We start from the raw sequence: 72089 nt of genomic DNA, 5'->3' as shown, positions 1-72089 counted from the left end.
TATGTAGATAGTAAAGAATACCAAGAGTCAGTCTCAGATAAGCCAAATTGCAAAGAAGATTCTCAGGTACGTCCAGACACCTAGAAGAAGCAGAGATCCTCCAAACTGCCTGGAGGAAACTAAACCAGCTGAGCTGCCTGGAGGAGCACAGACGAGCTGAGCAGACTGAAAAGGATGTTCTCTAACCTGCAGGCTGTGGAGTGTACTCCATGTTCACATTTGTGAGCTGCCACCAATGCTGAGGTGGACTTTGGTGATGTAGCTGTGCTTGAGTAATTTCTGCTTTTGGAAGTCATCTCTCACCCAAATTCCTTTAAGTAATCCCCATAAAACTCATTTGTTCACCAAGTTGGACTTTGGTGGCAACTTTACTCCCTATCTGTGGGAAAAAGGTGTGTGTGTGTGTGTGGTGTGTGTGTGTGTGTGTGTGTGTTGCATTTCCCCAGGGAATGTTTGTCATACAATACAAACCCATCTCTTAAGTCTTGGTCAGCAGGCAAGCAGGCATATTTTAAGCACCGTTAGTGTTGTTAAAATGTGAAAATGACTGTCAGTGTTATAATAAGTTCTGAAAGTTTATATTATAAACAACTTTGAAGCTCATTTTCATGTAAATAAGCAGAGCTGTTGGGTTTAGGGTATTTTAAATAAGTCTAATTAGCACTTTTTATACCTTCTCTTGCTGCTCAAAATGAGCTGTAGCATTAACAGTTTCACAATAATGAGACTATCATTCTGACAAAACCAGCCACCCTGAGGACTAATTACGCCCTGAAACAACTAACAGAAACATTGGCTTGATTGACCTCGCTCCTAAAGGTACAGCCTTTAAATTGTTTGTGTGAGGCCTTTTTTAATCACAAACATTGATGAACTATTTCTACCTACACAAGACAAGCTCTTCTCTGACGGAAGAACTACTTCGACTGGTGACAACTCAGAAGCTGTTCCAAAGTTCAAGACTTAATGACTGTGAGTGGTACAAAAATATTTGGACAAGCAAGGAGCTGTGAAGGCCCAAATACTCTTAAAGTAGACTGCTCAGCTATGTCAATGAGATGACTTGGAGACACACTTCTGGGCTACTTTCCCTGGTATATTGAAACATTTAGTGTCCTGGTATATTATTTGTATTTTGATATATAAATCTTGCCTGAAGACTAAAAACAATGCTAAAACCACTAAAAGTCAGGTAATGGTGACACATATCTTTACTCCCAGGATTTAGGAGACAGAGGCAGATGGATCTCTGCGAGTTCAAGACCACCGTGGGCTACACAAGATCAAAGTAGAAACAAATCCAGGTGGTGGTGACAACTTTAATTTCAGTGTCTTACACCATTAATCCCAACACTGGTACTGGGTTTTGATCCAACTGCACATACTGGCTTTGTGGGAGCCTATGCAGTTTGGATGCTCACCTTACTAGACCTGGATGGAGGTGGGTGGTCGTTGGACTTCCCACAGGGCAGGGAACCCTGATTGCTCTTCCGGCTGACGAAGGAGGGAGACTTGATTGGGAGAGGGGGAGGGAAATGGAAGGCAGTGGTGGGGAGGAGGAAGAAATCTTTAATAAATAAATAAATAAATTTAAAAAAAAATGAGAGGAGAGAGAAGCTTAGTTTGCAGTCACCCAGCCTTGGTAGAGGTTAGACTTCTCTAGTGCCTTGGCCGTTTTACTTTTCTGGTTTTTGGGTTGAACCCCAATTTATATCTCTGGGTTTTTATTATTGGTGAGACACTGTAGTCTAATAGAGACATCTCTGGAGTGATTTTTCCTTACCTGAATTTAATAGTGTTTTCTGAGCTGGAAACAGGAAGCAGAGATAGCAGAGATTGGAGGCTTCACAGTTTATCAAATTGCCTGCCTCAGGCAGCAGCTCCACCCTCAACAGATGCTTGATCTAGTAGGAAGTAGGATAGTTGCTCAGAGGTTTGAAAAGACCCTAGGTCTTATGAGGATCTGATCTCCAGATTGTCACGAACATTACCTGACAGCTTTACACAGAAGATCCACAAGCTCCAAGTAAAGCTTTTGGGCAGCCTTTAAATTACACAACCTTCTGAACCCCAACACTGGGTAGTGTCCCTGGTCTTGGGCTTTATGAGTTTTCCGTCTAAAATATGAAGAAGTCTTGTGACCTTGGAAATCTTCTGAGAGAACTTGACAATAGGCTTCTAAACATCTCTCCTTGTTACCCCGGAACTCCAACTTTTAGGCCTCTACTTTCTTTTATTAAATTTTATTTTTAAAATAATCTTATTTTAGATATCAATCTCAGTTCCTTCTCTCTCCCATTCTCCCACTTCTCCCATCTTCTTCCCACCCTACTTCCCATTCACTCCTCAGAGAGGGTGAGGCCTCCCAAGGGCCTCAAAGTCTGTCACCTCACTTGAGGAAGAGTCAAGGCCCTGCCTCCTGTATGTAGGCTGAGCAAGGTGTCCCTCCACAAGGAATGGGCTCAAAAGAGCAAGTTCATGCATTGGGGATAAATACTGGTTCCACTGATAGTGGCCCCACAAATTGCCCAAGTCACACAGTTGTCTCCCACATTCAGAGGTCCTAGTTTGGTCTTATGCAAGGTTCCCCAGCTGTCAGTCTGGAATCAGTGAGCTCCAACTAGCTCTGGTCAGTTGGTTCTGTGGATTTCCCCTTGCTCATATTATCACTCCTCCCTTTTCATGACTGGACTCTAGGAGTTCAGCCCAGTTCTTAGGTGTGGTCTCTGTATCTGCTTCCATCAGTTACTGGATGAAGGTTCTATGATGACAATAATAGTAGTCATCAACATGATTATAGGAGAAGGGTATTTTAGGTACCCTCTCCACTATTGCTTAGATTCTTAAATGGTAGGCCCCCACTTTCTAGTGCAAACAGCTGGCATGCTGCTTGATGGTTGAAAAACAATTATTATGGAGGTGTCTAATCTGTTGATTAGCAAGCATCTGGTTTGCCTCATGCTAGCCACATTGTGATGATTCTACCATATAATACTTCAGATCCCACCTGAATTAGTTAGGATTTTATATTGCTGTAAAGAGTTGCCATGTTCACAACAACTCTGATGAATTAAGTGGGGCTGGCTAGCAGTTCAGAGGTATAATCCATTATTAGCATCGTGGGAAGCATGGTGGCACACAGGTAGACATTATGTAGGAGAGGAGCTAAGAGTTCTATACCTGGATCTGCAGGCAGCAGAAATGAGAATGAACCATTCTCTGGGCCTGTCTTGAGCTTCTGAAATCTCAAAGCCCATCCCTAGTGACATGCTACCTCCAATAAGGCCACACCTACCCCAACAAGTCTACATGTCCTAATTCTTTGAAACGGTACCACTCACTGTGTGCCTGTGGAGGTCATCCAAACTACTACATTGTACCCCTTCTCTCCCATATCATATTTTATAGCCATATCATAATTTTAAAATGCATTTTCAAACTTCAAAAGTCTGCTTAATCTATCACAGTATAATCCCTGTTTAAATGTCCAAGGTTCAAAGTTTCTCCTAAGGCTCATGTAATCTCCTAACTGTAATACCTTGTCAAATAAAAATTAAAAGAATAGATCACATATTTCGAAGATACAATAACACAGGATATATATTACCATTCCGAAAGGGAGGGAAGGGATCATAGTGAGTATACGCTGGAGCAAAGCAAGTCCAAGCCACAACTGGGCATTTCCATGCCTGATGTCAAAGCACTCTTCAGATCTCCAAATCCACTCATTCATTTTTGTTGACTGCAACATACTACTTTCTCTTGAGCTCCTTCCACACATAGTTTGTCGTTTTCCTCAGTAAGTATCCCACAACTCTGGCATCTCCAATATCTTGTGGTCTCCAACCCAATCTAGGCTTCGCCTTCTCAGTTTCATGCAATGGCCTCTCTGGACCTCTATGCAGGAGTACATTTGCCTCATTCCTGGAATCACATGACTTTCCTTAATTGTCAGGGGGGTGGTTTCTTTCCCTCAGAATATAGTTTTTCCTATATTAATCTCTAAGTTTGTGGAATGATTTCCCACTAGGAATGTATGTTATTTTTAAAACATAATCATTGTTATTCACTTTTATTCCAGTTAACTCAAGGGCCTTAGGGCTCCGAATTGCCCAGGAAGAAGTCTTAACTTGCAACTCAATGGGATTTTTGTTTTACCTTTTTGGTAGAAGCATTTTTTTTTCCTCTGGTATGAGAACTTCTAGGCCCGAAGAGCACACAGGGTTTTGGGAAATGCAAAGATTTTATTCTTAGTGAGTTACTTGGGATGATGTGCCATTTCATTTTCACCCTTTAGTTCCTGGACTGGAGAATCTTGGCTATAGAAGAAACAGTACCATATATTGGATGCTGATTCAAAGCATATATAGCCTTCTTGAGAACCCTGCCCCGGCCAATAAGGTGCTTTAGCAGTTTCTTTAAAATGTCATTCCATCATTCTAGCAAGCAAACTGTTTTAGTATACTGAGAGACATACTCATAAGCATGAGCTACTCTTGCTTTTCCTTAACTGCCTTTCCTGATTAGAATCAATGCTGTGTCAAATACCACAATAGTGGATAAGATACTCTGTAATGATAAACTTTGCATAAAAATTATTTAGCAGAATGTCAATAACATAACCAAAATAAGTATATATTCCAGTGAAAACAAAGTGATGTCCCCTCTACAATACAAGTGGTTCAATGTAACCAACCATGGCTCATCACCAAAAGGAAGTCTACCATATCGAGGCTCAGCGTCAGTTACTGCTTCTGAGAGATTTGGTACTTAGACACAGCCGTATATAAATTAGCTTTAGACAAATGAGCGCATAACCCCCATTTCTATGTGGCATTCTAGCTGGAGATAGAGGACGACTGTTCATAAATTGGGTCATCCTATATACTTCATTATCAAATTCTTCTTCTTCTGAAATTAACTGATGAGAATTTATATGAAATAAAAGTTTCTTCTGTTCATTCAGAGAGATCTAGATACATACTTCTTATCCAGATGTTTTTCTCACCAATTTTCTAATCATACTACTTCAGTGTCCCTGATCAGCCATCTAAACTCCTGTCTACAGCCTATGAGCCAGTAAACAATAGTACATGTGGCCACTTTTCCTTCCAACCAAAACTTAAGGCTATGAGTTCTTCATAAAATCCACACCTATTGCAAGGAAGGATCCTCAGTGTCCTTAGTAGTTGTGCCAGAAGGGAGCTCAAAGGCTGCAGCTGTCCACTTATCTGTGTTGTCTGCATAGTATAAAGAACCAGCTGTAAGCCAGGCATTTGCCTTCTCTTACACAGACTTTTATAGTGCACATCCCATAATGCAATAGATGTGACTGCTTGGGAACAGAAGACATTTTAATAGGAGTAAGAATGATAGGAATTTGGAATGCTTCTTAGTGTAACTCACTTGGGCACTCATGACATGCTCTGGCCAATTGTACACATATCACTTTCATTTGATAATAGATTGCTGCTGTGTGCATCCAATTTTCTGGCTGGGTGGGTCAGTTAATGAATACTGAGATCATATGGAGTAACTCTGTTCAAATGGTATATTGGTAGTCCATTGTCAAATGTTCAGTTTACACTAAGGCTCAATAAGTGGCCAAGTTCTATCTTCAAAAGGAGAATAGTTGCCTCTCAAAATAATTAACTCTCAAAAGGAGATAGTAAGACCCTGCCGCTGAATACTAAAGCTTTCCACTGTAATTCATCTATAGGGGTGTGGGAAAGGCAATAAACAGCATAATTCTTTATCAGTAACTCCTGAAGTACCATAGGGTCTACTGGATTGTAAAGTCCAGGTGGTAGAGCAACCTGAACAGCAGCATGGACCTGCTCAAGAGTCCTTTCTGGTTCAAGAATCCATTCAAAACAAAGAGTTTTCTGAATCGCTTGGTATATGGGCCTAGGCAACATACCTAAGTCAGCAATTTGATGCCTTCAAAACCTAAATAGGCTCAATAAGCATTGTGCCTCTTGCTTGTAGGGGATCTGTGTACATTTTTGAATATCCTATATTTCTGGATTCAGAAATTTCCCTGAGCAAGAAGACCCTTGAGTTTTGGTTGGATTTGTTTCCCATCCTCTAGTGAGCATATGCTTTATCAACAAGTCAAAACTGGTTGCTATCTCTTGCTCAACTGGCCAGTCAACATAATGTTATTGATATGGTGGAACAGTGTAATCCCTAGTGGAAAGGAAAGTAATAAGATCCCTTTGATATAAATTATGAAGCAGGCAGGCCTGTATAATAATATTACATTGAGGTAAAACTGCAAAGGTATTCTTCTAGGATTGTGAACTAAAGAAAGAAATGCTTCTTGTGGTCCTTACGGACAAGTAAGGAGAAAGGGGATTAGCTTAATAGCTGTTTACCATCCATTTACCAGGAAATGTGTTTGTGTTTCAATTTTTAAAATGTTCTTCATATTGGGTTCAGCAATTATACTCAATTAATTTCACAACCTTTGCATCAATGTAAAATAATGATCACAGATATGTTAATATATGGATTTAATTCTAACATCACTTTATAAAACCAGAAACCTACTAGGAAGGGCTATTGTGATGCAAAGGTCAAAATGTCAGTAGAGCAAAAGAAAAAAAAAACACAAAAAACAAAAAAGGAAGCCAGAGGTGGGAAGGGAGGCAATGTTGCTAAGAGCAGTTTCTTCAAACATATTCTATATTCATATTTTTATACACAGTGATTTAATTTTATATGACTATTAATGAATAGTCATTTTTAGAAAAAATTTGTATTTTAAATTGCCTTAAAAGAAATATAATTATCTCTAAATAGCATTTATTTAAAACCTATATTAAGTGCCATTTTGAGGAAATGGAAAGAGATATAATTTGTTCACTAACATATCTACTAGGCACAAAGAAATACAAAGTATGTGACCTCCTGCCAATAAGTAAATCTCTCAAAGTACACACAGAACTGGAGATACTATTAGATAGAAACTGAGTAACTGTTTTTGAGGGGCACAGAAAGAATGGAAGATATCTTTATGGCAGTGATAGCCAGCTCCAGGGGAAAAAGGAAGCTGAAGGGCTTTCTAACTTTAGAGTTAGTTCGCAGAAAAGCTCTGGGGCACAATGGAGAGCTGGTTTTTTTTTTTTAAAGATTAGAGGCCTTAGCATACAACAAAAGTATATGTTCTACGATGTTCATAGCAGCATTGTTTGTGATAGCCAGAACCTGGAAACAACCTAGATGCCCTTCAATGGAAGAATGGATGAAGAAAGTATGGAATATATACATAGTAGAGTACTACTCAGCAATAAAAAACAAGGACTTCTTGAATTTTGCATGCAAATGGATGGAAATAGAAAACACTATCCTGAGTGAGGTAAGCCAGACCCAAAAAGAGGAACATGGAATGTACTCACTCATATTTGGTTTCTAGCCATAAACCAAGAACATTGAGCCTATAATTAGTGATCTTAGAGAAGCTAAATAAGGAGAACCCAAAGAAAAACATATAGGCATCCTCCAGAATATTAACCTTCAGCAAGCGATGAAAGGAGACAGAGACAGAGACCCACATTGGAGCACAGGACTGAAATCTCAAGGTCCAAATCAGGAACAGAAGGAAAGAGAGCACGAGCAAGGAACTCAGGACCGGGAGGGGTGCACCCACACACTGAGACAATGGGGATGTTCTACTGGGAATTCACCAAGACCAGCTGGCCTGGGTCTGGAAAAGCCTGGGATAAAACCGGACTAGCTGAACATAGCGGACAATGAGGACTACTGAGAATTCAAGAACAATGGCAATGGGTTTCTGATCCTACTGCACGCACTGGCTTTGTGGGAGCCTAGGCAGTTTGGATGCTCAACTTACTAGACCTGGATGGAGGTGGGGGTTCCTTGGACTTCCCACAGGACAGGGAACCCTGATTGCTTTTTGGGCTGAGGGGGGGGCATAATTGGGGAAGGAGGAGGGAAATGGGAGGCGGTAGCGGGGAAGAGACAGAAATCTTTAATAAATAAATAAATTAAAAAAAAACTTTATTTATTCGGTATAGTATTATGCCTGCCTGCATGCCTGCAAGCCACAAGAGAGCACCAGATCTCATTACAGATGGTTATAAACCAATTGAAGTTCAACCTTTAGAAAAGCAGGCAGTGCTCTTAACCACTGAGCCATCTCTCCAGCCTTGGAGAGCTGCTTTTTAAATCAGTGGAATGTGTTCAACTGACTGAATTTCTCAGATGCTTGAATATTTTGGATTTTTGTTTCTGCTTTTAGACCTGTGTTTACTAAATGCTTATGATAGGATCCTGTCAGAATAAAAGGTAATGGGCCTCAATATTGTATTCTCATTCATATCTGTCATTATATTTTGTTCTTATTTATCCAACTGCCAGACTGTACTCTTCCATGTTTCCTAGCTCCCTCTGGCTGCTAGTCCCTCCTTGTGTATTTATGGAATATATATATATATATATTATATATATATACACACACACACACATATATATATAATTCTAGCTTTTATTCCTGTCTTAAGATTTGCTGTTCACCTCCCAAGATACCATTTCGAGTTTTATGACCTGCACACACTCACACACCATACACATACGGGGAATCAAAACAGCTCAAGAGAGGACAAATCAGCTTCTGCCAGGCAATGCAAGGTGGTCATCCCGGAAACCATATGCACAACTAACAAACATGGACTCAACAGATTGCATATTTGTAAGAAGTGGAAGGAAGGGTAGTAATGTAATCCTAATTTAATTTTAAATATTTTTTTTAAAGAAGTGCTTCAGGGGCTAGGGATACAACTCACTGACTGAGAGAGTATATATATTTTCCAATTCAACATGTAATTCAATTACCTTTAAAGGATTTCTCTGGCTAGAAACTCTTTATAGAGATTCTTTGGAGGGCTGGCATCCCTAAAATTCTGACATCTAGTGACTATGCTGAAGAAAGCAGATAAAATGATTTTTTCAAAAAGGGAGTAGGGAGGTGTTCCAGACTTTCGTCAACTGCAATGTTATACAGTCAAATAATTTTTTAGACTTATTATTTTTAAAATGTTTATAGTTAATTAAGTAGAGCTAGATTTTGAAGTAATTAAAAAAATTGATACATCTAGTAAGCCTGTATAAATCTCCTACTCATACATAGTAATATGCAGAAGGAGGCCTTTTCTGTCAAAGGGAGCATAAGCCTCAGGACTGCCTGTTTGAGTCCTAGGTGTGACATTTAACAGCTGTGTGACCATCGGTGAATGACTTTTTCTTGTAAGGTGAAGAAAATAGCAACTATTTTGCATGATTTGTAAGACAGAACAAGATACAGCTCGAAAACTAATATAGAAGCCTGCACATAAAAACTGATGTCAAATACCAGCTCGCTCTTCATATTGCAGACTTATGTGATAAGCTTTAGATTAGAAAATAAATGACTTTTCTGAGAAACAAACTCCTACCGCTATCAAATGCAAAACTGTGTTCCTTACGACAGGAAGTTTGAGCCAAGTCCCCGGTTTCCAAGTCGGAAATTCCATCCCTTAGTGTACCAGTGATTCGAATTCAATGTCCCAGACAGAGTTGCTCATTTCTCAACTAGATGTAATAATGGAAAATGTCTACCTTCCCAAAGGTGACTTTAGCCCAGCTGAAAAAAGAATCTATTTAAAGCCTAGGAAATGAAAGCCCTGCTGTTATTGACTATGCGATGAGTAGCTGGTAAATCACGTTCTGTGAGATTGTGGGAGTCAGTGGGTGAGGAGCCCAAAGACTCTCGAGAGAGATTTGGCCAGAGAACCTCTATAAAGGCAATTGGATTACTTCTTAAATTGGAAAAAAGATGCATCATTGAGAGAAGTCAGCATCCTTATGGGAAAAGAGGACTCTATGATACCTCAGCAGGCTGTCTATAACAAGAAAAGTTTAATATGTTCTCAAAATTAAATATTAGACAAGTGCTTTGTTGCAATATACTCAAGACATATAGAACAACATGGCCAAGCTGAAGAAGGCTGAAACTAGCATTTGAAATCAGGATCTTTATTTGCATTTAGGAATTAATCTTGGGATACACTTGGAGTGATTGCCTAGCATGTATGAAGCATTTAGATTCAATCCCTAGAGCACACACACGTCAGAACTCACACACACACACACAGAGAGTGAGATAGATAGATAGATAGATAGATAGATAGATAGATAGATAGATAGATAGATAGAAATGCACACACAAAACCACGCACAATGAGTGCATAAATTTATCACATGGATATTTTCTTGGTGCTGGCTTAAGTGACTAGTAAGTTTTGAAAACTATGCAAATATCACTTGACTATTGAATAAACTCTATCTAAGGATTATAATATTTTCTTTGCAAATTTACAAATTTAAGTCTGGAAAACCTAAACCTGTTGTCTAAGAAAAAATTGATTAGAAATTCAAGTGTTTAATCTGTGTACCATGATGTAGGTAAGATAGGCAATCCTTTACATTTTTAACTGGAAACAAGGACTTAGAATCAAAGATGTGAGCCATTCTGTCTAATTTCTTCCAGCTGATTTTTTGACCATGCATGATATAAGTTAATTTGTGTATGTAGCATAGTTTGCTAGATATGATTTTCCTCTTGACAGAGACTCGTCTCCTTCTCTTGGGAAAAAATAAAATAATAAGTCAAGTGATATAATTAATGTCTGTGTTTGAAAGAATTCCAAGGCTTTGAAGTACAGGCACAAAATTGAGCACTCAGCTGTCATTTAGAAGAAACACAGGGCAGTGAATACATCATTGAAGGAGGTGATATTTGAAGCGCAATCTGATGCTCAGGTGGATGGTATGATGGAGAGGAGCTGGATAAGGTCTAGAAGCCAAGGAAATCACAATGTGCAAAATAATGGATAATGTCCCTCTAGTTTCTGGACAATTGTATATAAAGGGGACATGATGTAATTAAAGTAAAACTTTTATACAAATTAAAAATGAAGTTTAAAGTTTGCATTGGGATTCAGAAGGAGGCAAACATGTTTTAAATTAGGCAGATATAGATGATGACAGAGGGAGAGAGGACAATTCACAGGTCTGTGCACTCTACTTACCATGAAACATTTTGAAGTTTGAAGGTATAAATCCTGATATTTAATGCTGACCAATACTCAAGGCTAAACATCTGACTGTTTTATTTATTTTAATTTTGAGATTGTGCCTCATTAACTCTACTGACCTGGAAGTCATGCAGTTCCGCTTGACTCTAACACTGGAGTTCTGGAGTTGATGATGTGCACTGCCAAGTCCAGCCCATCTCTTCAGCTCCAAAATATTTATTTTCAGAAAACCATTTTTAGCACAGCACTAAGAAACTTTTAATATTAGAATAGAAACAACTAAAAAATGTACTTCTTAGCATGTAAACCATGCTTCCTGAATTTAGAATGACTCCAGATTTGAGGTGAAAAGGAGACACATGAGATGTGGATACATTTTAATGAGTTGCAACATTTACTTAGCAATAAGATATTCCCAGGTAGTAAATAGAATGGCTTAAATACGTTCTGCTCACCTTGCTCAGCAACTGTCAAGTAGGCATTTGCTTTTATCTGGCTCTCCAAATGCATGTTTGATTTTCATCAAAGAGATTTAAGGTATGCGGATCATGCATACAGGATATACAGGATATGCAGTACAGGATATGCATTTCAGCAATCCTATTACAGCATAAGTCCAGAGGGAACCAATCTCATTGCCAACTTAAAACTTTCCTGACTCAGTACTGATTACGTATGTTAGAAACACCGCTTCTCATCTTATTTAGCTTTTTTTTTTCCCAGGGGAAGGGTATTTTTGGTAACTGGTCATTTGTCTAATAAGCCTTCATCAGATAAAGTTAATCTCAAATTATTTCTTGTAATTTCACCCCTGTAATCTAAGGCAAATATTTTCAAAAATATTCAACAATTTTCCCAGAGATACATATCTAATATTTTTATACACAGGGAAAAAGAACACTTTTGTAACAATGCAGATGTGTACTATTTGGTGGGACGTAGGCAGCATGTTCCTCAAACATGTTAATTTTATATAACCTAATTTATAAGACTCTTCATGTTTTCTTATCAGTAGCACATTTTTCCCACTAGAAATTGTTACTTCTAGCTTTTAAAATTTACAGAACTATTTCTATGTGTTTTATTTTTATAAGCATACTCAATGTGTATGAAGTTAATATCAAACCAGTTTTCAAAAGTATCTTTTTGTCTTGAGGACCATCACTATTAGCTTATACTTATTACAACATCTTTTAGAAGAGGAGATATTAATGGGATGCTTGCAACATGAACCACTTGTTGGTTATGCAGGGAGTAGTGGATAATATATTAAGGTAGATTTTTGTGCAATAAATACTGAGTTTTATTATAATAAAGTTTCCCTATTTTTCTTAACAAAGTAATCCTTAGCCATATGCCATACATTTTCAATGACAGGAATAGTCACTAAATGACCAGGAAACTGGTGATTCTTGCTGGACTTTAAGGATAATTATAGCATAGCTATGGAAGAGTTGGTTTTAATTGACATTGGCTTGCATTCATTAGTGAAAACACAAAGCGTTTACATTGGCGCAGGGCACAATGTTGCTATTTTATTGCTCAGTAGCTATTGACGGCATCACAAGCCATGGTTGCTCTTTTTAAATCACTGCTTAGGTGTCACAGGGAATGATGTTAATAGCCACATGGCTCAGGAGTCAGTTATGCTAAAATCACCTTGGAGGTTCTAGATATTTTAATGGGTATTATTTATGGCTTGTGTTCATAAACTTCTGAAGCATGTTCCTTGAAACACACCAATAAACCTTTATAGAAAATGACGTAAATGGCAGAAACTGAATTCTTGAAGATGTAAAATAGTCAGTTTCTCAGTCAGTTTTGGATGTTCTGAGCATTCTCAGTCGGCTGAAGCAGTCAGTGGTATTTTGCAATGTTAGATTCATCAGAGGTTTCAGAGGACATGGTCTTATTGAACTTTGGACTCTCTCATGGACCAAACAGGATTACAAACGGAAAGAACTGGTGAAAAGGAACACAACTGCTTCTGAGACATCTTTAATCAAACATATTTCTATCACCTTACTGAAAGATGGTGCTGTCTAACACTTCCTACAGAAAAAGAGCAGATATAGAAGCTCCAATGTAGCATATCCATTTAAAACCTGCCATAGGGAAGATGCCCCTATCATTCAGCTACAAGTCATTAAAGATAGGGCCTTAGATTCCTTGTTTCATATTCGTTCTCCTTATCCATTTAATAAAACACTAGAAGACCACTGTCTTCCCTTCTTACCATGTTGCTATTTGGAGCTTGATTTGTACCTGGATTTCTTTAATCCCTTTATCTCTAAGTGCAGCCTATTGCTGTTGTTGATCTTCTCCTCACGTCATACACCACCATCTGCCTACCACAAAAAGCTCCCTTTTCAGCAACCCTAGGATATTAGGATATTCATTCAACAAGTCACATGACTGTGGCAGGACTTATTTTGGAAAAAAATGGAAAATGACCTAGCTTTCAACTTGTGCTCACTGGTTTCTTCAACCTATATACTGAATACATTTAGAATACTGAATCAGCACTTTGTTTGTTTGTTTGTAGTCCCCTGAAATATCTTGGTTGTAAACAAATTCAGGTTGGAGAAAAAGAAGAGTATCTTATCGGATACATAATGGGCCACAGTCACCAGAGATGAAGTTAATTGTTCTCTTCCCAACAGGTGACAATGAGCCAGTAAATCTTTTGAGAAAATCCAGGAAATTTCTTTTCTATCTAGCTCTTGCCTCAATATTCCCCTGGAAGGAGTTTACCTATTTCCTTATTTTAAAAGATATTTTTAGTTGCTGTCTTCAGATCTAATTCAAATTCTGCATTTTGTCAATTTTCTAGGAGCTTCATCCGTATACATAGTCATTCGGGCGTCCGTTTCCCATCAGAATCTTCCCCCAACACTCTTCCAGTCTATTTCCTGTAACACAGGGATTTGGCTTCAGGGTCTGAAAGACAAGTGTACTTTGCAAACCTTTATCTTGCATCACTGCTTTGATTAAGAGTGTGATCACACTAGCAATCAAATTCAGATAGGCCTAGACATAAAATACTTAAACCTCCAGAGTTTTGGTATCTACAAGCAACCCTGGTGAATAATGCCTGTTATAAAACAATTACATCTGCACTGAACTTGCACAGGCATTTTGTCAACATCACCTAAAAATATAGCATATCAGCTATGTACATATAATTCAGTATTATTTAAGTAATTAATCCATTGGTACTTAAAGGTTTATAAGATGAGGTGCCCATCATATACAAATACTATACCATCTTGATATGGGATTTGGGCATCTGTGGATTTGGGCATCTCTCTGTGTTTGTGTGTTAGTGGATTATGTTTTCCGAGGATGAAAGGAAAAAAATAAGACAATTGATGTGGCAGACAGAGCATGTTCATTTTACTGTCATCTCGGCTCAGCAGGTACATTTCCAAGGGTACAACTGTATGTAAAAGAGGAGGATTCTTTCAGCATCCACACCTGCTTGATTGATTATTCATGGTTGCCACAGATAAGAGAACAGATGTGTAGGTTGCCTGAACATTAAGGGCCTATAGCCTCTGCTTCCAATAAACACTTAATGTCATAAGTAATTTGTACAAGCATTACCTCTAGCACAAATCACAGTTTGTCATGTGATGTCAGATGCTCTGCTCCATAAAACAAACAAGGAGGGAATATATTCCTTATTTCTATTAGATTCTGTTTTCTAGAAAAAATTCATATGAGAATCTAAGGACTTTTGGAAGAAGTTCTGATTTGTAAGATTGATGATAGCCCTTCTCTCAGAAAAGTTCTATATTTTATAGAACTTTATATATATATATATCATTATGGCTTACATATGATGATATATTTCACAGGCTTATATACTTAGGACTTGATTAGCAGTCGATAAGGTTTGTGGAAAATATTTCTGAGCTAAATGCATTTCATATAGTAATTGTGTAGCAAATCACAAGGGGAAGAATACTAGTGAGCATATTCTACCTTTGCAGATTTGTGACCTGGATGGTAAAAGTCTCAAGCCTCAGTCAGGTCCCCTCACAAAGCTGAAGCTGGATTTTCTGTGAAGATAATGAAGCTTCAAGTCATTGCACTGTTCAGTTCTTGTTCCTTTAGAATTTTTATAATCTTCAAACATGAGTACTGTATTTGCTTTATTTATATGTTTACTCTCTCTCCTGTCCAACACATTCTGTTACCTCCCACTCCTTTTCAAATTCTCTCTCTTTTAAATTACTGGAACATACACAAACAAATATAACCTGATAAGTCAATTTAATGTTGTTCATATGATTTATGTTTAGGGCTGACTACTTGGAATTAGCTAACATATCAGTGGATATATCTACTGGGCAAATTAATATTTCCTCTCTCAGAAGTCATTAACAGTCTGAGCTCCACAACCTATATCATAAAGGTATCTTATTGTGACAGAGCAAAAGTTCCTCCTTCCTGTCTCAGCCGGAGCCATCTTTGGTTGAACTTGTATCTGACCTCTCTTTTTTTTATCCCCTTTATAAAATGTCCCTCGGGAAAGTACTCAGCCCTATTCTAGAAACTTGGGGTCAAAATGCCCTCAGCTAACTGTATATTTTTGGCTTCTCTTAAACTACTTGCTTGCTTTACCTCCTGCCAAGCAGGATCTAGTTTTTCCATGTTACTTGACTTTACAAGCTCCCTGTAAAATACATTCCAAGCTACTCTGGAAGAAGGGTTTCTTTCCAGGAAGTCACTGGCAAGCTTAATACAGATTCTCACTGCAGACGTGGGTCCTGATGAATTGTCTTGCATCTCTACCCTGCAATGTTATGAAAGTTCCCCATCGAAGTTGACATGTCAATTGGTATTGTCATTGTTCTGGTGCCATTTAGGCAGCCATATTGGCTCTTAATATTACATCTTGAGCTTTGGATGTCAGCTTCCTAGTAATGCTGTAGCTCTGCAGTTTGAATGTTGAGGCAAACCTAAGTGTGACAGCTTCAAGATCAGCAAAACGCACCATGGGTAGTAGTAAGCTCTCTTCTGAGCACTTTAGAACCCACACACTACTAAGACTTTAAGAGCTTTTCCACAGAGACCTTTGTGGCTGTTCTCTGAAGTCCTTCTACAGCATGGGCCTGGAGTTCACCCTCAGCCTCAGATCTCTGCATCCCTCCACTGTTTTGAAGTCTTGGCTCTTTTCAGTTCTTTGCTTCCTGTGTCCTCAGCTCTCCACCACCCCTTGTCTTATGACTACGTCTGCAGCTATTCTCGGCTCAGTTCTCTTTCGTCTTTCTTCCTGGCTTCTCTTTGTATCTCTTGAGTTGCTTTCTAACTGCGGTTGCTGTGCATGCCTGGTTCTGACAATTCGAAGAGTGTATATTATGACTTAATCTGTCTCATCTAGTTAGTGATAAAGAGCATAGCAGGTAAGGGAAAACTGGGATGATGCTTTACTGGAGCCTCAGCTGATGTGAGAGTGTCATATATCAATCTGTAGATTTCATTGGTTAAGCAATAAAGAAACTGCTTGGCCCTGATAGGTTAAAACATAGGTGGGTGGAGTAAACAGAACAGAATACTGGGAGGAAGAAGAAGTGAGCTCAGAGACGCCATGCTTCCCACTACGTAGGCTAGAATCTTCCCAATAAGCGCACCTCGGTGCTACACATTATTAGAAATGGGCTAGTCCAGGTGCGAGAGTTAGCCGAGAAGAGGCTAGATATAATGGGCCAAGCAGTGTTTAAAAGAATACAGTGTCCGTGTAATTATTTCAGGCATAAGCTAGCAGGCAGCCGGGTGCTGGGGACGCAGCCTCTCCGCTCCTATTACTATGCTCAGCAGCAGCAGCACGGGTGATCCAATCAAAGTAACAGGGAAACTGCTAATGTAGCCAGCGCATATACACACGACTGTTGGTCTGCTGACCAAAATCTTTTTGCTTAGCCATTCAGTCTTCTCAGGAAGACTAGGTCTGTTTTTTTTTTCTATATGGGCAATGATGAACATCCTCCCTAATTGCTTTCAGGACAACTACATAGTCATTAGGAGGCACTGTGGGATTATACAGAATTTCTGTAGCTAGGGTGATGTGAGGATCATCTGCATTTCTCATGACAGACTGAAGTTTCTCTGAAGCCACTGTAAGGAGTCAGGGGTTTGTCTTGGCTAAACAACCTATCTCAGAGCAGCAGCCCTGGCTTCAGCAGTAGCTGTTATTTCAATGGTTCCTGGGACTGGGATGGAGTCTCTTTTCAGAGTCTATGGCTGGGGAACAAATCTCTCCCCGTGTCACTAGAAAGATCAAAAACGCTCTAAACAACAGTGATGTTTAATCTTTATGGTAAACTTGACAGAAACAAGCTTCTGGGTGTGTTTATGATGGTGTTTGCAGAAATGTTTCCCTGAGGAGAGAATCTGGGTTGCACCATCCTATGAACTCTGGTCCTGAAATAATTACCAGGAAAATGTGACTTTATTACAGGTATTCTCTGGGAACTGCCTGACAGTTGTCAATCAAGCAAGTGACCGTCTTCATTTGAGTTTTTCAGTCACTTAAAGAATTTTAAAAAGTAAATGTCTTATAACCGGATCTTCCTAAAGCTTAAGCCCTAAACTAATATCCTTAGGAATAATTTTTATATTTATATATCTCTTTCCAGTGATAACTATCTAGACAATTTTATCAGAGTTTATTTGTGGAATTCAGATCTGGAATAAAATAAACAATTGGTTGTGACAAATATAAATTTTGCTTTTATTTTTTTCTAGATGAAAGATCAAATTAATAAGGAATAATACTAAAAATTATAAAAGTGGTCTCCAAAAGATACATATTTTATAGAGGGAGAAACATGAACCATAGATATGGTTGCTTTCATTAACTAAAACTATATTACTTTTTGGATTTTGTTGCATTCATAACAATTTAATTAGCTCTATGAATGTTTAATTATTATTAATTATTAATTTTATTGCTTTCCATAAAATCTTAAGGTTCTTACTGCCATGATAAAATGCCACAATCAAAAGCAAATTGGAGAAGAAAGGGATTATTTAATTTTATAACTCTGAGGTCACACATCTCTGAGGGAAGTTAGGGTAGAACTTAGAGACATGAACTGATACCCAGGCCATGGAGGAAAGCTGCTTCTTGGCCTGCTCCTGTTGGCTTGCACAGCCTACTCTTTTATGCACCCCAGTACCACCTGCTCAGAGTTGGCACCACCCACAACGGGCCAGACTTGCGTACAGGCAAATCTCAAGGAGGCAATATCTCAGTTGAGATTTCTTCTTCTCAAATGATTCTAGCATGTGTCTTGCCAAAACACATAACTATTTCATCATATGTATACATTATTTATATTACTCTTCCTAAACATGCTAGTGGAATCAGAACCACATTCCAGGGAAGGCCTCAGATCCAGGAGGAGTTGACCATCACAAAATGGACTTCATTTTTTCTGTTGAACAGAGTTTTTTTGTTTTGTTTTTGTCTTTCTTTCTTTCTCTCTTTCTTTCTTACTTATTTTGAGCAAGAGAACAAGAAAGAGTATGAAGATAGGTTGGTAGGAATGAGATGAGTATCTGGAAGAAGTTGGGGAGGGAAAAAACCCTGATAAAATACATTGTATAAAATATATTTTGGGGCTGGAGAGATGGCTCAGAGGTTAAGAGCATTGCCTGCTCTTCCAAAGGTCCTGAGTTCAATTCCCAGCAACCACATGGTGGCTCACAACCATCTGTAATGGGGTCTGGTGCCCTCTTCTGGCCTGCAGGCATACACACAGACAGAATATTGTGTACATAATAAATAAATAAATATTTAAAAAAAAAAAAAATATATATATATATATATATATATATTTTAAATACAAAAAATCTACAAAGCCAAATGAATGAAAAAGTATGAATATGATTCACAAAGAACACCCTCCCCTGGTAAAGCAGGATGGAAAATACGGATGGAAAATAGACATAAAGGAGTAAATATCCCTGAGCACAGCTGAGTGAGCGACAGCAGTGATCGTTTAGCTGTGTCAGGAACAACATCAGAATTTGAAGTGGAAACAGTAAACTTGTGTCTTGGAATTGTCTGGTTACATAGTGCACAAGTAATAGTCATGTGCATCCTGCTAATAGAGTATAAAGTTTTTTCTCTGAAGTATTATACTTTATATTTATATTATATTGGATATATAATATATATTATGTCATTGCATAATTGCATAGTTACATTATGTGTTATTTCTCAGATTTCTTTTACTATTTCTGAAAAGTTTTCTCCATTGACATTACATATTTTATAATTTTCAAGAGGTCAAAACATTCCATCTCTCTAATAACAATATAGAACTTATATGATAAATATTAAGAGAAAAATATAGTTTGACTACTTATAATTGCTCATGTCCTTGAGATAATAAGAAAGTATGTTATAGTATGTATTTATGAACTTAATATAAAAATATAATAAAATTATTACATTCAATTATTCAAGAAAATACAAGCTTTTGCAAGAAATTTTCATTATATTTATTATACATCTCAAATGAAAGTTTAATCATGAACATAAAGTGAAATTCCAAATTCTTGGTGGAGACATTTCCACTGACATTTATTTCAGTATGTTCAACAATTACTAATGAGTTGCTCATGATAATAAAGATTAATCTAAACCTCTCTCTCTCTCTCTCTCTCTCTCTCTCTCTCTCTCTCTCTCTCACACACACACACACACACACACACACACACACTTCATCTTTCTCTTTCTCTCTCTCTCTGACAAACACGCACACACACACACACACACACACACACACACACACACACAGAGGGTGGACTGATTTCTTCATCAGAAATCACAAGAAGAAAACAATTTCATATGACACAAAGGAATATCTCAATTTTCTGTATTGTTTAGTAATAAATTGTTTGTCCATGTCAGCTCTTCTTTTTACATTATTTCAGATGGATTTATTTTCAGGATACCATTATCTCCAGTATTACAAATACTGTAATGGGCATGTAATAAATGAGTCTCCCTGGGAAAGGGAAATAGAATAGATTTCTTGGATTACTGAAGATGGATGGAGATTGGAACTGATGGATCTGGTTGGGAGTTGGGGTGAGAGAGAGTACGGTGAGAAATGACTGAAATTGTGGTGACATTTTGGGGGTGAGGTAGAAACCTACTGCGATGGAAAAATCCCAAGAATCTATGAGGATGATCCCAGCTAAAATGCTTAACAATGAAAGATATGAACAGGCCATCTTCTGCCACTAGGCATGACTTCCAGTAGGGAAACTGGGACACCAAACTACCCATGGAACTTTTGATCTACAATCTGTCCTGCATGAAAGATGTCCTGGGGGTAAATGTGGAGCAGAATTTAAGAGCAGTGTTTAAGAGATGACTTGTCCATCTTGAGACCCATGCCAGGTGAGGGAGCCCATGCATGACAATGCTTGCAGGTTCAGTAACCAAAAGATGGAAACCCAGAGACCTAGGATAGAACCAAACACAACTAGCAAAAAAATAAATAAAGTGATTCTTCATGATACTCTGCTATACTAAGAGACAAGAGCCTAGCATAATCATCATCAGAGACTTCATCTAGCAACTGTTGGGAGCATAAGCAGAAACGTACAGAAAAACATTGTGTGGAGCTTGGAGAATTCTACAGAAGAGGGGGAGGAAAGATTGCAGGAGCCAGAGGGGTAAAGGATCCTACTAGAAAACCCACACTCACAGAGACTGAACAAATAGTCAGGGATCATGTATGGGTCTGACCTAGGTACTCATTCACATATTTGTTATCGTTATGTAGCAAGGTGTTCTTGTGGAACTTCTAAGAGGGGGAACAGGACTGTCTCTGAGTCATTTGCCTGTTTTGGGGCTACTTTTTCTCCTACTGGGTTGCCTTATGCAGCATTAATGTGAAGGGAGTATGTTTATTCTTTTTTTGTTTGTTTGTTTTTGTTTTATGAGACAGGGTTTCTCTGTGGCTTTGGAGCCTGTCCTGGAACTAGCTCTGTAGACCAGGCTGGTCTCGAACTCACAGAGATCTGCCTGCCTCTGCCACCCGAATGCTGGGATTAAAGGTGCGCGCCACCATCACCCGGTTAGTATGTTTATTCTTATTGCAACTATCCTATGATTGATATCCTGAAGGTTTGCTCTTTTCTGACGGGAACAGAAGGTACAGTACATAGCCAGTTCTGCTCCTCTTCTTTGACAGATGTTCACTGAAAATTGAATCAGAAATTTCTCTACAGTTATGTTGTCAAGCTCCAGTAATCCTTGATTTAAAGTTTGTCCTAGGAAGACTATTATTGCTCTGATGAAACACTATGACCAAACAAATTTGTTGAGAAACAGGTTCATTTGGCTTACACCTCCACATCATTGTTTATCATTGAGGGAAGAACTTAAATGGGCCAGAAAACTGGAGGCAGGAGCTGCTGCTGAGGCTATGGAGGGGTGCTGCTTACTGACTTGCTCATCATGGCTTCCTCCGCCTGATTTCTTATAGAACCCAGGAGCACAAGCTCACAGATAGCATCACCTACAATGGGCTTAGCCCTCCCACATCAATAACTAATTAAGAAAATTATTTCCCCTACAGGTTTGGTTCCCTACAGATCCTACAAAGGCATTTTATTAATTGAGATTCACTCCTTTTAGACAACTTAACTTTTGTCAAGTTGGCATAAAACTATCCAGCACAAAGTTTTTCTGTGTGAAGAATTGGGAGAGGCAAATATTTAGTGTGATGAAACATGAATGCTTGAACCACACAGAATTGGGGACAGTGCTGTGCTGATTATACCAATGAAGTGTGAGCTCCTAGCCTTTCTTTGGCATTGTAAAGAGAACATTTATTATCTTTTATTCAATTATCTATTATCTGATAGATCCTTTAGGGATATCCAGGCTGCGATCAGTGTGTGAGGAGACAGAAAATGAGCTAGTTGAAAGGGATGTCTCTAGTTTTGTCATTCCATTGTATGATGCTAAAGATAGGGCTTGTCATTGAGTGCTTGTCTTGTGCTGCATCCTTTGAAATACTTGGCAACATCTTAAAAACATTTTTGGAGTGTCTATAGTATGTGCTGTTACAAATCCTAAATCTGTAATAAACCAATTCCTTGGTAGTTGAATAATCATGGTTTTTCCATTTTATAAAAAGCCAGGCTAAGTCATACGATCTTAAAATAGTTCTTATCTAACAGTTGGCCTCATTTTGTACAAGGTGGACAGTTGGATAGATGATGTCCTTTTGTTACAATAACTCCCTAAGTTTGATGTCTCTAGTGTATTTTCTTTTCTTATAACTGGAACAATAAAATTCATGGATTATAATCTATTTGTATTCAAAAGAAAACAATTTCTGAAAGAATGTGTGTTTGCGTGTATGTAATTAAGTAGATAATCTGAAACTCAGGCTGTCCAGCCCCAATTGCATGGTAAAAGCTGGATGTTGTCTGTGAGCTACACCAATATACTTAACAATGTTATTCTAAGATCAATTTCCAAATCTGCCTTATTATTTATTCATTTTTGACATATTTCTAACACCAATTATTAACAATTATATGTCAAACACTATACCATCTAATTCAATTCAGAAACGCTACCAAAGGACACAATTCTCAGTTTTACAGAAGAACCCAAGGCTCAAACATTAAGATACTTCACCTAAAATTACCAACACAGGCTGTGGTGCAGGCATCCAGCATCCACACTTTGCATCATACCCTGTACTGACTCTCAGGAAGAAGAGAGGGCATAGCAAACATTTCTGATGAAAATCAATTGCAATCATGAAGCACATGGAGAATTTTTAGATTGTGATGACTGGGAGTTACTTCTAAGAAATTAAGCCTGATGAATAATTAAAACATTAATTTCCCTTTTCTATGTATTAATATCAATGACTTGGAAGCTGCTTTTGTACTCTTTGAATTTTGTATTTATTATTTTACTACATATCCTGTTCTTTGTAAAAATATATCTATTTCACTTCTCTGTTTATGGAGCTTTGGGTATAACTGGCTTTACCTTTAAAAAACGCAGAAGGCTTGAGTGGCACCTTAAATATAACCATCTGGTGAATGATTTTCTGGAATCCATTTATAGAATCAATTTAGAGCTGAGTACACTATAATTTTGAAGTGTTTTCATTCCTGGAAAATGATAATTTTATTTTTGATATTTATGCATGAAATGGTTTATGATTGTGTGGTTCCATTAGTAAATGTACTCCTTCCTTTCTCTCCAACATTTATCACAAGTAAATATGTCTATCATCTTGGCTATTCCTTTTATTCAATAATTATGATAATTGCTATTGATTGTATTAATGCATCAGCATCCTAACTTAATGTTCAGAAAATTACATTTAAACTCTAAGTGGTTAAAATAGAGAAATACTTAAAAGTGCTCCACTTGTTTGAGCATTGTGCACTTACTAAGATACATTTTAGTTTTGTATAATGCTTCAAACCTTTGTAAATAATTTGGGCAAGGAAATTAATTCAGGTCAAGGTAGCAGCTTCACTTTATTATGCTCCAGTCTTATTCTTTACAGCTTTCAGATGTCTGTGTTGAGAGCCAATCATTGATCCCATGATCATTTCTGGATTCCAGCACTGAATCTGTTACAATGATGTTTCCTGGTTGCTTAATATATTTCTTCCTCGTCTGTTCCATATTAAAGCTTAGGCTCTTGATCCTGTCTCTACTCTTTCAATATTATAATATTTTAAAATTTAAAACAACAAGTGTTAATGTTCTGATGAATCATGAATCTCTACAAAGTGATGCTGCATTTAACACATGACTGCCAAGAATGGAAGTAATCTTTAAGAGCAAATTTATAAATATCTTATATTAGCTAGCCTTATAAATGATAGCTTCAGACATTCATATACTGTCTTTACTACATAGATGACCATTTATCATTCTTCCTAAAGGAGACTGTCATATAATAAGAGCTTTGGTGATGTCAAGCAGGTCCAGATGTCATGTAGGTGACTCAGACATACCCTGTATACAACCTATTTCAATGCCAGCAGAAAGCATGATCATGCATGTGACCATTGTAGTAGATGTTTTGACCAACATATAACCAACCCCGCTGAATATTTCTCTTGCTCCAGCTTCCGTATGGCATCATTATAAAGCCCTCAGTAAATAGATTATTCCTAATATTTACATAAATATTTAAGAACACTATAGATTAAACATAATTAAAATCCCTTCACCAATTTTACAATTAAAAAGATGTTAGGTAAGTAAGATGAGCAAGATGACAAATGTAAATTCTTTAAAAATTTTACATGAAATTTGGAAAGAGTAAGATTCAGGAACTAAAGCCATCACACGTAATTGTGTGAAGAAATTGTTCTGTTGTTTACCTTGCCATCATCATTTCGTCTTTGTTTTACTGTCTATGCCAAAGCAACACATTAGTGAGTACCAAGGCAGTACATTAAATATGTAGAACTTTTATTAATTGAAAATAAATGCAAAAAATAGAAACACTTAGTGTCTCTAGTATTACATGGCAAGTTAAAGAGCAGGCTTCCCCTCTGAGGGTGTGATAGAAGACTGAATTGCAGCAGTTCAGACAGGATACAAGGCAGGGGCGATTCTATTCTAGGATAGCTTATCAACTATACTTTCTCAAAGAAGCTGTTAGGAATGTGTCAAGTGTTGAAAATAGGTTAGGAAGGCAGAAAAGGGAGGGCTCTAAAGCATCCTGAACTCAGAAATTGCTTTTGTAGGTTGGAATCAGCAGGAGATGTTGTCAAATGCATCTGGGACCACATCGCTGTTTTCCAAAATGATTTACTCAGCATACCGCACACAAGTGTAGAGGAAAGGAAATTAGAGATTTCTTCCAAGAAAACCCTAGACTACTTCTCCAAAGAAACTGACTTTTCTTCCATGACTATATTTTGAAATCAGGACAGGTGGAGTGAACCACCGCCTGGTAGCCTCAGGCTCATCTGAGGGATGTTGTTGTTCCAGCAATCTTATATACTTAAGCATATCTCTAGCAGTTAGGGAGTTAAAATATCTAGAAGTCTAGAAATTCTAATGGCAAGTGCATAATAAAATGAATTTCTTTTATTGTTACAAATTCTCATTTAAGATGTCTAAAAATGAAAAATCCTTAATTTTATAACCATCAAAGCATCATACAACCATTCCAAAATGGAGTTCTGGTGTGACAGGTTTTTCTTTCTATGTGTTGCTTTTATTGGTTGATGAATAAAGAAACTGCTTTGGACCTATAGCAGGGCCAGAACTTAGAAAACTAAACTGAACCCTGGGAGAAAGGAGGCAGAGTTAGGGAGATGCCATATAGCCCTGCCAGAAACAAACAGCTGGAACTTTGGCCGGTGAGCCATAGCCATGTGGCCTTACACAGATTAATGGAGATGGGTTAGATCTATATATAAGAGTTAGCTCATGGGAAGCTGGAACTAGTGGGCCAAGCAGTGATTTAATTAATACAGTTACTGTGTGATTACTTCTGGGCCAAGCAGCAGGGAACAAAGAAGCAGCCTCCTTACAACAGAGTTCAACAAACATGTCAATATTTTGGAATGATAAGGTCTTTATTACAATTACTACACTCTAACTGTAGCCTGAAAGAGAACACAGGAAAGACATATGAATGATTTTAGTTTTGTAGAGCACAATAAGTTTTGTTACAAAAACTGATGATCTTCTGTATAATAAATCATCATTTTAATGTATAAGTTCACAGGAAATGATCACTGAACATATGACACAGGGGAAGGAGACTGGTCAGAGCTCTCCAGATCTCTTTCCCCTGTCTAAGTAGGTAGAATGTCAGGGGTAGCGCATATGAAACCTTGAGAAGGGCCACACATGTTTACAATGTAATTTACATAGAGTTGCCAATAAATTCAAAATGTTTGTGTACAAGAGAGGATGTTCTCAGTCTGAGCAAGATGTCTCCCTCTTCTATTGATGATAATTGGAAGGAACTTGGAGTTAGTCTTAAAAGTTCACTTCCTGCCTGAGTTTCAAACCGTAACTCTGAATGAGAGAGATCAAGTCAACCTGATGGGAAGCAGGAAATTGGACTTGATAAGAAAAAAGAGAATTTGGTGAGAAAAAGAGGAAGTAAATGAAATCAAATAATTAATAATAAGATCACACAACTATTTTTCATGATGCTATTGATGTAAAAGTGATATCCAAGAGCACAATGAAAATCTTTGAAGAACAAAGAGCAGAAACAAGTAAGCATGAACTAACAGCACAGACAGAAACCACCGTAATATTCACTGTGGCTCAGCCCTCACTTGTCAAGGAAGGAAAGTAAGTGTTCAACAAATTAATGTAAAAGGAAGACATAGCATATGTACACAGGGAATATAATTGTGTTAAAAATGGAGAGTTCTGTAAAGTGAGAACATGGATTAATATCGGAATTTAGGGGAAACGCAATTTAAAACAAGCATAAAAAAGCAAGTGCTGTATAATTTTTTATGTCAATTCTGGAATAAATTTGTAGAAATTGAGAACAGAATTATTGTGGCCAGAGTTTGGAGCACAGTAATAAATGTCTGATCCTCTGGTGCCAACTTTCAATTCCATAAGGAAAATTATGAAATGCTGCTGTACAATATGGTGAATAGAGATAGCAACATTATACTATGCTTTTCAAAATGTTGAGTGTTTTCACTATGAAGAAAAGACTAATGCTGGGGGGGGGCAATACACTAAACTTGATTTAAACTTTGTGTATTATATACGTATGTTGACACATCACACAACACACATTTTACTTTGTAGAACTTTTATGTTTCTATGTGTTCATTAAAATAAGTTAAAATGGGTTATATACAAAAAGAAAATCTGAAAAAGTAGAGCGAATCCCGTGAAACCCTGAAGATTAATAGGTGTTTCAAAAAAGTAAAATATAAAATACATAAAATTCTTGAGGAAATAATTTTATAAATACAAATAGAACATAAACATTGTTTCTGAAAGATATTTAATTTTCAGTAACATTTTAACATCTCTTAAAGTTCCATTTTGTAAGAAAATTTGCATAGGTATGAAATAAAATCTTACCAACTTTGGACTTGTTTAACTTACTCGTTGCTGTCTTTCTCCCATTGAAATAGGTGCTTGTTTTTTAAATTTCATGTATAATTTCTGTACTGATTATGCATTGTGCAAACACTTCATTATCACTCTCTTTGACTTTTTCTTGATTCATAAATCAGTCTATGCATCCCTTTCTTCTCATTTATTAATGTGTATAATAGTAGTAAAGTCATAGCTTATGAAGAATAGTTGAAATAATTTTTATGCTTTTATGTAATAGTTTTATGATTTAAAAAATTTCTTTTATATTTTAAAAGAGCCTATTTTTTCATTTTACATATCAATCCTAGTTCCCAAAGCCTCCCCTCCTCCCATGCCCTTCACATATACCCTCATCCCACCCATCATCCACTCCTTAGAGAGGGTGAGGCACACTGCTTTGGGGAATGTTCAAGCCCCTCCCTACTATATCTAGGCTGAGCAAGGTAGCCATCCAAAGAGAGTAGGTTCTCAAAAAGCCAGTATAGCAGTAGGGTTAAATTTTGGTACCTCTGCCAGAGGCCCCGAAGTCTGCCCCAGTCATGCAACTGTCACCCACATTCAGAGGGACTAGTTTGGACTTATGCTGTTTTTCTTCCCTGTCTGTCTGGAGTTGGTGAGCTCCCATTAGCCCAGGTAAACTGTTTCAGTGGTGTCCCCATTGTGGTCTTGAACTCTTTGCTAATATTCTCACTTCTCCCACTCTTCAGTTAGACTTTGGGAGCTCAGTCCAGTGTTCTGATGTGGGTCTCTGCCTCTGCTACCATTAGTTGCTGGATGAAGGGTCTATGGTGATATTTAAGATAAAAATCAGACTACAGGGCAACCTCTTCTCTATTGCTAAGGGACTTAGCGGTCTTTAGCTGTGGTCATCCTTGTGGATTTCTGGGAATTTCTCTTGTACCACATTTCTCGCTAGTCCCATAATGTCTCCCTCAATCAAAATACTACTCTTGGGCATATATACCCAAAGGATGTTTAATCATACCAAAAGGACATTTGTTCAAATATGTTGATAGCAGCATTATTTGTAATAGCCAGAATCTGGAAACGTCCTAGATGTCCCTCAACCAAAGAATGGATAAAGATATTGTGGCACATTTACACATTAAAGTACTATTCAGCAGAAAAAAAAAACCGAACAAAGCAAACAAACAAACAAACAAACCCAATGACATCTTGACATTTGCATGCAAATGGTTGGAACTAGAAAAAAACCATTCTGAGTGAGGTAACCCAGATCCAGAAAGATGAACATGGTATGTACTCACTCATAAGTGGATACTAGCAGTAAAGTTAAGGATATTGAGCCTATGGTTGCTGATCCTAGAGAAGCTAAGTAGCAAGATGAACCCTAAGAAAAACACACATCAATCGACCTTGAAAGAGGGGAAATAGAAAAGATCACCTGACAAAACTGGGAGCATGTGAGCAGGAGAAGAGGGAGGGCAGAACAGGAAGAGCAGAGGAGAAGGGAAGGTGGGAGGAGAACTTGAGGGAATGGGATTGTCAAGGTGGAGGAAGGGCAGAGATGAGAACAGTAGTTTTATGATTTTTACTTGATATTGTCACCTAGAATGAGCTTGTGTGTGGTGTGTTTTGCAGATGAGATGGTCTTTGCTACTGGATGGGCCCAAATTCTAATGACCACCTTGCCAGTTAGTCTGTGGTGACACTTTTGTCACAAACCAAGTGCTCAAACACAAGTGAGTTTACTTTTTACTCCTTATGCTGGACCACAAATATTTAAATATCATTTATACCACACAGTCATGTCCTTGAACTTTTCCATTTTTAATCAATATTATATGCCTCTCCATTTATATCAGTCTTAGATATTTGTACACACAAATACAAAATGAGAAATTGGGAAATATTTTTACATTCAAAACTCTGAGCCTTCCATCTTATTTCAATGACTTATTTGCTCAGTTATTCTATCAGTGACATATTGCATCTGTTTTCTTCTGGAGAAATGTGTCACATCTTTTGACTATTTAATCCCAACATCTTGATGTTATTTCTCATTTATGCACCATGTTTTAAAATCAGTTTCTTTAATTTTAATGGTAGTATATTGAACATCTTTACATAAATGTTAAAACTTAAAATACCCTGGCTAAATCTACATATTCCATCTTATTTTGCACTCCTTGGAATTTTTACCTCTATAATTAATTTAACTGATTTTTTTTTACTGAACAAACAAAATGACTATTGACAGGCACATAATAACATGATGAAATCTAACAATAAAAGGAAAAAAAATTCTGATACGATATTAGATTGGATCTTCAGATATTAGATTGGAAATCTATCCCTTTGATTTGTCCAAGGTAGAGCTTGTGCTTTTCCAAATTTGAATGCATCATCATTACAGTAGCATGTTGTCAGCATCCTGGCTTTTCCATGGGTTCTGTAGCTATTGGGGATTTCTGTAATTGAGCAAGACAAGTGAATGTTTCCTTTAGTTTTACAGCAGGATTAGTGTTGCATGAAGCACAGAGCTTTAAGGGAGAAAAGAGAATGCAGGTATCACTTAACTGTTAGAAGTTTCTTACTTCCTATTCTTATTGTTAAGTTTTCCCCCTTACCCTTTCTTTCTATTGTATCATGCCATGCAGTCCAGGATGACCTCAAACTCGTAGTCCTTTAACCCCAACCTTCCAAATGGTATCAAATGCATATACCATCAAACATTACCACATCTAGGTACTTATTTCTCTTAAAACTTGAAATACTATTTTACCTTATTTCCCACCTCCCCACAATGATATTCAAACTTCTTTAAGGTGGGTGTTTTAGACATTTCTTTAATTGATAAATCCCTAATTAATAATCAACAAATGTGTCTTGAATAACTGAAGTAATAAAGGCTAATGGGAGGGCAATATTTGCAGTTGCTTCTGAAATGTGGATGAATGTGGATTTGGGGAACTTTATTCCTTCTAAATTCCCCCACATACCAAACCTTTTACTATTTTTTAAGTTCATTGCCTCTTAAATATTTTTGTTACAAATATATGAGTGAAGTGTATATATGTGTATGCATGTATGTTTGTAATATATATTCCTACATATCAACATACAAAATGCTTAGTCTGTGTAATGTTACCTACATATACGTTTTCAGGAATGTTGGGTGGAAAGCTCCATTTCAAGCCTTCTCCCCTGGTAGTTGCCTCAATCCAAACTCCAACTCCAAGAAAGCACACCAAACAGTGTCCCCTCTCCAGGGAGGGTCAAGACCACTTCCACAGGCTATTTAAACTGCCCCCCCCCCAGAGAATGAATGTGTGGTCTTTCTGGTTCTTTGTCCCCCTCTCTGTGTTTTTCCAGGGTGGAAGGCGGCACCCTGGAGTGCTGGCATCCATTAAACCTGGGCTTCTTCTTATTCAGTTTGATTTGGTCTGGTTTGGATTATTGTGTAGGCAGAGAGCTTTATCAGGCCAAAAAAAGTTAACACTGACCATTTGGTGTTGGATAACTAATGGGTAATGGGTGTGCTTTTCCCTGGGGAAGACTGTTTCTCCTGCTCTAAGTGTTTTGTAAAGGTCAACTTTTCAAAGCATGTAGAAAGGCCTACATTGCTGTAGTTTATGCTCTTAATAAAGGATATAAAACATAGTCTATGCATTTATTCTTCCTAGCTCTGCAGGTTGAATTTTAGATTTGGAGATGACAAAAGCTTGTAATTTTTGGTGAAATACTGAGGCTTCCAGAAGTGATAATCAGAGGTGACATGAGAAGCTTAATTATAGAACACAAACTACAATCTAAGCTGATGTGCAGCAACAGGTTTGGAAAACTTATTTTCACTCATTTTTAAGCATTTCTGAAAGTGACTCAAACCTTGTTTTTATTTTCTACTCTACTCTTATGCATGAGATTCTGTTTAAATATATCAATATGTCTTTCCTGACTCTGGGTGAGACCAATGGTTGACTTCATGTATCTTCCTCACTCTCCACCTTAGTTTTTGAGACTGGGTCTATCACTGAACCTGGAGTTTGCTAGTTAGCTACACTGGCTGGTAATGGACTTTAGGAATCTTCCTGTCTCTCCTTTCCCAACACTGTGATTACTGGCACATGCCAACTCCACTTGGCATTTTACATGGGTGCTAGGGATCAAACTCAATTCCTATGTTTACACAGTATGATGGCTTGAAAGAAAATGGCTCCCAAAGGGACTGACATTTATGAGGTATGGACTTTTAGAGGAAGTATGTCACTGTGGAGGAGGGTTTCAAGGTCTCATATAGGCTCAAGCCACACTCAGTATCTCAGACCAATTCCTGTTGTCTGTGAGTCAAGATATAAGAACTCTCAGTTCCTTTTTTAGTACCATGTCTGACTACACACTGCCTTGCTTCCCACTATGACAATAATGGAATAACCTCTGAACCGTAAGTGAGCCACCAAAATTAAACGATTTCCTGTAGAAGAATTACCATGGTCATGGGGTCTCAGCACAGCATTAGAAACCCTAATTAAATGTTTTCCCAATAGAACCAATTCTCTGGCTTCCTTCTTTGGTTGTTTATTGGGCTTTCAAGTTTTATTAGTTTGTTTAGACATTTTCCCTCAATAGAATTTATGAGAGTTTCAAGAGTGACATGAAACTTTCAATTAAATGTCTTTCTCAAGCACAAATTTAGTAGGGATTTCCATATGACCTGTCCTCAGAAAAGTGCTTTTGTTCTTAAGCACAATGTCTGATTTGACTACTAATAGCTACAGGTAACTATTGAGCAATAGCAATATAACTAATATAAATTCAAATGTGTGCTAAATTAAAAATAAACACATAGTACTTAATATTTAGTAGGGAAAATAATAAAATACATCATATTAAGTTTTTATATTCATTATATTTAGCAAAACAATCATTTTAATTAGGTCATAAACTTTTAATGGGACAAATATAAACATTTATCAAATGCTATTAAATATTTAAGCAATGTTTTCATTTATTATGTTAACAAATACAATACAAAACCAATTTAATTTGAAGATTAGCTTTTAATATATATTTATTGAATAAAATAATATCATTAGTATGATATTTTTTGTGTACAAATGTATTTTAATTTTACTTACTGTTCCATTACACTCTCCTGTGACACCCTACCCTTGTCACTATTCATCACAAACAATTCTGCTTTTAAGTCAGTTTCTTTTTATTAAGCTTTATGAAAATATTTGTTTAGTTTTAAAAAGTAGCTAATCTTGTTTGTTGACAATGCATTCATGTTCACAATGTATTTTGAGTACTCTCACCCTTCTCTTTTTTCTAACTCTTAGAATTATCTCACCCTCTTCTTTGCTACAAATTCCTCTGCAGCATTCATGTGGTGTTATTTAATATTGTAGCCTCTTCACTTGAGCCAAGGTTGTGTGTGGTCATTGTTTGGCACCATCCACTGGAGCCTGTTGGGGTCTTAAAGTTAAGATTAAATTCTGCATATGACTAAACATATGCCCTTTTTTTTACTTCTGTATCTGGATTATTTCATTTATAATAAGATGATTTCTGTTTCCATTTACTTTGCTGTGAAGTATGTAATATCTTCCTTCATTTCTCTTGAATAAGAATTTTTAGTAGTATTTTTGTTAATTCTTTATACATTTCATACATTACATTTTTATTATAACCCCTTCCCAAACTCTGCCCGTATTCAGGACCCTTCTCTGCCTTTTCAACATTTTTTTTGATATATTTTCTTATTTAATTTATTTATTTATTAAAGATTTCTGCCTCCTTCCCGCCACCGCCTCCCATTTCCCTCTCCCTCCCCCGATCAAGTCCCCCTCCCTCATCAGCTTGAAGAGCAATCAGGGTTCCCTGACCTGTGGGAAGTCCAAGGACCACCCACCTCCATCCAGGTCTAGTAAGGTGAGCATCCAAACTGCCTAGGCTCCCCCAAAGCCAGTACGTGCAGTAGGATCAAAAACCCATTGCCATTGTTCTTGAGTTCTCAGTAGTCCTCATTGTCCGCTATGTTCAGCAAGTCCGGTTTTATCCCATGCTTTTTCAGACCCAGGCCAGCTGGCCTTAGTGGGTTCCCGATAGAATATCCCCGTTGTCTCAGTGTGTGGGTGCACCCCTCGCGGTCCTGAGTTCCTTGCTCGTGCTCTCTCTCCTTCTGCTCCTGACTCATTTTTTTTTTTTTTTTTTTTGTGCTCAACCCTTAGAATCAAGTCTGTGTTCCCATATACCCTTTGATGTGTCACCATCCACTACAACTTGGTCAGCCTTAAGAAAACTGACTGTTAGGAAAACACGCCTTTAAGAAACCGACTCTTAGTTGAACACATGTCATTGTAATATGATTGAGCATCTTTCGGGTATATGCCCAAGAGTGGTATTGCATTTGTTTATCTGCATTCATAGCAGCATTATTTGTAATAGCCAGAACCTGGGAACAAACTAGATGTCCCTCAACCAAAGAATGGATAAAGAAATGTGGCACATTTATGCATTAAAGTACTACTTAGCAGTAAAAAACAATGACATCTTAAAATTTGTATGCAAATGGATGGAGCTAGAAAAAAAATCCCAAGTGAAGTAATCTAGACCAAAAAGGATGAACGTGGTATGTACTCACTCATAAGTGGATACTAGCTAAAAAGCAAAGGATATTGAGCCTACAGTTCATGATCCTAGAGAAACTAAATAACAAGTTGAATCCTAAGAAAAATATACATAGATGGACCTGGAATGGGGAAATAGACAAGATTGCCTGACAGAATTGGGAGCATGGGGGTGGAGAGAGAAGGGAGAACAGAAGGAGAAAAGGAGAGGAGAAGGGGAGGGATGAGGAGAACTTGAGGAACAGGATAGTGGAGAAGGAGAAAGCATAGGAATGAGAACAAGGAAAGAGATATTGTGATTGAGACAACCATTATGGGGCTAGAAAGAAACGTGGCACTAGAAAAATTCCCAGGAATCTACAAGGATGACTCTATTTAAGACCCTAAGCATTAGAAGAGAGGGTGCTTGAGCTGGCCTTACCCTGTAGTCAGACTGATGAATATCTTAAATATCACCATAGAACCTCATCCAGCAACTAATGGAAACAGAGGCAGAGACCCACATCAGAGCACTGGACTGAGCTCCCAAGGTCCGTTTGAAAGTGGGAGAAGGGAGAATATGAACAAAGAGGTCAAGACCAAGATGGGGACATCCACTGAAACAGTTTACCCGAGCTAATGGGAACTCACCAAGTCCAGCCAGACAGGGAAGGAATCAGCATAGGTGCAAACTAGTCCTTCTGAATATGGGTGACAATTGCATGGCTGGGGCAAACTACAGGGCCACTGGCAGTGGTGACAGGGTTTATCTCTACTGCTTGTGCTGGCTGTTTGCAAGCCTGTTCTCTTTGGATGGATAAAACATAGATAAAGTAGGGAGGGCCTTGGACCCTCTCCAAAGCAGTGAGCCTTACCATCTCTGAGGAGTATTGGGAGGAGGGGTAGGTGGAGGGAACGGGAGAGGGGGAGTGGTAACAGGGATTGATATGTAAAATGAAAAAAAAGATTGTTTTCTTTTTAAAAATAAATACATAAATAAATGAAGAGTTAAAAAAATAAAAGAAGAAACAAACCCTTCCCTTTTCCTTTTCCAGCAGCTACCAAATGCCAGTATCTGCTCTGCTAGGGAGATTGTAGCCACCTTCCCTCTCCATACTGGGAACTAGCCCGGCCTGAGCAGGTTTGGTGCAGGCTGTCATAGACTGTGGGTCCATGCTATCAACTGTCCTGCTATGTCTGGAGAGCACCGTTTCTTTCCAGTTATCTACCATCTCTGCTCTTACAATCTTTCTACTGCCTCTCTTATAATAATCCTTGAACATCAAAAAATGCATGATGTCTCATCTATGGCCAAGACTTCGATAATACCTGCTCAGTCCGTATCATACTATCATATTAGTGATTCCAGGGTTTACAATGTGGTATTGTATAACCAAATAGTATTTTCTTCTCTGAGGAAGATTATCTCTCCTGTTTTCAGCATTCTTTAGTTGTTTGTAGCTTTCTGTGTAGGGCTAAATTCTAGTGAGCTTTCAAACATCTACATTAGCATGTCAACTGTTCTTCTCTTGTTCAGCTTCCTGAAGGCCATCAGGTTGGTGAGACCTTTAAGGTGTAGTTTCTGACATTTTTAGGGGCTTCAACCTCAGAAATCAATGCTCTGGCCCTCTGCATTTTACATTGTTCCTTCTTCTTCCACAATGATCTGTAAACCTTATGTACAGGAGTACTATTGTAGTAGTATCAATTGGGACTAGGCTCCATAACTGCATTTTGATTGTGTTTTGTTTTCTATAATGGTCTTCCTCCGTTGCAAAGAGAATTTTCCTTGCTGAGCGGTAAAGAATACATTTATCTGTGGTATAAGGACAAATATTGATAATGTAGCTAGGCATTATGCTCGTTTAGTAAAGTCTTGGTTCTAGGTTCTTCTCCAAAATCCATGACTTCAGTAGCTTTGGCCATTTGGATGGATTGCCGGTACCCTACATGATTTCTCCCTTGTTGAGAAGGTCTTAAATTTAATTAGAGTGTGGTAGGCTACTGCCAAAGTATGTATATCTTTAGTACACTCTGAAGGTTATTGTGCCACAAGCAAGCACAATAGCAACAGTTTCCAATATTTTGGGAGTCTCCTGGAAAACTGTGACTAAGAACTCAAAAGAGGACTTCTTCTGCATGGCACTGAGGTTTTGTTAAATAATCTCTGATTCTTAGATAGTATATTGTTAGCTCATATGGACAAATTTCATTTGAACTGTGTATGTGTAGTAGTTTGAACATAATTGTTAGAGTGGACATGACCTTGTTGAAGGAAGTGTGTCACTGTGGGGATGGGCTTTGAGGTTTCCGATGCTCAGGATACCACCCAGTATCTCAATAGACTTCCTGTTGCCTGGAAGATGTAGTTCTTGCAGCTCCAGCACCATGTCTGTCTGTATGCCACCATGATCACTCTCATGATGATAGTGAACTGAACATTTGAAAACGTAAGTGAGCCAGTGCAACTAAATATTTTACCCTATAAGAATGGCAGCAGTAAAAAGACTAAGACATTATGTATGCTAATATATAGACTTAAATGTATAATATAGTTTTTATTGATAAATAGTTAATTGTATGATTCCTTATGAAATGTTTGGGCATACTTACTATTATTTTACCCTCCTACCTCCTTGTTGTATATTTTATCTCCCTATCTACTCCCTAACTCAAACCCCTCATATTTTTTAGTTCCTCCATTAGGTAATTTATACACTGCTATTTCCCCCTCTATTGATGCTTACCCATCATGGTTGCCAAACTGGTCTCTTTTATTTTGCCTAAGTTCTGCAGTTCCTGTATGATATAAACTCACATCTGAATATGTGGAGAGAGAAGACTCCAGTGAGAAGGAACATTCAGTGCTTGTCTATTTGAGTATGCACTGTCTTATTCAACATATTTTCCATTTCCACCTATAAGCCTGAAAATTTCATTTTTCCTTATAGAAGCATACTATTCCACAGTGTAGTTACACCACATTATCCATCAGCAGGTGAATGACCTTAGATTGTTTCTATCTCTTAGCTGTTATAAATAAACCAGAAGTCAAAATTATTTAGCAAGTATTTGTTTAGTTCTTGAGGCATATACCAAGTTGGTTCATATAGCAGGTTTAGTTTTAGTTTTAAGAGAATTTGCTTCACTGGTTTCCAGATTGTCTGTACCAACTTAAAATCACAATAACAGTGATTGAGGGTTTTTCTTTCCTCCAATCTTCCCCACCATATGTTTCCTTTGTCTTGTTGATTTTTTTCATTCTTACCTGGGGAAAGATGAACCATCAAAATTCTTTTGATATGCATTTTCCTAACTGTTAGAGATGATGAATGATTTTAGAGATATTTCTTAGACATTTCTTTTTGAGAACTCTCTATTCATATCTCAGGCCCATTTTTGAATAGATCTTTTTGATCCTTTTTTGGGCAATTTTGTATTTTGCATATTAATTCTCTGTAAGACATACAGCTGACAAATGATTGTCTATCAGTCTGTGGGCTTCCTCTTTACACAAGATATTTTGAGCTGTACAAAAGCATTTTAATTTTTTGAAATCTCACTTGTCAATTGTTGGTCTTAATTCTTAGACAAAGGAAAGTCCTTTCCTATACATATATATGAGGTATTGCCTAAATTTTCTTCTAAAAATTCAGTATTTCAGCTTTCACAGTGAGGAACTTACACATTTGAAGTTAATTTTTGTACAAAGTGATAGATAAGGACCTAATTTCATTATCTTACCATGAGTGCATCCAATTTTCTAAGCACAATTTCTTGATGATATTTTACTTTGGCCAATATATATTTTTGGCATTGTTGTCAAGTATTAAATGGCTGAAGCTACTTATATTTGTGTTTGGATTGTTAATTTCATTCCTTTGGAGACAATGTTTGGGTTGTTATACAATAATTTTTTATTAACATGACTTTGTATATAGATTGAGGTCTATCTAATCCCTCCAGCATTGTTTTTTTTTTGCTCAGGATTATTTTGAATATTTAGTCTTTTGTGCTTCTATACATAATTTAGGTTGTTTTCTTTTTTTTTCTATTTCTGTGAAGAATGAGATGGTGATTTTAATTGACACTGTATTGAATCTCTTAACAATTTTGGATAAAATGCCAATACCTGAACATGAAATATCTTTCCATCTTCTTGTATTTTTCTCATCTTTCTTCAGAAGTTTAATTGTAGTGTAATTTAATTGCTACCTTGGTTATAGTTTGACTTTCTATTTACAGCTCTTAAATATCCTCCTCTTGACTATTATTGCTGCTAGTGACTAAAGCATAATATGCAAAGGTGGGATGGCTTCAAGTTTTTCTTCATAAATTAGGACAGTGCTACCTGCAAGTTTTTCATATATAGCTTTTATTGTGTTGAGGTGTATTCCCTCCAATCCTGTATTCCCTAGGACTTTACCATGAAGTCATATTGGATTTTTGGTTTTTTTGAGATAATGAAATGATTTTTGTCTTTAAGTCCATCTATGTGCTTTACTACGTTTGTTGACATATATATGATAAAACATTCATACATTTCATAGATAAAGTCAACTTGGTCATAGTGGATATTCTTTTCATCATATTTCATTTGCAAATAATCTATTGAGTATTTTTAGCTATGTTCCTTATGACGGGAATTTGTTATGTTCTTATCTGGTTATATTAAAGTAATATTGGCTTCATGGGAGTTTGGGGATGCACCTTTTGTTTCTATTTTTTGAAAACATTTTAAAGGGATGGTTGTAGATCTTGGAAATCTGTGCTGCAAATCTTCCTGTCATTGTCTTTTTCTTTTTAAGTTATAAGACTTTTATTACAATTTCAATATAATCATTTATTTTGGGTTTGTTTAGGTTGATTTATTCTTGGTTTAATTATGGCAATTTGACTGAATCTAAATATTCAACTATTTATTTAGTTTTCTTAAATTAATAGAATACAGGCTTTTGAAGTAGTTTTTATGATGTTTTGAATTTCATTGGTGTCTATTTTAATGTTTTCCTGTTTGTCTTTGATTTTGTTAATTTGGGTCCTTTCTTACTTTATTTCCTTTGGATAATTTTGTCAAGACTTGCTAATCTTTCTTATCATCTCAAAGAACCAGCTCTTAGATTTGTTGGCCATTTGTATTGTTTTCTCTTTTCTATTCTGTTAAATGCTGCCCTAATTTTTATTATTTATTGATGTGGAGTAGGTTGGATTTGTTTTGCTCGTGTTTTTCAACTTTTTAATTGCTTCATTAAGTTATTGATTTGTGCTCTATTAAATTTTTTTTAGATTTCTTTATTTTTTTATTTTTGTTTATAATTATTTTTTTATAGAAAAAAATTCTGCCTCCTTCTAGCCTCCCATTTCCCTTCCCCTCCTCTCACTCCTTTTCCCCTCCCCCCACTCCTCTCCCCCTCCCTCTCCAGTCCGAAGAACAGTCAGGGTTCCCTGCCCTGTGGAAAGTCCAAGGTCCTCCCCCCTCCATCCAGGTCTAGGATGGTGAATATCCAAACAGGCTAGACTCCCACAAAGCCAGAACATGAAGTAGGATCAAAACCCAGTGCCATTGTCCTTGGCTTCTCATCAGGCTTCATTTCCGCCATGTTCAGAGAGTCCGGTTTTATCCCATGCTTTTTCAGTCCCAGTCCAGCTTTCCTTGAGTTGCCCTCCTATATTCAATTCTTTTAATACACTTTTAAACACTATAAATTTCTTTCATCAAAATTTATTTCAGATTGTTGTTTTCTCTTGTAGAGTTCAATACACTTTCATTTTTCTGTATATTTAATGTTTTAACTTGGATATGCCATGGGGATTTTATTTTCTGGTCTTGCCTATTTGGTGTTCTGTACATTTCTTTTACCTGTATGGATATCTCTTTTCTTAGTTTGGAGAAATTTTCGTCAATGCACCTAGAAACCTGGTCTATGAGACTGACCTGGAATTCCTTCTCATCTACCCCTCTTATCCATAGGTTTTGTCTTTTGATAGTTAACCATATTTCTTATATGTTCCTTTCTTTTGTTCAAAAAACTTTCTATATTGCTTTCTTATTTGGTCTAGAACCTTTTTTAAAAATAAATTCTAATAGTCTAACTTCTGCTTGATTCCTTTTACTTTTAACGCTTTCCTTTGAATTTTCTCTATTGGTTTTGGGTTTTTCAATTAAGTGTTTATTTTAGTTCGAGTAGTCTTCAATGCTTCTATACCTATATTGAATTCCGTGTTCAATTCTGAATGGTCTTTGTTATTTCTATCATCATTTTGTTCTTTAGGGTATTTCTCAGGCACTTATTTCTCTTAATTGCTATTGACTTCATTTCATTTAGGTTATTCTTTATGTATTTTTCTGTTTGTTTGTTTTTCAAGACAAGGTTTCTTTGAAGCCTGTCCTGGAACTAGATCTTTTAGACCAGACTCTGCCTCCTGAGTGCTGGGATTAAAGGTGTGTGCCACCAACGCCCAGCTTTCTTTGTGTCTTCTTTAAATTCCTTGAATACATTCATGGAATTAACGACTGTTTTTTCAATTCTTTCCTCCCTGTAATTCTCATTGGCATACATTTCTGCAGGACTAGTAGGTAAAGTATCTCTGGCTTGATGCCTCATATGGCTTGCATTTTTGTGATGAGATCTAGGGAAGCAGACTTCTGTTAGTTCTGTGTATAGATAGAGCATGTTAGAGAGAAGATGTGTGGCTGTGTTCATGCTAAAGGTTGGAAATGGCTTAGGTGAAATGAATTCAGGTAGACAAAACAGACTAAGCTGTTATAACGGATGTGTGTCCTGGTCCAAGCATATAGACATATATCATAGATTGATTGATTGATAATCTCTTTAGCTGTCTGTCAGTCTATCAATCTACCTATCATGTCTCTCAGTAATCTATCTATCTATCTATCTATCTATCTATCTATCTATCTATCTATCTATCTATCTATCTATCTATCATCTATCTATCTATCTATCTATCTATCTATCTATCTATCTATCTATCTATCATCTATCATCTATCCATCTATTCTGCTGAGTCTATTTAGTATCGGTTGTATTTATTGCATTTCACAGCTAATAACTTGGTATTGGGTAACTATTTAAGGTGTCCTTGGAAAGACTGATTCTCCTCTGTCAACAGTCATTAATTCCCTGTAGTTCTTTGACTAAGATTTGAGTCCTGTGAGATTTTCATCTTTCATGTTAGTATGCCTATTTGTGTTGTCATTCTTTGGGTGTTTCTTAGTCCTTAGTCAGACATGTTGATGAGGTATCATAGCTGTAGTTTTGTCATCATTTCTAAGAGACACATTCTCTTTCTGGTCCTCTGGTTCTTGTAATCCTTTTTATTCCTCTTCTGTGAATCACCTAGAGTCTTAGGAGTAGGAAATGTAATGAGGATATATCAAGTGAATCTCAGCACTCAAGATCAGCTGAGCTCTCCATTTAGAGAAGTGGTTTTCTAATTATGATCTCCACCATTTATTAAGTGAAGTGCCATTATTATGTCTCAAGAGACATGTTGATTGCCATTGTCTTAGAGGCTTCTGCTGCTGTGATGAAACACCATGACCAAAAAATAAGTTGGGGATGAAAGGGTTTATTTGGCTTACACTTTAGTGTTGGTGTTTATTATTGAAGGAAGTCAGGACAGGAACTCTAACAGGCCGAGAGATGATTCAGAGGCAACGGAGGAGAACATCTTACTAGCTTGTTTCCCATCACTTGCTCAGCCTTCTGTCTTAGAACCCATGACCAGCAGGCCAGGGATGGCCTCACTTACCCGGGCTGGGCTCTCCCTCATTGATCACTAATTGAGAAAATGCCTTATAACCAGATCTCATGGGGGAATTTTCTCAGCTGAGGCTCCTTCCTCTGATGACTCTACCTTGTGTCAAATTGACACACAAAATCAGCCAATACCACTGTTATTGTAGATGATAGTCAGAATGACTGGAAAGGATGATGAATTCTTCCCTCCCTTCACAGCATTTATAGCCTTTTCAAATATCATGAAAGCTAGACCTCAAAAAAGAGTCTTTTACATTACATTACCTCAAAATTTCTGAGCCTCAGTTAATCTGAAAATAAATTTAGGATCCTCCGACCTGGCCACATATCAAAGATGTGAATTTTCTATCTTTATAATTATAAAATGAAACTGGAGGGTTTAATGTACTAGGATGATATATCATATTTAAACAAAGAAGGTGTTTTGTTTATTTACAGGATGCATTTTCTAATATTTCCTCTATTATTCAGTACTCTCATGAGAAAAATGTCTAAGAGAAAGTTATGATTTATAGAAGTTACAAGTATAATTCAATCTTTTATGAGCTACTGCACTCTAAGAGATTCTTGGCATTGCTCAATATACATATTATTACAATGTTTAACCTTATGTGTATGACATTTGATGAATTTTATATAAAATATAACTTCAGAAAATTGGTTCAATTTTATGACAAAAGTCAATATTTACATTGATTTTTCCTTGAAAGAGATCATTTGAAGAAAATATTGCAGATTAGTTGTGGTTCAAATTTATTTCTTAATTGAATTTTTACAGAAAAACTGTGAATTGACTACAATAATTTCTCCTTTGTACAGACCAATCATGGATAGACAGATTGACTGACTTTAATGGGGCTATTCAAACAGGCAAAAATGAAGCAGTGTTCATTTAGAATCCAAAGCTAATTGTCTTGTATGTCAGGCATCATCCCTAATCCAGTTTCATTTAATTGGTAAATATTGTTGATTGGGTTCAGGACTCAGTCAATTTATGCCTTTGCCTTATTTCTTCATTTATTCAAACTTAGTAAAAATATCAAAAGTTCCATCTTTGGTCATTTTATCCATCACAAAAACATTGGATTCAACAAAGAACATGGAACACTGATTAAACCAGTTTTTCCTAAACTATGTCCTATATAGTATTTTTGACTGTTTTGTTAAAGCAAAACCTGTTTTCTTTTGAGGGAAATATATAACACTATGTGAATTCTCTGCTTTTACTACTATTGTATTTCTCGGATTTTTGATATTCTAGTGTGAATCATATATCTTGGCAGCATCCTAAAATAAATTATGTGTTAATTTTTTGTTCTTCCATATTTTTGTAGTGTTTTATAGAGCATTTTATCCTTAAATTATGGTAGAAATTCGATAGCAGATTTTTAAATTTAAATAAAATTTCATCAATGAAAATAATACATGTTTATCCCAGTGTCATTTAAGAAATTATCTTCAAGTCTACATAAAAATTAAGTAATCTAGATCATGGCTATGAGGATGTATAGTTATACTTTTTGTATTAATGGAAACTCCCCAAAACGTTAGAATCAGGTACAAAGTTTGTAAAATTTAATGAAAATTTAGTTAACAGACTGCTCAGTGCATTTAATCTCACACGTCACAAAACTCCAAATGAGAAAATGCACAGTACATTTAACATCAAAGGCTGAACCCTCCAAATGAGTTTCTGTGCACTGGCAGCTTCAAGTAAAATGTTTTGCTGATCGCTTTCCAAGCAGTGCTGCTCCTTTTCATCCAGCTCTTCTCCTTCCATAATGAGGACATCTGATCTTATTCTATACATTTTGCTCTTGTTTTATAAAAGGGCTAAACTGACCCTGAAAGATGAACCAGCCCTTAAGAATGAGTACTGCTCTTTTAGAGGACTCTTACTGAGTTCCTAGTTTCCATATTGGGTGGCAAAAAAGCCCCATCACTCCAACTTCAGGGGGACACAGTAGGTTTGGCCTCTTCAGCAGCTGTATGTACACATAGACACACATACATAAATGTAATTAGAAGCAGTAAAAATAAAATAAGGCAATGAATTTTAAAAGGAATTAACTCAAGAAGGTTTCTGACAAATAATCATCCACAAAAAAAGGTGATAATAGAAATAAATATAGCAAAGTAAGAAAACCACAAGAATTAGATAATGTCATTAACTCCAAAATTTAGTTCTCTAAATGACAAATAAATAAGCAAATGAAACTTAATGCAAATTAAGACTAAGTTAGAAAATAGCAATGCCATTAGAAAATAACAGTGGATAAACAAATTGCAAAATGAAACAAAAATTTATGAAAATAGTATAAGATAAAAATTGTCATTAAATCTCAAAGCTTAAAGAAAATTAGTTCTTAAAATTATAAGCCAATACTTATAGATCATGCCTTATTCAGTCATCCTCAGAGAAGCTTTCTCCTGCAGGAGATGGGAATAAACGCAAAACCCACAGTCAGACAAAATCAGAAAGCAAGAGACCTTGAACACTCAGCCCTAAATGGGATCTCTCTATCAACGTCCTTGGGATTTGGGAAACTGGTAGAAGAGGAGCTAACAAGAAGTCACAGAGACTGAGGTAGTGTGTAGAGCCTACATGGAAACAGTTGAGTGTCTAGAGATGACAGAAGTGGATACATGCAACCATCCCTACTAAGAAACTATCTCTAATTGATAACCACTTGCAATGGAAAATTTAGTTTCCTCCAAGAGAGTCTCACTAATAACTACTCTTAAGGGTAGACTGCAAGCCTAGCTGTGGAGGTCCAGCCAAAAAAGGAACTCAACAGCATCTTTGAAGGTTTTTCAGCAGGGGTCTACCTTTCAAAAAAGAATATTTTATCTTATTATCTTTAATTTTTATTTTATTTTTTTCTTCTCTCATATTTACTTTGCAGGTACTTTTCATGTATATTTTTGCTTCCAATTTAGTATTTTTATGGGCTTCCTGAGTGTGTGAATGAATGGGTCTCTGTTTGTAGAGCCTTCTTTTGGGCTCTTTTCCTTCTGTTTCTTTTGTTGTTATGGTTGAATTCTAATGTGTTAGTTTGTTTAGTTTAATTTAATTTTGTTCTATAGTAGCTTGTGTTTGTTTTCTGATGAGACACAGAAAGGTCATGGATCCAGATGGGAAGTGAAGTGGGGAAGAACTGGGAGGTGTAGATGGAGGATATATCATTTGAAAAAATACCTTTTTAAATAAAAGATAAAAAATATTGATTTATTCTTAAATACAATTTGTTCAAGTTGGAAAAATATGTTAATTCTAAAAAGCACTTTAAACATATTAAAGTGGACAAAGTCATTTCTGAGGTGCTTAAAGTTCCCCTTCATAAAGTTTTAAAACTTGTTTTTGTAGAAAAGTTCATATTCAGGAACTTATGAACCTTAACTTTTTGTAAGCTCCTTAGGTAATAAAGTGTCCTTCCTAAATGTACTGTAACACTGTAGAAGAATAAAGGATGAGAAGGAAAACTTCAAGTTAATACTAATCAGAATAGAATGTGAAACTCTTGTACATTTTTTTCACAGTGTGATTAAGGAATATCTCAGAAAACTTAGACTATATTTACTTGAAGATAAACATTCATTAATGTAAAGAAATATTTTGTTAAATACTTTTACTGTTATTTGGAAATTTTATACATGTACACAGCTTTTTTTTCCTCAGATCTAACTCCCTCCTATATCAAGAAAATTTAGATGAAAACACAAAATCATTGTGGAAAGGCAGATGGAAATGTGCAAACTCATGGATGACTAAGAAAATCAAGAAAAAAGCATTTTGCAAATTATTATCGGGGCTTAACCTCCTTAGGTTGTTGACTAAATCGCATCTTTCTTCTGTTCTCTTTTATTCCCTTTTATTTTTTCAGACTTAATGGATAAATGCTAGAAACAATTTCTTTAATTTTACAACATATCAAAAATTCTTTAATACCCATTTTGTATCATAAAAAGATAATTTTGAAGAAATAACAAACAATTAAATCCAATTAAAAATGAATAAAATAGTAAAATGATCATTTCTTTATTTAAAAAATACAAATGATGGTGTAAGCACAGAAAAATACCAAACACAATTTATTATTATGAGAATGTTTATTAAAACTATAGTATGATAAGATTTGGTATCCATCAGTTTAGCTATTTGAAACCCAGGACTATGTGTCCAGTTGTTGTCTCATCCATAGTGGGCTGGGGCTCTCTCCTATAGATCATTAAATAAGAAATACCCTACAGGCTTGCCTGGTTTTTGGAGACACTATCTCATTTAAGGCTCTTTTTCTTTGATGACTCTAGTTTATGTCAAGTTTACATAAAACCAGCTACTACAAATGTGAAGAGATTTGCACATAAGCGTTATTGGAATATAAAATAATACAACTACTATAAAAAATGGTGGCCAGCTTCTTAACAATTGAATATGACATTGTTATATCATCTAAATTCATTATGTTAGTACATAATTTTGAAAGAAGTAAACAAGGGCTTCAATATTCTAATGGCTATAGATGGCAACGTTTTCCAAACTAAAAACACATTTGTCCATTGGCCAATGAGTAGATACACAAATATGATGTAAGTATATAAGAGGACGATAGCCTTAAAAACTAAGTTAATCCTGAAGTATGCTATAAAATTTGAAGATATTTTCAAAGTGAGGTGAACCCCAAAGGACAACTATTATACTATCTCATTGAAATGATATATGTAATTCAGATTCATAGATATGAGAATTAAGATGACAGTAACCAATACACAGCAGTAATAGGGTGTTGTGGAATAATCTTTTTGTACACTGTGAAAATATGTCATTGTGATCGGCTTAATAAAGAAGTTGACTGGCCAATAGCTGAGCAGGATAAAGTTAGGTAGTAAACCCAAACTGAGAATGCTGCTAAAGAGAAGTGCAGAGTCTGGAGTTGCCAGTGAAACAGGGAGCAGGAGATGAATGTGCTATGCTAATAAAGGCACTGCCACATGGCAGAGTGTAAATAAGGAATATGGGATAGCTTAAAATGTAACAGTTAGTTAGTAATAAGCTTGAGCTATTGGCTGAGCATTTGTAATCAATATTAAGCCTCTGAGTTATTATTTGTGAGTGGCTCTGGGGCAGGAAACGCTGCCTACAGTTTAGTATTAAGGGTTACTGTTTGATGGTTCTAGCCTTGCTGTGGAAAGATGAAAGAGTAGGATATACATTATAGTGGTGATTTCACATCATGAATGCCATTAGCTCTACTAGACTATACAAATTACAACAGCAAATTTTATGCTGCATGTTTTAGCACATACACACAAAAGAACTTCCAGAGAACACTAAATACACTTCAAAACAGACAACAAAGGATGTTAAATACTGCAAAGAATAAATATCAACAAGATTTTGTTTGATTAGAATTAGTGTATAAAGTGGTTTGACCTTTTTGGTGATGAAATTGTATATGCACAGATAAAATAGAAGACAGAACTTTCTTCTTCAATTTCTGAAGAGCTGTGGCAATTTATGTCTGAGGATGTTCATTGTAAGACCATTAATAACAAAATGAAGCAATACATGAATAAATTAGAGTTTATTAACAGAATGTATGTTATATAGAATTATCTTTTCTGAATTTCTAAGTATGATGATGACTAAATTGCAATGTATGCAGAGAATGACCTGCACTGAGTAATAAACCACTGCACATATAAACTACCTGGAAACCTACATATATATATATATATATATATATATATATATATATATATATATATTACAACACACATATATTGAAATTAAATATATCAGTTCAACAATTATTACTATTGCTAGATAAAAATCATACAGGATAAAGATGTAACTTTTGGTGATTATATATTTTAGAAATGAAATAGATGTTTTTTTTTTTCCTGTTTGGTGTTTTTTGCTTGTCATTTTTGTTTGCTTGCTTTCTCGGTTTTCGTTTGTGAGGGTGTTGAAGGGATGAGAGGAGGATATGGGGAAGGTGAAAAGAATTGGGGTGCATGATGTAAAACTTCCAAAGAGTCAATAAATAAGTTAAATACAAAATTTTAAAAAATGAATTATTGTTTTTGCTTTTATCCCAGGGCAATGCTGGGTATCAATCCTAAGGTCTTTTTGTATGCAAGAAAAGTATTCTTTATCTAGAAGTCTTTGCCAATTCCAATGAATCTAGGATATTCAGGTCCTTAACATGACTGTACCCATATTAATAAAATACATTTCACTCAGGACTTCATTCACTCCTCACATACATACTTACAGTATTGACCATGTGACATTAGACAAGCAGTCAGGGTTTATCTGTGAGAAGACTATCTCCCTCTTTCAGCAGTCCGTATTTACTTTCAGCTCTTCCATATAGGGTGTGAGCCTTCTGAGAGTTTCACTTTATGTTGGTATGTCTACTGGTATTGTCATTGCTCAGATATTCTTTAGGTAGCCATATTTTTGATATTTCGTGAATAAAGCTTTCCTGTCCCGACTAGAAGTCACAATCTTACAGCAGAGTTTATGGTATCCTGCCACTAACAATATTCCTACCCTCTCTTGAAAAATTTTCTTTATGTCTTCCATATGGAGGTTGTGTTTTAGATATATCAGTTGGGGCTTTATTTATTTTTTTTATCAGTTGTGGCTTTCTCTAATGTTGTTCATCTGCTGTAAAGACAAGCATCTATGGTGAGGAAGAAGAGCTATAATTATTTGTGACTACAAAGAGGAGCATGTAGAATGCAGTTGGGAACTAAACTGATTTAGGAAAGTAGTTGTAGTAGGTTCTTTTTGAAAATCTATGACCTCACGAGCCACATGGACCTAACTAGGTTTACAGTACAGTTCGTGATTCCCTTCTGTGAAATGGTCCTTGAATTCACTTCGACAGCTGTCTCTTTCAAGATACAAATGCCACTACTGCATCTTTACATATCTATTGCCATGATGGTCACTTCTGTGGTTCATGGGCTTCACAGCTGGAAAGGATTATCAATTGCTTTGCTCTCTTTGTTGTTTCATACCCCATATTCTGGTGCTGTAAAAGTCATCAGAGAGAAGAGTGTTGGGTAGGTTCCAAGTCAAATTTTGATGATTTTATAGGCAAAGTGGGTAGTATCTTCAGCGAAATAGATTTACCTTAAACTCTGTATAACAGTAGCCTATTTAGTTTTTGGGGTTTCTTGGACATTCCTGACCAACAACTTGAAAGAACGATTCTCAGACCTGGTACTGGGACTTCTGTTAGATGGTGTATGGCTCTTCAGGAAAGTATTATCACTCCAAGAAATGCATATTTGTATATGCATACACATATTATTAGTATATGCAGCAAGTGCTTTTAAAAACATTTACTCTTCTTTTTTGCATCATCAGCAATAATATTTATGTGCTTTTTGTTTCCAATTTCTTCTTGTGCATTCGTCTCATTCTATTTAAAGAAAGCATACAACTATACTTTTCTTCTAATGTTCATGCTGATCCAGCATTGTTTTCTAGCTTCCTTTTTAACATTTAAATTAGAGTAGATGACAATTGTGATCATGAAACAGAACCTAACTAACCGGTTTCAATTGTCAATTAATCTCTATCCTTGGAACAATTACCAATATTGAGAAGAGATTTCCATTTTGTAATTGCTCTTTTTCTGTAAGCTAGACTTCAGAAAGTTATAGTTTAAATCTGGGCAATTGTTGTAAGGCATGGAATAGTAATCCTTGCTCATGTGCTTGCTTGTAGGTGGACTATCTCAGTCTGCATGAAAGAAAAATGCTTCATAATTTGGGAAGTGTACATTTCCTTCGAAAGAAGTCCTCAATTAAATTCTCATATAAACTGCACGTAGCCCATTCCATTTTGCAGTCTAATAAAGGTTAAGGAAATTTCTCATGTATGCATACAAAGAATTTTTAGTGGCACATAAATTGTAACAGAGGTAAGCCTATATTACTCTGACTCTAAATTCTGGACTGATTCCACTGTAGTTTTCTGAACACTAAGCATACCAATGTTAGATCATAGAAAACTTAGTATGATGCCAAAATACCATTATGTGGATCAGCCGATGGGTGGCAAAGCATATTCTAATTTATGCTCTTGGTTTTCACGGCTTTCTCTTCTATTTCTGGCTTGCTGCTTTTGATCCATCAAACAGAGCTAGTGGGATGGCTCTGGCAATAATTCTCATGATGAATCTCTTGGGTTCATATGCTTTTCTGCACAGCTGCTGGGTGGGTGCCACAAGCTGATGGCTCTATAGTCTACATAACTGGAATGATTCTTTCCGTTCTTGCCTCCTTTATTTTTTTTAAAATATTGTGAATTTATTACATCCTTACTGTGGTTCCACAGTTCCCCTCTCTCCTCTCTCTTAGTTTCTTCCCTCTCCACCTCCCCATCCTCTCTTCCTCAGTTTCCCTTCTGAAAAGAGCATACCTCCCAGGGACATCAACTAAACATGGCATATCAAGGTGCAAAAAGACTATACACCTCCCCTCTTCCCCTCATATTAAGGTTGAATGAGGCAACCCACAAGGAAGAAAAGGGTCACTTGCTTCCTTTCTTGAATTACAAATTTATGGCCTCTTAGTTTTTAGTATTGCTCTTTCTCAAATACATTATATAACAGTCTCTCTCTCTCTCTCTCTCTCTCTCTCTCTCTCTCTCTCTCTCTCTCTCTCTGTGTGTGTGTGTGTGTGTGTGTGTGTATCTCCCATAGGAACCAGAGTCTTTGAGCTATTATTTTTAAGTTAAATTTTACAAACTATGTAAAAACTAGGGGTTTCAATATTTTGCTATTTTTTTATAAGAAAGGATCTCACTATGTACCTTTATCTGGCATTACACTCACTGTGGAAGCCACAGAGACCTTGAAGTGGCAACATCCCTCTGGCACCTGCCTCTCATTTCCAGGAAATACCAGTACATACCATCATATCTGCTATTCATATTCTTTTGTTCAAGATGTTAATATTCACATTTAAAATTTACTGGCTTAATTTGATTTCTTGGTTAAGTCTTCATTGTCATCCTTCCTTTGATTAAGGTAATTCCCATTTTACAATAGAGACCTGTCATTATCTAAATTAATATATAGTATTTAATATATTCATGAACTTTTATATGTGAAGGTTCCCTGCAAATTTTACATGTTTTACATTAAATGTTAGAATTTTAGATTGTGTGAAAATCTTGATGACTTACATCAAGAATAAATATAAATGCTCCACTAACTTCTTTGTGATTTAAAAAAATGCAGTAAAGTATCTCATATTTCTCTTTGTTACATTTTTTTCTATTTTCATTCTTTTTTTTCCTTAAATTTCTTTAAGGGGGAGTAGAATCAGAAAATGTGTCAGATTAATTGATTATTTATTCTTTCTATCTATCTTTCTTTTTTTCCTATCTATCTATCTTTCTTTCTTTCCTTTCTTTCTTTTCTTTTCTGAATGATTGCTATTCTAACAAAGTAACTAGGAAATAAGATGGGATGTAGAAAGTTCATATATTTTATTTTTCCCATAGTAAATTGGACCACTCCAGGACAACACTGTGAATGGATCCAAACAAGCAAGCAGGCATCTTTCATTAAGTAGTGGTTTTACTTAAACCCATTCTTAATCTCTCCTAGAAACCGTTGGGTTGTGCTGCCGTTTTCTTTTTCCAGGAATATACCAGCAGTAACTCATTCTTTCTTATGAGCAAGTGCCTGACAAAATGAAGTCAGACAGAGTCAGTTGTCTTTAACTACAGGGCCTCTATCTGCAATTCGGGTATGCAAAATGATTAGATCAAACTATGTTATGTATGATTGCAGCTTATGTTTGGCATATTACATGATCTCGATTGCTTTAGTTTATGAAATTATAGCTGTTAGTTTTTCAAGCCTTTTAAAGTTTGTATCAGAAGTTTACAACAATCAAGAGTGCTGGTCTTCAATTTTGTAACGCAGTCAAGAGTCATCAGCCTAATGAGATGGAAGGATCAAAACCTTGATGTCCTCAGGAGAATCATGTTAAAAAGTAATTACGGAGATAATAATCATATGTTGTTTGGGCTTAAATATGAGTGTAATTAAATATTTTCAATTGAACATCTTACATAATGTTGATGGGATTGTTATTCAGTAGGCATCCTGTGGTTTATAATGAAAACAACTACTAAAGAAAATTGTCTAATTGCAAGCATTTTTCCAGGAAGTATGCATTTGCAATATATAATTTTATATGATATACAATTCTTTTTCTATTTGCCTTATCAAAATATTATTCTACACTGATGTTTTTGCAAAAAATAATACCATAACTTTTCAAAATTATTTTAAATTGGAATGCAAATATAAACAATTTTCAATTTTTCTTGTCATGACATTTTTACATGTGCCTTGATTTCATTGCAGATATATGATAGAAATGACTCAAACTGTATGAATGGAAATCACCCAGTGTTTTGTTAATGGACTATGTGTTTTTATTATACATCACTTCTTTTTCATTATGAAAGTAACTATAAAAAGGAAAGAAATACATACTTTTTGACAAAAGAAAATAGAGGTTATAGACCTGTCTAAAAGAAAAGAATCTCTAGAACATGAAGGTAACAGTTTTATCTGTATGTTTTGATTAACTTCTTAAGTTTGTGAGGTTATAAAGCATAGGTGTAGTTAGTGAGATAATCAAACAAGCTAGAATCAGAGTGGGGTCTAGAATAAGTGCAACTGAATTTTCATTAGCTAGGATGAGGCATAGGATGAAGACTTGGTCACAAATCTAGAGGATTTGTCTTCATTATACATTTGTTCCAGGGGACAGGGGCTTGCTACATTTTTTAAGGCTACAGTAATTATGTAGTTAGGCTTTTTATTTAGAAATAACTATTTCTAAGGAACAAAATAAAAAAGAAGTAAAATAGGCAATAGAACCATTAAAGTGAATTTCAGCCTTATATAATTGGAAATATTTTATAAATATCCAAATTTACTAGCTCTATTTATTCATAAATACACCTATCTACTTAATAAAATTTATATAATAAGAAATGTTAGGTGTTCTATACGCATAACACAGACATAGTGTCTGTCTTCCTTAATCAAATAGTCCGAAGGAAAATAAGTCAAGCATATAATACTAAATCGTCATGACTGGGATGCGTGATGCAAGTGCCAATGACAAGATGCTGTGAAAAAACTAATAATAAAATTTAATCTTGTGGAGATTTGGGTGTTGTTATGTCCTTGAACAAGTGTCACTTAAATTGAAAGGAAAGAAGGTAGCAGGTGATGAAATCCAGAAAATGGGGTGCTGAAAAAATTCTGTTTTAAGGGAAGAGAGGTGAAGGAAAAGATAGATAGATGAGTAGCTATGGTTTTAAAGTTATAAGCAGGGGATTTGAGGTCATCTGAGTCTTTGTCAGTCAAAAACATCCATGATACAAACGTAGAAATTAATGTGTTTAGTAACAGTGATATGATGTTTTAGGAAAATGTTACTTGACAGCACTCAACTTTTAGTAGTATTTTCAGTAAATCAATAAATATCAAGAAAAAAAATCAACAATCTTCCAGAAACATGAATGATCCCTATACTTATGGGTAGAACCAAACATCCAGGTCTATGGCTTCCACACAGTGATACTCAGAGTTGCATGAAGAAAAAAAGTGTGTCCATTTCATCAGATTATCGGGAGTATCAACAGAGGCTATTGACAGAACCTGAAAGGAACTTAGGGATAAAAACAGAACAGGGTGAGAAAACATATTCAAGTAAGTGTCACAGTGAAAGACACTTATTTGCATTTTTCAATCTATTTCTATCTTTAGTCATGACACAAACATAGTTGCCCAATGCACAAGAATAAATTTGAAAGATGAGTCCTCGGTGACAAAATTAGATGCAACTTTGATCTTGAAATCTGATGTTCACATATTAACCTTTATACTTCTTGGTGTAGTGACTTTCACTAGCCCATTATATTTATCACAACTTTTGGCTTAGCTGTAAATATATTTAACTTTGTTGTGAACAGGTAGAGTACAGTGGGGGATAGTAGAACTTCTGGAACAAGTGGTTCACATTCAAACTCCTTGATCCTTACCAGGAGCAAGATACATCACCTTGTTTTAACATTGTTTAATTTGAAAGGTAAGTTAATAATACCTACATCATAGATGAGGCAAATAACCGGATTTGCAGTTGTTGATATGCTGTCAGTGGGAGTTCCATCATATTCTTCATTTGTAAGCACCATATTAATTCATTTCAATATTTTATATCTTAGTTCTTTATATATAAGCTTTTACACTTAGATTTAAGCACAATAATAATGTTTGACTTTTAAATTAGGAAATGAGTATATATTCATGAGAGATAAAATTTTTAACAGAACACATTGCTTAACTATTTGAATCTTTATAGTTTTCTTGCTGTTTGATCTTTTTTCTTATGAACTTGTGATCACATATTAAACTTAATACATGAATACTAAGGGATTTCTTTCTCTTTCTCTCTCTCTCCCTCTTTCTTTCGTTCTTTCATTTTTTTTTCTATTTAGCAGTGTTGGTGATTGAGTCTGGTCCTTGTAAATGCTGTGGAATTTCTGTATTACCAAGTGACATCTCTGGACAAAGAATATTTTATATAAAGTTAAATATGTTTCTTAACCTCAGATGTACTTAACACTTCAAAAGTCACCAATTCTTCATGCAGTTTTACTCCTGGATCTTCTATGGAGACTTTACCATCACAGGCAAGTTTGTCTTTTGTGCAAATAGACTATTGGGTATTTAATACATTTTCCCAGTCATTTGATGTAGGATTCCCCTCTGTATGTTTTGAATACCAATGGTTAATAAAGAATCTGTCTTGGGCCTGGCAGGGCAGAATAGAGATAGGTGGGAGAAACTAAACTGAATGCTGGGAGAAAGAGGTGTAGTTAGGGCATGCCATGTAGCTGCCATTGGGAACAGACAAGCCAGAACCTTGCTGGTAAGCCACAGACATGTGGCGATATACAGGTGAATAGAAATGGGTTAACTTAAGGTGTAAGAGCTAGACAATAAGAAGCTAATAGACCAAGCACTAATTTAAATGATATAGTTTCTAGGTGATTATTTCAGGAGTCTGGGCATCCAGGAAACAAACAAGTGGGCTCTTACAATAATCATCTTTACATTTTGTTTGTGTATATTTCTCTTAGTGATTGTAGACACTTTTTATGTTGCACATACCAACACTTCTCTTTATAGTAGGCAATCAATATATACTTAAGAAATGAATAGATGGATATATTTGTATATACACAGAGAGTCTTAAATAGAACAAACTATGTTTTAGTATATAAAAGAAATATGAAATAAAAACATTGTTCGTTTGGCCTGGGAGCATGGCTCAGAGCTTAGGAGTACTTGTTATTTTATCAGAGGACACAATTTGGATTTTCAGCACCCAATCCAAAGCTCAGAAATAACTCTGAACTCCATATCTAGGGGATCAAATTGCATAGGAAACCCATACATATATGGCATACACTCATACATACATCTACATATACCTAAATAAAAATGCTTAAATTTTTTTGATTCCTTAGTTTCCACATGGTATTTTCTAATTGGTGTACTTTTCTTTGTAGTAATTTAAAAAATATATTGAATGAATACATAAATAATTTAAATAAATATTTTGCATGGATTATTCTTGACTATTCCTAAGAACAGGTTTCAATTGGGATCTGAAAGTATACTTTAGTTAGTGAATTTAATTATATTAGAACTAAGCAGCTAATAGGTGTTATAGAAACCATGGCAAACACGGTTTGTTACATAGGCTTATGGAGGTTGTAAATGGATGGATACCCATTCCTGAGAGTTTCATTAGTGATGTCAAATTACTGTGATAACAGTGGCACTAATTAAATATCAGATTTGTGATATACATGTAGATATTATGTGTGTGTTTTCTCGCATTGTTTTCTTATATGATTCACAAGATAATAGTTAATGTTAATAGTTAATGGCACCAACTTTTATAAATAAAGTGACTAGATATGAGGAGATTAAGTATTTGCCCTGGGGCTGTTCAAGTTATTACTAGAAAAATTCAAACTGAAGCTTCCCTTTTAGTGCTATGAATAATCAGGGTGCGAACGGCCATTTTGGATCAATGACTTTGGTTTGCCATTTCAAACAAAGCTTGTCAACATTATCTATTCTGTCATTATCAGAGCCTGACAAATATAGAACCAAGAGTAACTGTCTCCAAGTACTGGAGGAGGCTTGGCCAAAGAGAGGTGAAAGCAAGATATATGAAGATAACAATAGAACACTATTGAGCTACACACTCACTACACCATGGGGTTTTACTTTTTATATTCACATTAACAACTTTTTCATGATGAAGATTTTTGTTAATGGTCTTTTTGTTTTGACCTGGGTAGCCTTGAATTCTTTTTCCTTTTGCCTTAGTCTTCCAAGATTTGGGGTATCAAGTCAAGTTTAGACCAGGACTGGCTTGTGTTGAAATCTATTTGTGTTGATCTTTCTAGTACTGAACTTTTTCACACAAAATTTCACTGGCACTGGAATTTTTTATAGGAATGATCAGCTATCATATCTAATCAGCTGCTTCCCTACCACATGGAGAGTTGACTATTGTTCCTAAAGGTGAACTTTCTCTACCACTTTCAATTTTACATTCACTAATCATCTCTTCTCTCGTTCCTTTAGGTTAGAAGAACAAAATGTCATTTTTCCTTGCCCTATCATTATGCACTATCTTTCTCTTTTTTCTTTTTCCTTTTGATGTTTGATTGATGGTCTAAATTCTTTCTAAATAGTCTTTTCATTAAAGGCTTATCAGCATTTTCACTTTGTATGTTCCAATTCTTTCTTATCAGAATTTTACCTGATAACTTCTGCAATAAAATACTAGATTATTGCTTTCAAAACATGAGGCATCATGACATCTGATGACATTTGTTTTTCTAAGTGTATAGTGAGCACAGTGGTGCTGAGCATGGAAGAATTGCCTAATTAGTTGAGTGCTTATTGGCTGCAGAACGTTGTGGCTTTTATTTTAATTAATATCTCAGAATGATAGGCGGTTATATTTAGTTTTTATAATAGTAGTACTGAAAGAAAAGTGATGGATCTTTCAAAGCGGGTCTTCAAAAGATGAATAAGTAATCACCATGACATGTTATAATTTCTAGAAAGTTGGAAAGTAATTCTAGGAACTTTGTATGAAGGAAATGTGCAGTTTTTCTAAATATTCTTAAAAGGTATTATGACCAGTAATTTTATTATAGGGACTTTATCTTTACCTTACATTCTGAGATATCTTAATATGTCATGCAGGACTGGTTAAAATGGAAAGTACTGGAGCACACACAAACTAAATTGTACTTTACCTTGGATGCTGACCTGAGCCTGGGATAATGAGCATACTGTGATTATTCAGTTAGTTTCTTTTGGTATGTGTTGAGTTAAACTGTTCTTTGCCCAACTAGATTCACATGCAGCAGAACCTACAACCTCAGCCTGAGCAGACTAAATGTCAGTCCATTTAATAGAAGCTCATTCCATTCATTTAATCAGCAACTTAGGGAACTGGATAATATTACATAGAAATTATCTAATCTCCAACAGTATTTCCTGATGAGTCCTGAAAACAATAAGAACTCGGAGTTCGGGATTCTAAATCGCTACTCTTTGAATCACATCTTGGCATTGTACTTGGCTGGAACTACTAAGTGCAGTTTAACGAGTACACATTTGTATATTTTAAGCAATCCCTAACCCAGGCTGATGAATTATTCCTTAAAGAGAAAACACCTGACATCTAAAAGAGGCAACATGAGTGTGTGCACTGTGATCCATTGAAGGAACAAATGCTTCTTCTCTGGCTGGGTATGATAGCTCCCAAATGATGGGCAACATTCCTTCTAGCTTGGTTTTTTATTTGCCACTCAAATGCAAAAAAAATGCAAAATATAGAATGTAGAAGTAAGATAAAGGTTCTGTTTCACTGAAGTTACACACAGGAAATAGTTCTTTATGTTAGCAGGTTTCAAACTGTAATATGAATAAAAGTATACATTATTAAAGATACCTGGACTTTTTGTCATATTGTAGTGATAATCCTGTGAAGGATAATTTTTTATGTAAATCTCTCCATGTAACAATAATGATGATGTATTAATGATGATCATCACTATGGCACTTGTGAAATATTAAAAGCATAATAAAGTATAACAGAAGAGAAAAATCTTTATTATTTCTTTCTATTCAAACTTTAATTATTACTCAAGAATGCATTAATTCAGGAGAATTAAAGAACTGATAAAATGAAAGACAGGAGAAAATTTTGTTATTATTGATAAAAATTGAATTATGGGCACTAACATGAATATCTAGAAAACTGGGAAACACATGTTCACTACAGGATCATCAGTTGCTTTTCTTTACTACACCAACAGCAACATGCTTTTTTTTAAATACAATTACAATAATGGTTTAATCTAAACATCAATGATAACAGAAGATATCCATTGAATGGGCTTTATGTTTTAAAACTATAATGATAGTTTGGTTCAATGAAGATTCTCCTGCTATTAGTTCAGAGTCAGTGAGATCCCACTAGGTCAGGTCAGCTGTTTCTGTGGATATCCCCATCATGGTCTTGATCCCATTGCTGATATTATTGTTCCTCCATCTCTTCAGGTGGTCTCCAGCAGCATGGCTTTTATCAGTTGCTGGATGAAGGTTCTATGATGACAACTAAGGTAGTCATCAATCTGATTACAGTGGAATTCAGGCACTCTCTCCACTATTGCTTAGAGTCTTAGCTGGGGTCATTTCCCTGGTGGCAGGCTTTATGCTTTTCCCATAATGCCTCCCTCAATCAAGATATCTCTTTCCTTGTTCTTCTACTACTTGGAGCCCCCAGGCAGGCTTATGGTAAATTTCTGCCAGCCAGGGACAAAGCTGTGGTCTCTTTGCTTTTTTAAATTTATTCTTCTCTTAAGCAATATGTCCTGGTGGGAGCCTCCCCTTCCTCCCAGCCATTCAGTCCCCTCCCACACACCCTCTCCCCAGATCCATTGCTCTTCCATTTCCTTTCATAAAAGAGCAGGACTTCCAGGCGGAAGCGTGATTTTTTTTAAGTTTTTTTTTTTAATTTATTTAGTTTACATTCTGACTGAAGTTTCCCTTTCCTCCTCCCCTTCAGGTCCCACCCTCACCACCCCTCTGTCCTTACAATCCATTCTACCTCTGTTACTGTTTAGAAAAGGGCAGGTCTCCCAGGGATATCAACAAAGCATTACATATCAAGTTACAGTAAGACTAAGCACCTCCCCTTGTGTTAAGGCTTGGCAAGGTAACCCAATATGTGGAATAGGGTCCCCAAAACTAGGAAAGGACTTAGAGACAGTCCCTGCTCCCACTGTTAGAGTCCTGAAAGAACACCAACCTACGGAATTGTCCCATATATTCTCAGGGTCTAGGTCAGTCCCCTGCAGACTCATTGGTTTTCAGTTCAGACTCTGTGAGTTCCTATGAGCCCAAGTTTCTGTGGATTCTTTTGTGATGTCCTTGACCTCTCTGGCTCTCTCTCCCTTCACTCTCACTCTCACTCTTCAGCAGGATTCCCTGAGCTCTGGCTAATTGTAGGCTGTGGATTTCTGCATCTGTTTTCATCAGTTGATTCATGAAACCTCTCAGATGACAATTGGGCTAGGCATCAATCGATGAGCATAGCAGAATATTGTTATACATTGGTACATTGTTTTTTTTTTTTTTTTGTTCTCCTGTCATGTTTGGTCCTATCTTAGGTCTCTGGGCCATCCAGTCTTTGGGTTCTGGTGTTCCAGGTAGAGTTAGGTGAGGGCTGACTTTTGTGGCATGAGTCAAAAGCTGTACCAATCATTGCTGGGCTCTGCCCTCACTTTCTGTGCCAACCTTACCTCAGCACATCACATAGGCAGGACAGAATGTAGGTTGAAGGTTATGTGGCATGCTACAATCCACAAATCCAGAGTGGCTAGGTAATAAGGAGAGCTCAAGTTGGGACTGTTAGATCTTCCTGGGAAAGTAAAATAGAAAAAATTTCATGGGTGGACGGACTAGGGCAAGTAGGGGTTGGGGATGGTAATATGAGGGATTAGATTGGGGTGGGGAATGGAGGGGAAAGAGTACGGAAAGAGGAAACTGGAAAGAGAAGGCATTTCCAGGCCAGGTAGAAACCTGGTGCAAGGGAAACACATAGGAATCTATAAGATGAAAACAGATAAGACTCCTCAATAGAGGATACATATCCTGAACTGCCATATCCAGTGATCAGGCAAGACTTTTAGCAGGGATGGGGCATGATTGGGACAGCATGCTGAAGTACTAATTGGCTTGTTCTTGTGCCTCTCTTATGCAGGTAACCATACTACGGCTATGAGTTGATGCATGACACAGATATGTCATTATATTCTTGAACAGTATAAATATATTTAGTAAAACTACCAATTTATCCCAGCATTTATTTTCCTGTGGTCTTCATTTCACAAATTTATAATCATGCTTAAACAAATCACTGTATAGCCACATTAATAAATAAATGTTGGCCACTCAAAAATATATATGCTATGTTTTATGTATAACTATACTGACATTTAAATTCACAATAAATAAAATACTTTAATATTAAATGTTAGGATATTTGGTTATCTATAACAAACAATAATAAAATTTTTTAACAATAAGACTCCTACAATCACTCCTCTTATAAAAATCTACGTTAGTGCTAATTTATGGCTTAAAGTATCTAGATACAAGTTTGAGAAATATTAGCTGAGCATGGTGGCATAGGACTTTAATCCTAGCCTTTGGGAGGTATTTTAACTATTCTATTGTAAATCAGTTATTTCTAGTTTTTTTTAAACATTCATATCACCACTCCAAGTACATTGTGATAAAAAGTGTTATGACTTGCTATGTATAGGGAATTTTATTCAGAATTTGAATTTCTTGGAAGGTGCTGCCTCATTGTGGAGATATTAAGAACTACTGATGTTTGATAAGCAATTTCTATTTTATTATTTTATTTTGAATTTAATGTGTCTGTTTGTGTTTGTCTGGGGGCATGTACGTGTGAGTGCATTATGTACGTTGTGGAAATCTGAGGCATCAGACAATCCCTGGAGTTTGAAGCAGTTGTATGTATGCTGCTCGGTTTGACTTACGGGAACTCAACGTTGGTCCTCTGCAAGAGCAGTAAGCACTCTTGACTGCAACACCAACTCCTGAACCCAGATAAATGAGTACTTTTCGGAAGAGTGTCCTTAACAGATTTTATAGAACAGTTTCTTTCGCATATAATATGAACAAATATTTAGTCATGGTTTTAAGAGATGTGTTAGGTTTTGTGTATGTATTTACTTGGGAGTGGGTCTCATATAGATCTGCTTGACATTGAGATCACTTTGCAGTTGAAGAGGACCTTGAACACCATCCTCATCTTCCTGCCAAGCTCTCCCAGGTGGAGATAATTTTGGAGAAATACTTAAATATGCATCATGACTATGTTTTTGGTTTTAATATTTGAATAGTTTATTTTATAAAGTATTTCTAAGTTGTTAAAAATAACTTCACATTTATGATCCCTTCTAAAATAGATTAGCAATTTAATATCCATCATGCAAATTCAGTATGATGATGAGTATTAATCTCAAATTCATATTAATTTTTGCTTATACATTTGCCTTGATTGATATTAAGGCAGCTGCTATTGAACCTAAATAGTAAAGATAACCTAGATTACATTAGAGCTGATTTAATCACAGTTTATTGCACAAATATTAGTATGAGGTAATAAAAATTATGATAATTCAATGAATATTAAGGCATCTGACTAAATAATTGTTCAAAATTTAAATATTTCTATATCTTCATTTCTACAATCATCATAATTCTCTTTAGATTGCAGAGATACATTGCAGTAGATGGCCAAGTCACTTGCTTTTGATAATTACCACTGTCTAGATAGAATTGTGGCTTTTAAGCATGCACTTCACAAACAATTATTCATCCACCTTGTTCCTAAACACTTATATATCGATGTCCATTGAATTATCTTTCTCATTCTTTCACTTTCTTGTTTCTAGATAATGGTTTTGTCATATAATGTTACATAGTAGACAACCAACTAATGAAATTCACATGCTACCAAGTGTCATTTTGATGTGTATTAGGAACACCATTCATGTTAGGATGTTCAAGTAAAATTAGTATAGATTTATTTAGAAGTTATTTTAAAAGGAAATCTGGTCTCTTATAATTTCACTTCTGTATAATTCCCAAATCAACTGAATCTTTATTCATATTCTTTAATTATCATCAAACTAAAGAGCATTTAACACTATTTAGACACAGTCCTGTTACAAGTTAGAAATGTTGTCCTTGAGTCAATTTATTTTTTTTGGAATAACCCCTTCCCCATTCCAGTAAGTAATATCAATAAATTCATCAATTTGCCAAGTTGAACTTTGGAGGTATCTTCACTGTAATCTGTTGTTTCCCTGTCCACAGTAAGTAGATGCTCATTTTCGTCTCTCCAGATTAGTGTCACACACATTCTCCTTTCCAAGTTTATTCAAAATGTAAGTATATTTTGTCCTGCTTTTTAAACAAGATTTATTTAAGTCATTGTTTTATCCAACATATGCCTGTCTTTGTCTTCATCTAAGAGTTGCCTTGTTTTTTACTGTCTATTTGCTTGGTTCTTAACTTTTTTTGCCTAGGATATAGTAGTAATACAATTCTAAGTTAGTCCTAATTAAGACTTAGCATCTCGGTGTTTAGTGGTCATTAGCATTTTGCATTTTTATTTATTGAAAACCAGGCTACAAGTTGTACTCTTCCGTTGTGAAGAGGAACTTCCTTGTTCAATGTGACTAGTTATGCTTTTCTGATGAATTTAGTTTTATTGTAGTAACTAAATTATTGAATGAAATAATTCATAAAAATTTTCAATGTCTACAATGATTCAGCAACAAAACAATGTGGTAATGATTATACTTCCAGCTCTTACTATTGTTTCAGTTTAGACCTTTTGATTGATGAGAAAATATGAGGTTTAAGACATTAAAATATTTCTTAGTGTATCCCTTCTAGGCACTTATATCTCACTTTTAATACCTTCCTTTTCTGAATCAAATATATATTTCAATTTGGTATATTAACATTTTTTAGCCAGAATCGCCCAAAGAAGAATCTAGTACAAGAAAAATGTTTTAATGTATTTGAGAAAATGTTGCTCATCTTAAAAGAATAATAAATCTTTAACATGTTAGACAAGAATAAACTGTGATAAACTATTTATACAAACACCTATTACTGTTTTATTACATTAAAGATTCATTGGGAAAGGCTGGTATTTGAGTTATATATTGGTCATGATTAAATTCTTATTTCTTGATGAACCATTAGCTTAATAAATATTTGCAGTTTTATTATAATAGACATTATAGTATTTTATAGCATGTGACAAAATTTCTCATAAATTTGTACATTTTTCAGTTTGAAATATTCTCTTACTGTCAAGTGTGTCATTGCTTTGTATGGTGGAATTTATAGAAATAACTAAATATCCCCTGAAATTTTTAGCAAAACATGTTTTATATGTGCACGTAAAATAGAAAAGCATAAAAATTGGCAGGATAACCTGTATACATGAGCTTGAACATTTTGTAAGCAAGAACTGGAAATTCAATTTGATCTAGTTTTATCAAATGATTGTATTTTGTGGGACTTAAAGTAGAAAGGAGAACAGAGATTCGAGACCACTGTAGTGTCTATTACTACTTAAGCAATATTCTGAATCATTTAGAAACACCAATCATCTTAATCCCTGAAATTACCTTTGAAGGAGCTATTGTTATTATCTCTATATCCTTGATGAAGAACCTGTCAGTGAGATTTAAACACAGGCTTTCATGTCTCTTTTCTCAAGGATGAAGAATAAAAGTGACGATTTGTTAACTATTAGTGCCTTTGGAGAAATAAAAAGGGTGACCTGAATTCCTGTTTATTACATATGAAGATGTCACCCCTAAGAATTGGGCAGGGAGTGACCAGCACAGCATGGGCAAGATGGAGAACTAGAAAGGAAGGGAATAGTAGACAGAGACACCACTCTGAGTTCAGTTCAAGACTGGATAATTTTAATCTTTCCCCTACTGCTGATATGTGTTTAATTGGCTACTAAATACAGCTCTGCAAGCAAAGCTTCAGCACATAGTCCCTTTTATCCTTTATCTGAGTTCCTTCTCCCAAACTTCCCAGGCCTTCTGGTCTTGTTTTGCCCTGAGGGCATTCTCTTGGGTGTTTCCTGTGCTTGCCCTTTCTCCTGGTTAAGTGGTCACATCTCTGTCAGGGTTTGTGCCTGAGAAAGGAATTTCAGACCCTTGCTACTGGCAAGGCTGTTTCTTGGGTACAGTGGCTGTGGCAGAGATCAGATAGCAGGAGAGATGGCATTTGGAAAGGGTTCAGAGAATGTGCTAGATCAAAGTGAGAGCAAGCCTGGGTAATGAGAGCTAGGTTCTTACCTGCAGTGTTTCACCATAGCCTTGAGAGCTCCAACATTAAAAAGAGAATTATCAGCCTCTTGAGAAATACAGCAAGAATGGTGTTGGCAAGAATAATGGCCAGTGTGGGATGCAAAGACAACTGAATTAAGTGTGGATATAGAAGAGGCCAAAATGAAATACATGTAAAATATCATAGAAATGAGAGGTATGTGAATATAGGTATTTAAAAGTCTTGAATATATCTAGATAAGATACTTTTTTGTTCATTGAAGTGAAAACATTTGTAGAAACTGTGTTAAATAATCTTGGGGAGCCGTTTTTATATCAAGTCTTTAAAATCAAGCAAGCATATGTCTTATGTACTGCAAAATTAAATAAAATACCTGTAGATACCTGGGGAAATCTGAGGGCCGAGGAATTCATGCTGTTAATAAAACTAATTGAGTAGATCAAGTTTCATCTTTTTGACTTCCATAGTGGCTGTACCAGTTTGCACTTGCACCAGCAATAGACGAGAGTTCCCATTTCTCTGCATCCTCATCTTCACTGACATGTGTTGTTGTTTGTTTTATTAATCTTTGACATTCAGACTGGAGTATGATGAAATACCAAAGAAGTGTTAATTTGTATGTTCCTGATGGTTAAGGATAAGAAACATTTTAAAAAATGTTTCTCAGCTATTTGTATTTCTTCTTTTGAGAATCTTTGTTCAATAACTAATTTAAATTTTTTTCTTGTTCAGTCTTTTGGGTTCTTTTCCAACCTAAATATATAACTGGAAATTTTTCCCGGTTCTGTAGTCTCCATTTCTTGAGATTCTGTTTTTAAATTCTGTAAATTAATGTAATTCCCTATTCTCTTCCCTTTCTTTTTTCTCCATCCTCTAGTATATTCCTCTTCCTCTCTTTATAACTAGTGGCCAGGCATTTTTACCATTAATTGTTGCTACACACACACACAAATACAGAAGAAATGGCAAATACTCTTTCCCAGGGAGATTACTCTTAGTAATTTTACTAACTGTTGGAATTACTGCCTGTGCTATCACCGTCTGACTGAAAAAGTCCTTTCCTATGCCAAAGTTTTCAAGCCTAGGTATATCAATCAGACCCCAGGACAGGTCCACAACCGGGGACACTTGGTCAACAGAAAAGGACTGTACGGTTTTTTGTGTGCTTCATGTTTTTTTTTTTTGTATTTTTTGTCTTATTTGTTACTGTGTGTCTCTGTGTGTTTGTCTTATGCTTTCTTTTGAAACATGCAGAGAAGGAGAGAGAGAGAGAGCAAGAGAGAGAGAGCGCATAGATTTGGGTAATCAGGGGAGTTAAAGATGCTTTTGAAGGAGTTGGGGAGGGAAAATTATATGATTTAATATATTATATGTGAAAAAATAAATAAAAGTCAAAACAAAATAAAAATAAAACAAATTGTGAATGATTGAGAAAAAGAAAGCAGAAAAGGGGTTGTGGCAGCACTTGGAAAACTGCTGCTTCTTTTTTATTTTTTTTTTAATTTATTTATTTATTAAAGATTTCTGTCTCTTCCCTGCCACCGCCTCCCATTTCCCTCCCCCTCCCCCAATCAAGTCCCCCTCCCTCGTCAGCCCAAAGAGCAATCAGGGTTCCCTGCCCTGTGGGAAGCCCAAGGAACCCCCACCTCCATCCAGGTCTAGCAAGTTGAGCATCCAAACTGCCTAGGCTCCCACAAAGCCAGTGCGTGCAGTAGGATCAAAAACCCATTGCCATTGTTCTTGAGTTCTCAGTAGTCCTGAAAACTGCTGCTTCTTAACGGGTCAACGGCATTTGAATCCTAAACTCACATATGAGTCACGCATGCAGTGTAACTAAGCAGCTTTTCCTTTTTTGCTTGGGAGAAGTTTCCTAAGAATAAGCGTAGTTCCCAGGGAGATGAAGAGATACCGTATAAGCATCGTCAAGAAAAAGCATCTGGCAGTTTTGAAGATTTTTTTAAAAAGATTTCTTTATTTTATATGGATAAATGTTTGCAAATTAGAACATTGCATTCCTTGTATCTGTGGAAGCCAACAGCGGCCATCTGAGTTCCCAGACCTGGATTTACAAATATTTTGAGCTATCCTGTAGGTACAGGGAACAGAACTCAGGTCGTTTGGAAGAATAGAAAATGCTGAGAACCACTGAGCTATGACTCCAGCCCCAGAAAACTGGATGATAATTTAATGATAACAGATTCAGAAGTTTTTCAATTTAGAGAGAAAGTAGAAATAAAATAAAAAGGGATAAAATTGGAGTGTCATGAAGCGTGACATGCTGAATTTAGCTAAAGCAGCACAACTACTAATAAGGAAAAGGTATGTCCACAGGGTGATATGAAGAATTTGAGCTTCAGAATGTTAAGTAACATTAGTATCTTGCCAATTATGAAGGAAGGTAGTAATAAACATTTTCAAGAGGGCTCTGTTGTGGCAGAGCACCCTGTATTTAACTTGTTTCTAAAGTGCTTCAATAACCAGCTGAAGTAAAGTATTATGAACTCACAGGATGGCTTAGAAATCAACCGAATAAATGCATTTTTAGTTCTTCTACTTAATTGACAGAGCAAACTGAATTGGTCAGAAATACAGTTTCAGTGCTAATAGGGATCATATATATACAAAATAGTATGTTTTTTGCTGAACATGCTGAGTGTCTTTTAGAAAATCTCGATCATTTTTATGTCACTTAGTATCTTCTGTTGACTTATCCCATATGCTCACCATTACAAGCAGATGAACTTCTGTCCTTGTGGTCTTATATCCTCCTACACAGTACTGGGAACACTTTTCAAGACTGTGCTTTGGAGTTGGTGATCCATACCTCAACTTACGTAGGGTCTTACTTCTTCTTCTTCAATAAATAGATATTCAATAAACAAATAAAATTGCCTACAGCACAGATACACTTACATAATAACATAACTACAGTTTCTAGATAACTCTACAGGGTCATCACATTATTAAATCACTAAATTTTTTTCAAAATAAACCTATGTACCAAAGAAATAGTACAGGGTACTGAAGTACTGGATTCTACCCTTAGAATCTGAAGAACAATTTCCTGAAAGCTCTGAGGTTGGAAACACACGGGAACAGTAGGAAAGCATGCATTTTAGACTGTTGCAAAGGAGCTTGAAATCCATTTCCTTCTCATAGCACTGTTGTAGACAGTGTCCCGACATTTAGCAGACAATTCAATTGCCTCAGGAGATTTTATGACTTCCTCCAAGACTCTCAAGCCATCCTCTGCCTGCAACACCAGGTGAGAGAACTGCCTATGGTTGTGACTGCTCTGTTTATCTGTGATGCCTCAATCCCTCAGTGGAAGGCTGCTCCCAGACTTGGGGTTCTCTGTTATTACTTCCCTGTTGACTTATCCAATAAGCTCATCATTACAAGCAGATGAACTTTTGTCCTTGTGGTTTATCCTACATAGTACATGATATGTATCACTAACAAACAGCTGATTTTAAAGTGCAGGACTCTATGCTATTTTCCCTTCTCTTCTCTCTTTGGTGCTTACTAGGGAAAAGTACACCATTTTAGCAACCATAAAGGACCTAATTGGCTACATGAGAGGTAGACTTGTAAATTTAAAATCTGAGATATTTTCCTAAAAATGAAACACATTTCTAAAGCTGCGTATGTGTGAAGTCATCTTAGAAAAGAGAGGAATGAGTCAGTTTATAGTCACGCAGTACTCAGTGGCCACTTATAAAGAAAAACAATATTGAATTTACTATACTAAAATCATCATAAGCTATGTAACAACATAAAACTATTGTATTCTCAAAATAACTGCTAAATACATGCGTGTTTACACATATTTCACTTTTAATTGTGACCAGTATGCCCCCTTTCAAGAAATAATAGCAATACACCACTGCTGAAGACAATGCCCATAAAAATCACTGAACCTGTGAGGTCAAGCTGGTGCTTATATAAAACCCTTACCCTGTTGTTTAAGCGTCTATGATGTGGAAAAGTGCAGTGCAGGCTACCAAATACAAACACCAACACAGCCATAGAACCTTTGATCTATAATTTGTCCTGTTGCAATATATGCTAGGGTAATGGTGGCACAAAGCTTGTGTGAGTAACCAGGCAGTGTCTGATTTGACTTAAAACTCAGTCCATGAAATGGAATCCATTCCTGGCACTGCTTAGGTGACCAAGAACCAGAAGATAGATAGTTCAGACACCTACAGTAAAACCAAACTACTGGTGAAGAAAAAAATAGGTTAAAGTAACAAAAAAAAAAATGACTCCTAATGATATCCTGCAATACTCATAAACCAATGTCTTATTCAACCAATATCAGAGAGGCTTCTTCTTGTGGCAGATGGAAACAAAAACAGAAACCCACAGGCAGACATTGCACAGAAAGAGTGACATGGAACACAGTGCTCTAAATAGGATGTCTCCACCAAATGCCTACCTCAGAGTTCAGGGATGAATTATCACCATGTGGGCTGGGCCATCTGCCTTTAAAAAGCCATCCTTGCTCCCGCTAACCCCTACCCACTACACTCCTGTTAGTAACCCCAAGAAAAACTCAATGGGTCACTGAGTTGGACTTTTCTGCAATCATTTACTTTGATCTATTATGGACTATCTTTCTATGGAGTGTGTGTGTGTATGTGCATGTGTTTGTGTGTGTGTGTGTGTGTGTGTGTGTGTGTTTGGATGTGTTGCATCTCCCCAGGAAAAGTCTGGCATTAAACATTATGTATGAATATGTACAGCCTTTATACACATCAATACATCATGTCGTTCAGTTTGTAGATGAATGTTTTAGTTCATTGGTTATTGTGAACACTACTCAAGGATCAAAGGTGAGCATGTTTCAATGACAGACAGATTTAATTTCATTTGAATATGAACACTGTAGTGAAAGTGTTGAACCATAGAGTGGAAAATTTTTAATTAAAATCTTTTTTTAAAATTTTTATGTATCTTTGTGTGCAGGTGCTTGTGGAGAAGAAGAGAAAATTAGATCCACTGGAGCTGAAGTTTATTTTTGCTCCTCTGGAAGTTCAGCAAGTACACTTTATTGTTGAATCATCTCTCGCACCTTCTAAGTTTTTAATTTTTAAGGAATCTTCGTCATTTTCTGTAATGAATGTACTAATTTATATTGACATCATATGTGTAAGGTTTTATTTTCTCCACATTCTCACTATTACTTTCTTCTGCTTTCTGACATCATTCAGTGAGCTACTGGCTTCTGGTTATGATATATATGCCCTTGACAGTTAGTGATGTTGTACATTTTCCTATCTATCTTAGGTCTATTTATATTTCTTTTGGGAAATGTCTAATTGGTTTTTTTTTTAACTTGGTTTGGTGAATTATTTATATTGTTATTGGACTTTGTAAATTATCTCCACATATTGGGTATTAATTCCTTGTAAGATGAGAAAGATGCAGACATTATGTACCATTATTTGAACTATCCCGTCATAGAAATGTTTTGCTTGTTTTTGCTGTATAGAAACTTTCAGGTTTGCTACAACACAGACTGATCAAACTTATTCGTAAAGTCCAATAGACCTTTATTGTCATCAGGGTCACCACTATAAGACAGTCTTCTAATGATGTATGACAAGAACCAACGCTGTATTTTGTACAGCACACGGTAAATGTAAATGTTTGAGAAGTAACTTAGAAAACAGAAAACAATCAGAGTTTCATCTATTATGCACTGACTTTTCAGTAATAAAACTGAGTATCAACTGTAATTTTATCTTGTGTTATTAACAACTAGTTAATTAAAAAAATCACTGTTGGGGGTTTTCGTGTTTATATTTCTGGAATTGGAATAAACAAAATGAAAACTCTAGTTAGTGTCCTTGTGTTTGTGTTCATGTATAGATAAGTTATGTTTATGGAGATCTTCATATACTGGTTCTTGGGATAATTAATATGAGAAGATAATTCATTATTGATCATTTTAATATTGGATCATTTTAGGCTCATTTTTATTGAGAACTATATAAATTAGATTTTCACTTTGTAACTAAGGACATAGTCTAAAATATTTAGTTATGTTAAAGTATCAAATCATCTCCTATGTAAGTTTGCAAAATTTCAAAAATACAGTATTATCTTTGCATAAATAAGTGGCGGTTCATTTCAAGACAACAAAAACAAACTAACTCTCATACTACACAGAGATTCGGATATTTTGTAACTATGAAAAATAGAAAGGGAATTTTAAAGTAAGTAACAGATAACTAAATCGATCTGCTGATCAGGTCTTTTGGAACTTGTCTTTGCCTCATACGAAACAGTAGAGCATCACATAGAAAGCTGTAAAATCATTGTGATTCTGTTCTGTGTCCTTTCCCATCTTCACAGTCTCCACAAGGAAAATGGAGACATAGTAATAAGCTGTAAATGTTGTTGTCAAGTTGGAAAAGGAAAAAAGAAATAGCCAAACTTTTCTTCTTTTCCATTTAATTTGTTAAAGATAGAACTCATGGTGCATTTTTATATTTTTACCTAACATTTTAGGGAAGATTTTCTTTTTTAAATTGCATTTTTGAAAGTGCATGTGCACATGTGTGTGGGCATGCTTCTCTGTAGGCAGGCATGGAGCCAGAGGTAGATGTCAGGTACCATTGCAGTTCACTTCAGTATTTTCTGAGATAGGATATCTTAAGGAGCCTGGCACTCACCACTTTACCTAACATGGCTGGCCAGAAAGCTCGAGGATCCACTTTCTTACACCCTCCTATCATATGAGTTTTAGAATTGCATTGCTAAGTCTGACTCACATGAATTTTGGATCTCCAAAGTCAGGTCCTCATGCTAATACTATGAGCATGGTGCCCACTAAGCTTCTTCTACAGTCTAACTTTTATTAATTTCTATAAAAAATAATAACACCGAACATGGTCTTGCTTCTTACTAAAGTTAAGTACTACCTTTTCATTTTTTTATTTAGAAATAACTATTTTTATTTTGTACCTTTTTAAATTTAATTTAATTTTTTTATTGAGAAAAGGAAAAAAAAAGTATCCGCCTCCTCCCAGCCTCCCATTTCCCTCCCCATCCTCCCCCTCTTCTCCTGCTCCCCCCACTCCTCTCCCCCTCCCTCTCCAGTCCAAAGAGCAGTCAGGGTTCGCTGCCCTATGGAAAGTCCAAGGTCCTCCCCCCTCCGTCCATATCTAGGAAGGTGAACATCCAAACTGGCTAGGCTCCCACAAAGCCAGCACATTAAGTAGGATCAAAACCCCTTGCCTTTGTCCTTGGCTTCTCATCAGCCCTCATTGTTCTCCATGTTCGGAGAGTCTGGTTTTATCCCATGCTTTTTCAGTCACAGTCCAGCTGGCCTTGGTGAGCTCCCAATAGATCAGCCCCATTGTCTGAGAGGGTGGGTGCACCCCTCGTGGTCCTGACTTCCTTGCTCATCTTCTCCCTCCTTACGCTCCTCATTGGGACCTTGGGAGCTCAGTCCAGTGCTCCAGTGAGGGTCTCTGTCTCTATCTCCATCCATCACCAGATGAAGGTTCTATGGTGAAATGCAAGATATTCGTCAGTATTGCTTTAGGATAGGGTCATTTCAAGTTCCCTATCCTCAGCTGTCCAAGGGACTAACTAGGGACATCACCATGGGCTCCTGGGAGCCACTCTAGGGTCAAGTCTCTTGCCAACCCTAAGGCGGCTCCCTTAACTAAGAATTGTGCTTCCGTGCTCCCCTGTCCAACCTTCCTTTATCCCAATCTTCCTGTTTCCCCAAGTCCCCCCCCCTCGTTCCCTTCTCACTTTTCTCTCCCCATCTCCCCTTACTCCCATCCCACCCCACCCCCAAGATCCCAATTTTCTCCCCGGCAATTTTGTCTACTTCCCATAGCCAAGAGGATAACTATATGTTTTTCCTTTGGTTCACCTTCTTATTTAGCTTCTTTAGGTTCAACAATTGT

The sequence above is a fragment of the Microtus pennsylvanicus genome, chromosome 5, assembly GCF_037038515.1.
Source record: "Microtus pennsylvanicus isolate mMicPen1 chromosome 5, mMicPen1.hap1, whole genome shotgun sequence".
Lineage (NCBI taxonomy): Eukaryota > Metazoa > Chordata > Mammalia > Rodentia > Cricetidae > Microtus > Microtus pennsylvanicus.
Note: the sequence above shows the minus strand (reverse complement) of the source record.